The 66627-nt window shown below is 46.1% G+C and overlaps 2 protein-coding genes and 1 pseudogene across 2 annotated transcripts; all 3 read right to left on the reverse strand.

Moving 5' to 3' along the window:
• Positions 1 to 8890: 8890 nt before the first annotated feature.
• On the reverse strand, positions 8891 to 9229 carry LOC103655664 (protein FAM32A-like). Its single transcript, XM_035967394.1, has one exon. The coding sequence runs from the start codon at positions 9227 to 9229 to the stop codon at positions 8891 to 8893; it is 339 nt and encodes a 112-aa protein (XP_035823287.1).
• A 21172-nt stretch (positions 9230 to 30401) lies between these two features.
• LOC109945582 (protein FAM32A-like) lies at positions 30402 to 40040 on the reverse strand. The gene is made up of 3 exons (XM_020551903.1): positions 40003 to 40040; position 39895; positions 30402 to 30701 (listed from the first exon to the last, which is right to left on the reverse strand). Exons 1-3 carry the CDS (start codon positions 40038 to 40040, stop codon positions 30402 to 30404), a joined length of 339 nt encoding a protein of 112 aa, XP_020407492.1.
• A 20335-nt stretch (positions 40041 to 60375) lies between these two features.
• On the reverse strand, positions 60376 to 60715 carry LOC109945583 (protein FAM32A-like; annotated as a pseudogene).
• Between the last annotated feature and the right edge of the window lie 5912 nt (positions 60716 to 66627).

Consider the following 66627-nt stretch of genomic DNA (forward strand, 5'->3'; position numbering starts at 1 on the left):
GTTATTTTCTATAGTATTTAACAAAAATAAGTTGGTGATTTTTAGTGGAAGTAAGAAATTTTAGGGTATTTAAAGTAGTTAAAAGTCTTGATTATAGATTTTTAGAAAATAATTGATAGGTCCTAAAATGCCCAAAATTTTTATATGAGTGTTATTCAATATTGAGAAGCCTTGGGTAAAGTTTGAATTGATTTGGACCTTGTTTGATCACCAAACCCCAAAACACCCCCCCCTGCCCTATGAACTCCTTTACCGACTCCGGAAACCCTAAGTTCCCGGAACTCCGTGAAGGCAAGTTGTATTCAAGACATAAATAATAAGTTTATGTTGTCTTTGCATCCTCATGAGCATCCCATGGCATCCATTCTTATACATACGTATGGTTATGATTAGAACGAGAAGAAGAGGTAGAAGTAACTGAAGAGCAAGTGCAACCACCTTTGGACACTCAGGCCGGGAATAGTTTCTACTTCGACATTTGTGGATCCGAGCCTGAATCACCTGTAAACGAAGGCAAGCCCCGGTGCATTTGCCACCTCCCTTGATGTTTTAAAATTTTTCTCACTTGCTTGCTGCATTAAGTTATAGGAGTTGATTGTTAAACAATTCCTGCATTACCTTCCTTGATCTTGATTACCCCCCCTTGAAATCCTGTTTTTACAAAAGGTTTTACTTTGCTTAGCTTTGCTTTAGAAAACAAAAGGCTTTGTTTTTACCAAATATGATGTGGCAAAAGTGGGTGGGATGTTTTCAAAAATAAAACTTGATGGTGGATTCATCATGGCCGTGATGGATTCAACATCGGAAAAGATGTACCTCTGCCAGGTACCAAGTTTTGGGTTAAATGATTAAGCTGAGACCGGGCGGGTGACTTGCACGAGAAAGAGAGTCTCGGTGTAGTGTCTCCGTCTGAGTCAATTAAGGACCGTCTCGATGTAGGCCTGCTGACCGAGGACCCTTTAACTGGTCACATGCCTCGTCATGGGTAAGCCTTGCCTCGGGCAGACTAAGGCCGGAATAAGATACCACGAAATGGGAGTGGAGCGGTGGCGAGAGTAGCGTGTACCCTCCGTGGCAAGAGGCTGGACGGTGGTGTATCTGTGCTCTCGGTTTGCGTGAACCTGATCCGGTCTTAAGAACCCCGGTGGCGGGTTGACATATGCAAGGGTTAAGTGCTACATATGTCGTGTGATCGGAGATCCTCAGCTGAGTATAATCGATTCGGATCGCCGTACCTCCGCGGTTATGGAGACTTGGCCACTGACTTACACGTAGCATTCCACTAAAGACGATGGGCTCTTGTTAAGAAATTGGCTAGTGCAGGACAAGTGATTGAACTAGGGTAGAAAGAACTCTAGTGGCAGGTAATTTTACTTAACTTGACAAATAAAATTGGATTTTAAGGATCCACTTTAGTAAGCATTTCTGCAAAACAGAGTCCTTGATTATTGAAAAGCCTTACCTTGACACCCTTAAGCCAGCATACCCTTGAGAGTCTTTTCTTTAGTCGGGTAAGACTTGCTGAGTATTCCATACTCAGGGTTTATCCCTTCATTGTTTTTAGGTGAGGAAGTAGCAGACTTTTGCTGCTTCTGTGCCAAGGTGGTTCCAAAAGAAGAAAATCAAGACTGAAGTGCGGGAGGACTCGGTCCTCCACCTAGGATCTTTTGCTTTTATCTTCTCGGGAGGAGTTTTTGCCTCCCTGGTTTGTATAATATTACTCTATGCACTCACTTTTAGGCTGGTCTGTAATAATATAACTCAAGCTTACTTTTGAAATAAATGTAAGATTATGTAATTCGCTTCCGCATTTCTTCATCTCCGATGTTCTGTAATGTCTACAAGATGGGTGAGACGTTCCTGGTGAGGTAAGGAAAGATACCGAACTTGTCAAGTAGTTCAGGGGCACCTACAGGGTTGTCTGATGTCCGTTGGACAAGGACAACTGTAGGTGGGCCTAATTACTTGGGAGGTTCCGTCACAACACAAGCCACTATGTGTTTGGAGTGAATTTGGGACTCGGAGAGGATTTGATCTTTTGTATCGTGTCTTGGAGTGAATTCTAGAGCTCTTGTATTGAATGTGATCTTCAGAAAACTTGGATGCTTGAAGTTGTGGTGGTTGGGGGGTATTTATAGCCCCCAAGGCCCCAACCACCAAGGTAGCCGTTGGGGAAGCTGCTGACGATGGGCGCACCGGACAGGTACTTTGTGCTGTCCGGTGCGCTGCCACGTCACCCAACCGTTAGGGTTCGGAGCTCGGGCGACCTTGGAACTTTGTCCTCTTGCGGCACCGGACAGTCCGGTGCCCTCTGACTTCTGCGCGGCACTGTTGCTCACTATAGCTCCTGTCAGAGTCGACCATTGCGCGAGTTAGCCGTTGCTCCGCTAGCACATCAGACAGTCCGGTGAATTATAGCGGAGCGGGCTTGCGTTTTCCCAAGAGTGGCTGCTTCAGAATTGTACGGGCATGGTGCATCGGACACTGTCCGGTGCGCCAGTCCACAGCACACTCAAGTTCTTTGCTCCGGTTCAATTTTAGTCCCTAACTTGAATCTTTTATTGGTTTGTGTTGAACCTTAATTATGCACCAGTAATACATGAGTTCTAGAGCAAACTAGTTAGTACATATGTTTGTGTTGGACATTCAACCACCAAAATTAATTGTAGGAAAAGGTTAACCCTGTTTCCCTTTCACTTGCCCCTTTCAGGTAAGGTAATCTCTCCCTAGCTTTCCTAATTACTTGGCCAAGGGTGTCCCATTCCACCCTTGTGGTAGCACTATTTTCCCAGGTGGTTCTCCATGTTCCAATTAACACAAAAATCTTATCATGAACAATAAATAATCATCAGTAATAATAAAGAATGATCATGTGTCAAATTTATCTCAACATCCAAAACCATATATAGCAATAGCAAGACTACCCAAAAAGTTTAGTGCTGATCAAGGCCATAGTGGTTAAGCCTAGGGTGACATATTGGGTCCCATCAAAATTAAGCTTAATCATGCCATAGTGATTATATAGAACATTTTTGGGTAAATAAAAGTGGTCAAGGGCACAACTTGCCTTCAACGAGCTCCTCCTTAGAATTATCCACCTGTTGAACACCAGGGACCTCAGTGGCTTGCTCGTCTACTCGCAACAATACGAATAAACATGGTACAGGAGAAATTAACATCACATCAAACATGAGATCATACTGCATAATAATATTCTACGCATCGTAATGAGATCGTAGGAACAAGAATCACTGAATTCGGTGTTACGATTGTCGAGTTATGATTTTATGAAGTTATTAAGTGGGTGATACAGATTAAGGCAAATGAATAATTTTAGTCTATGTTTCATGGATAAACAGAGTTACCAGTTGATAAACAATATTAATACAAAATTATTGCAACTAGAATGGATTAAAAAGGAATTAAAATATATTACTTATGAATTTAGCAAGTTATTGAAATTATTTTTTATACAAAAATTCATTTTCTACATTATTGCCATCAGCTTATCTGTTTCTGGGTTGCGCACATAACTACCAGAAAGCTCCGGGTTAAATTTGTAAATCTAAGGGTTTAAACTCAGATACTCCCTAACCTGGATGGACGGCGGGTTAGTTATCATATTTTCCGGGGTCCCTTATGTAAAAAGTACACGGTGAAGTACGCGCGATCCACAACTGTTATGTCCGACGGCCTGGCGTCAGCCGTCGGACATAACGGTATCTTATGTCCGACGGCTTAAATATAAACCGTCGGACATAAGCAGCCCTTATGTCCGACGGCTGACGCCAGGCCATCGGACATAACAAATTTTAGAAATTACACAAAATTCAGTTTTTTTTAAAATCTAACAATTACAAAAACAAACAGATTCCATGTAGATATACACATTCACAATCACAAATATACTCACATAAGTATTCACAATCACAAATATACTCACATAAGTATTCACATTCACAAATTTAACATAACGACATATAGTTCCAAATGGTTGCAACAAGTGTTTTACATCAACATATAGGTCCAAAATCAAAACTGACATTGTTCGACAGATAGTCTTTCACATGAATAGTAATAGTTCCAATTTAAACACATTTGATGAACTATCACTCATATCCATCGCCTGGTTGGTTCGAGTTATAGCCACTTCCTCCGACCGGACTCTGCGTGTTGAAAAGGTTGTTCACCCAAGAATGCGATGCGTCGTCTTAGCCAAGCGCACATGTCCATCGCCGCCGTAGTTGTGGAACGACTCAGTCCACGGTTTCCCCTGTTCCTTTCGGAAATGACACGAAACTCAGGGGAAGCCCACCATCTGCACAAGACCCGATAACCCTCTGATCGGGTGGCCATCCACGGCACCGGCACCTACATGAATTTTTTTCAATGAAGCAAATACATGGATTCGTGCGATATGAGATGCAACAACTTGTTTACCTCAAGGTATTGCTCCTTCGTAAGGTAAATTGATGACCACTCGGCCTTGGTATTTGGCATCGGTCGATTATCAGCACTTGCTCTATACCATGCCTTTATAGCCTGAATTCGTGCATAGTACATTGCATCTGCAACGACATCGTTCGTGTTATACTCAAACACGTAACGAGCGTTCATATCATATGATCCATCGTCCGGCAACTTGTACCGTTTCTGCAAAAAATTAGTGTTATCATAAAAGCAACCATATATGGGATAACTAAATTAGTATAAACAATTTATACCCAGAATGCATCCCAAACTAGTGCCTGTGTGTTGCCAAACATTCTACAGACACCATAGCGATAATGCTCCCAAGTGGTGGCGGGGACAGACTCGCCACTAGGCAAAGTCACAAGACCAGGCCAGTGCAGACGAACAAGATTACCAAGGACCATGTTCACCTGCCTGTAGTGTCATGTGCGTGTGAACGAGTCGTCGATCCAAGTCCTGCAAACAGAAAACAATGTAGAAATGAAAACATAAATTTCAATAACAATTAAGCAAAGATATGTCACTCACTTTCCACTAGGCTTTATCAAAACCTGAGATTCGAGTGGAAGCTCTGGAGGTGGTCCAACAAAATGCAGCTTCCTCGTTCTCCTAACTCGAGAAGTTCCAGACCCAGCTGCGGAATCACCACTAGCCCCAGAATCCATGCCTGCAGAATACCTTCCAGCATCATCTCTAGCATCATCTCCCACATCATCTTCATCATCATCTCTCGCATGATCATCTACCACTGGTTACTCGATTTCAGCATCCTATGAAACAAGTAACTTACATCATACAATATTAAGTAACTCAAATAATGTAAATTAACAACTAACTTACATCATGTGGAGGCAAATGTTCTGCCAGCGCTCTGCGTCTGCTCATGGTAGAACCTGTGCCCTGAAAAACTGAATCCTCACCCCTCGAGCTGCTCCTCGAGCTACTCCTCGTCCCAAGCAAACTACGAGCAATAGACCTCATTTTCTTTGACATCCTATTTTAACAAAAACAAGTTAGTACACAAATCGACAATAAAATAATGAAACAAATGAAAAATATATATATAATATTCAATAAAATCATGATCCATACTCGTCAATTGTAATCGTAATCAAAATCAGGGTCTAGTTGCTTTCGTCGATTCAATGGACGCCAAGTAGCTTTCTTCTTTCTCGCCAGGTAACTTGATTACGTTTACTTGATTATTTAAGTAAATCACCCCTATATCTATAGGAAAGAATAAGTAAATTACGTAGTTCAACTAATAAACTACCACTAAGTAAACTAAAACAATGTCACGAGTTCAACTAATAAATTACCACAATAATATATACGAAATAACATTGTCACGAGTGCCAAATTATATAAAATAACCTTATTTCCGAGGGCATAATAAAAACCCTCGGAAATTAAAATTTTAAATTATCTAAACACCACTAAGTAAACTAAAACAAATTAAATTTATTACATAATCAAATTCTGGTCATCGGACATAACAAGCTAAACAATATTAAACATACAAAAAAATTAATACTGAAAAACGACAACTAGAAAATAATATATACATTGACAAAATTAAAAATACTCACTTATCGGCTTGACGGTGGGACGGTGGTCGGTGTGGGCGGGACGGAGGATGAGTCGGGGCAGCCGGCGTCGGGGCAGGTGCCGGGGCGGCGGCGGTGACCGCCGGCGGCGGCGGGCATGGGCGGTGGCGGCGGCTTAAGCAGGCGACGGCGGCAACGATGGCTAAGCGCGGCAGAGAGAAAACCGGATGCAGAAATGAAACGGCACGCGGTGCCTGGCCCGCGTTAAAATATCTTATGTCCGACGGCTATCAGTTCGGCCGTCAGACGTAAGCTTATGTTCGACGGCTTCTCTGACAGCCGTCGGACATAAGACGCTATTTCCGAGGGCCAGCAGAGACCGTTGGACATAAGCTTATGTTTGACGGTCTCGTAGATAGCCGTCGGAGGTTAAGTGGCCGTTGGATGTGCGTCGTTTTACTGTAGTGATTCATGGTCTTCAAAGTTCTCTGATTGCTTTCTTTACCTACATCTTCTTATCTAAAATGATTCTGAGTTATGTTCAGTTTCTTTTCTGCCTGAAGCTATAGCTTTAAAATATGTCTTAACTAATAGCAATGAAGTTTTTTGTCACGAAGCAAAAGGAGGTCATATATGTTTTGAAGTATGCTAGTATGATGTTGATACATATTGGGGCGAATGTCTCTGCCGAAGGTCCTCAAAATTAATTAATACTGACAGTTTTTCATAATTTGTCTCATGAGTAATTAACATATGTTTGTCCAAAAATGAAGACCAACATGTTTGCTGCTGCTTCAAAAGAAATGACAATTATGTCCCCAACAATTCTTATAGATGTATGTATAGGTTTTGAGACTATGATAGTAATTTTGCATTGAGTTGTATATTGAGTTGTCCATATAAATAGGTGAACAATGCTCATGCACAGACCGAACATGATTTCACGGCATGCCGCCTAGCTCCACCTACGAAGCTAAGTTTACCTTGCTGGTTGTTGTCTATACTTATGAAGATATAATTGTATTCATTTACAATAAGAAGATAATACAAAGAGCACAGCTATGAAGATTTCTTTTGTGTATTTATGTGTTCTTTATTTCATTATGATTTCAATCTCAATAACCTTCTCAACAATTTATGTTCAAAGCTGAAGATAAATTGAAGGGGAGAAGGTCCCTTGTTTTTAATTGTTATCTCGCATTGATGTCTTTCAAGAATCAAAACGAGTGACCAACAATACACCCATCCATGGTCTTAAAAGTTCTATGATTGCTTCCTGTACACATTCTAGATCATCTTTATTGAGACCACACTTAAATTGTGGCCATCATTAAAAAAAGGCGCCTATCCTATAGGTTCACGATTTTTTTATTAATTATGCTTGAACTGAGTTTTAGTGTTTAAGAAGAGATGCCAAGCTACTAGTGATCGACTACCAAGTGATCTCAAGCAACTGGGAGTGCATGGTCGTAGTGAAATCTTCATCACCACGATACCTTCACCTCTCTTTATTATTCCACTTTTACCTGCTCACCACTTTTCAACTCTGATCAACCCAACTCCTTATGATTTGATCAGGAAGAAGAGCCCCTTGCCAGTTTGGTAAAGGAGATCATGGGAGGTAGGAGGATTTTTTTATCACGAATACGTATCTAGAGGAAGAAGTTTCATTCGAGAACACCGACGTCACTGTTTTTGAAATTGACATTTCTTTTAGAATACCTCTTCGAATAGATATCTTTTAAGGAGTGATCTCATCAAGATTAGAGTAGGCATTAGTAACTGTCATACATGACCACGAACTGGGAATACGCTTTGCCATAAAGAGTGTGAATGGTTGTCATGACAAGGCATCATTTTACTACATCGTTTTACCTTGTGTATGTGTTACATCTCTAGATTAATAAAAAACACTAGTTCTTTTCTAATATTCTATTTATATTGCATGCTTTAACATGTTATTAGTACTGTGTTTCTCTATGCACTTGCTCGAAAGAGAGGCACGGGCCATTCCATAGGAGATAATGCCAGGCGACGAAAGGATTTTGTGTCGATTTGTTGCTTGTTCTACATGAGGACATCAGCACTGACATCGCCAAATTATGATGTATTGCTGCTTATCACGCCCAATTAGCGAAGTCGACTCGACAGTTTAGCCAAGTTAGGCTAGGTGGGCAAGGATTTCCAACTGGTTCTCAAGTCCATGAGCGCTTGTTCCGATTCAGAGAAAATGAAAATAATATATACAAACTCAATAATAGTTCTTTGCATCAAACATCAATCAATTCGATTAGGTTCTGAATGCTTCAGGTGGGCCTCGATTCAGCCAACTTCTTGTTGCATCAGAAGTTGTACTTTCTACTTTTTAAGTACTCTAGCCTAGTGGATAATTTGTATGTGAACGTTTGGATGGGGATTGGATAGGGAAATAAAAACGGGTTGAGACAAAAGGAGGGGCATGAGATGGATGTAGTCTTTATTTATCTATCCCTATTTTCAACTCAATTATCCAAACATGGAATCAAATGATCCCACCCTTATTTCCCACTTCCTAAATTGAAGGCCATGTTGACTTGGAAAAAATTGGGCATAATCTGTTGTTAAGCTCTGCCACTGTATTGAAAGAAAATAAGTTCCCTAGAAATATCAAAAGTGGATCACATTTTGAATAAAATGAATGCAACTAAAAGGGGCAACAAAAAAGGCTTAAACACGTTATCAGAATACATGGAACAAGCTTTTGACAATAAATATTATCTACTGGTGGCAACAAGTCGTTTTACAATATATGTAAAACGATACATAATATGCTAACAGAAAAGTAGATAGACCCACACAGCATACAATTGTTTGTGCATAACACAGCTAGGTTAGCCAGGACCAACTTTGGGGATATCATAGTGCTCGCTGAGGTTAGCCAGGTATTGGTTGAAGTCCTGCATGCGGTCCTTGTACGACTTGTTTGCGACTTTGGCCATCTTCTTCATGTCGATCTTCTGCTTCTGTTCCATGTAGCGGCGCTCTGCTCGTGTGAGATGGTCATAGTCAGAATGTTGGTTCTTTTCGTCTTCATTCTTATCAGATTCAGTTTGAGACGACTCCTTACGCTGGTACTTCTTCTTCTTTTTCTTTACTCCACCATCCTTCACGTCCAGTGCTTTACCCTTCAGCTGCAGCCGTCCTCCAACGACGTTTTGGTATTCCAACATCTTGATGTAACAAAGAAAATTAGTAAAATTATAGAGAGACTGCTAGATACCGCTGTTGAGCACGAGAGATGGAACCGCGGAATTTGTAAAGAGACTGCCGAACCAAACGGCATTGCGCAAGAAATATATATTACCAAGGCAAACGGGATTGCATCATTCAGAGAGTCCGTGTCCGTGTCCGTGTCCGATCTCCTGTTCCACGCGGTGTCCGTGTTCGTGTCCGTGTCCGAGTCCGAGCTCCTGTCCAAGCGGTTTTTGGCCGTTGAGCAGAGCACTCACCGCTGGGTCGTGGCGCGGCCCATCCTCGCGCGGTGCTGCCGTGCAAGGGCAGGTTCTCTCCTGCGGGCTGCGGTGTTGTGCGCTGACGTCGGCGCAGCCGTGCAGTCATGCTGCGGCGGTCGCCAAACTCGTCGTCCCTACGTCTCGCCCCTCACTCATCGCCTCCTCTTCCCTCTCCAAAAAATCTGCGACCGGTCTTCTCACAGTGCTCGGTCGTCGTGCCATGGCACATGATTAGCTTCAAACGAACTCTGCTAACCTCAAACGGCTGCTACAGTGATTGCACGTAGCGCATTAGTGCCTTGTTGATCACCTGAACTGGCAAGTCAAGGGATTGATCAACTTCTACCGCTTCTTAATTTTCATGCTTCCTCATTTAGAAACCAGACCATCGGCATCCTGGCATCGAGTATTGAAGAACCTTCATCCTTTGGTCGATTATTTGCAGTTGGATGTGCCTGTGGTCGCGGTGGATGGCGACTGGGTGGTACACAGGCGTTTTAGAGCGGGCCGCCGGGACGTCGAGGTCCGCGGGCGTGGCCGGCTTGTGGCAATGATAGACGACGGGTTCGGCAAAGTGAGCCGCGCCCGTCGACGGGCACGAGTCAGTGGGTTTTGAGGGAGTGGCACGCCCGCGGCGGTGGTAGACGAGAGTGGGGTCGGCGAAGCGAGCCACGCTCGTCGGTGGGCCGCGCATTGCCTGGGAGGTGTCGACGAGATCGTGCGTGGCGTAGGCGTGGTCGACGGGGCTGCACATGGCGCGAGAGGAATCGACGGGACCGCGCATGGCGCGGGAGGAGTCGACGGGGCCGCGCGTGGCGCAAGTAGTGTCGACGGGGTTGCACGTGGTGCTGGTATGGTCGACGAGGCCGCGTGTGGCGCAGGCAGGGTCAATGGGGCCGCACGTGAGATGGGAAGAGGCGCGAGCAGAGGCATCGAGGCTGCACGTGGTGCAGGCAACGACGCAAGGTGGGGCGCCTGGGGTGGAGGGGTAATCGGATTAGACTCGAGAAGGGAGTCAAGATCGGTAGGTGGGGAGGAGCCAGCAAGGGGAAACACATCTTCATCGAAGACGACGTGACGAGAGATGATGATGCGGTGTGAGGCGTGGTCAAGACAACGATACCCCTTGTGGTCTGGGAAGTAGCCAAGGAAGAGGCATCGAGTGGAGCGAGGAGATAGCTTACAAGCAGCGATGGCAGAATTGTTAGGATAGCAGGCACAACTGAACACGCGAAGGTGGTCGTAGGAGGGGTTGTGCCATATAGGGCGAAGTGGGGAGTAGGGTGGCTCACTGCCTTCGAGGGAAGACGGTTGAGGAGGTGTGTGGCGGTGTGTAGGGCCTCTACCCAGTAGCTGGCAGGGAGAGACGCATTTAAGAGAAGTTAGCAGATCATATTGGTGGTGGTGTGAATCATGCGTTCGGCCCAACCGTTCTAGGCATAGGTGTAGGGGCCCAAGATACGCACCTGGACACCGTTGGTGACAAAGAAAGAACGAGAGGCATGATTGTCGAACTCGCGGCCATTGTCACACTTTAGGGCACGGACCGAGCGATGGAAATGGGTGGATACCTAGTCGAAGAAGTGTGTGAGGGTGGTGAACGTGTCGGACTTCAACTGAAGAGGAAAAACCCACAAAAAATGGAAAAAATTCATCCAAAATCACCAAATAGTATTTATAACTAGAAAGCCTGGTCCAGAGATCACAATGAACCAGGTCAAAAGCCTGCTCAGCCCGAGAAGTAGTAAATGGGAGACGAGTATGTTGGCCTAAGTGACAAGCTTGACAGAGGCCCTCAAAATGTCCCCTACTATTTGAAGGATCTAAACTACTGTTAAGCTTGATCATGGTGTCAGGTCCTGGGTGGCCAAGACGATGATGCCAAGTGATGGAGGAGGTGGTGGAGACCAAGGCGGGAGGTGGAGACGCGCCAGTGGTGGAAGGCCGGAACGTGTAGAGGGGCTCAGTGCTGTCACAGCTCGCGAGAGGGTTCCTGGTGGCCAGATCCTTCACAGAAAAACCAGAGGGGTCAAATTCAATGTAACAAGAATTGTTGGTGGTGAACCAACGAACAGAAAGGAGATTATAGGTGATGTGTGGGGCTATGAGAACGTCGTTGAGATAGAACGACCCAGGTGACCCACATAATGGAACCGTTTCCAATGACGATTGAGGTGGGATGGGAGGTAGGAGGGGAGTGGGAGCGAGATAGTGTGCCTGCAGTGGGGGTGGTGTGGTAGGAGGCACCAGAGTTGACCACCCAGTCGGAGGGGGTGGGGTCATCGCCATGGTGCTGAAATTGGCGGCGAGGAAGGCGGGGTCCCATCCTCCAGCCAGCGGAGACTAAGGCGTCGAGGTGGTGGTCCCCGGGGCGGGAGATGTGGCGTGGCCAGAGTTGTCAGCGGTACACCGAAGGGAAGCGCAGTCAGGAGGACCGACACCGGAGGAAGGGAGGCACTCGAGGCTTGACCTAACCACATGGAGACGTTGAACACTAAGGTACGGTTGGCGACGAGCTCGTCGAGGTCAAGGAGAGAGTCTGTGTAACATCCCAATTTTCAACCCAGGTTTGAAACCCTAATCTAACCCCCCCTCCTTATTATCTATCCCAAATCTCCCCTAGGTCTTCCCATCATATGCATACACTTTGATTGAATATGAACACCTCACTTAGATTTTATTTTCCAGCACCTAGATTATCTAGTAAATTAATTGTTCAAAAGAAAAGGGTATAAAAATGGATATATAATTTGGGAAAATAAAAAGAAAAAGAGAAACCCTTCTCTCCCCCTAGCTGGGCCAAATCCAACCCATGCCGCGGCCGCTCCCCCCCCCCCTCGCGCCCTCGACTCCCCCTTTCGGCCCATCTCCGGCCTGCCTCCGCACGCGCGCCAGCCCGCCCTGAGCTCTCCCTTTCTCTCGCTGACGAGCCATCCCCACCCGCCAGCCGCTCTCACCATCGCTCTCTCGCGCGCTCACTCCCGCTGGCAGACCGGCCCCACCGGTCAGCCGCCTCGTCGTCCTCCCCACGTATGGCTCGTCGCGGTCACCTCCGACCATCGTCCCCTCCATCGCCCCGTCCCCTCGCCCATCACCTCGCCGCACAGAGAAGTTTGGCACCGCCCCGTCCTCGCCGCTTGACCGCGTCCTTGCCCGGTACCGCCCCGCCGTGCGGTCTCGTCGTCGCCGCTGTGCGGCATTAAATTCTGGCGCTGTGCACCTCACCGGCGTCCGCCGAGCTCCACCGCTCCCCTCCACTCGGGCGCCTATAAAAGGGTCGCCCCGAGCACTCCCTTGCCCCGCACCGGCCTCAGCCACCCCTCTTTCCCCTCGCCCGAGCTCAATTCGCGGAAGCGCCGCCGTCTTCTCCCTCTCCGGTAAGCCCTTCCCCCTCTTCTCCCTCCCCCTCTGGTTGTGTAGCAAGCAATTAGCTAGGCCTATCAGCTTTGCCACACCGCCGCGAGTTTGGAACACCGCTCCCCTACCCAAATCCCCGCCCGAAGCTCACCGGCGGCGACTCCCGCCGCGGAGCTCTGCCACCTCCCCGCGGACAGCCCCCTCCCGGCCCCTTCTAGCCAAATTGAGCCCACCCCTAGGTTCGCCAGCCCCTCCTCGTGCTAAGGCGCCTACCCGTTGCCCAAGAACCGGGTCACCGGCGGCGAATCGCCGCCGAGCCCACCGGCGGCCGGGTTCTCCCCGCGGACGGCCGGTTCACCCCGCCGTCGACCGCTGGCGCCGTCCCCCCCCCTTCCGCTCTCTCTATCATGTGGGCCCCGCGGAGATGCCGTCACCCTCGCGCGCCCGCGCCGTCTTCCGCCTTGGGCCGCAACTGGGCCGGCGCACTCGCGCTGCGCCTGGCTGGGCCAGAATCCCCCCACGGCCCACCAGAGCTGAAACCCTTTTTCTTTTTCCTTTTTTTCAGCCTTTTCTCCTTTAATTAGTACTCCTCAATATTTTATGCACCAAAAATTATCAAAAATAATTTATAAAGTCACATGTAATAATAATGTTAGAAAATGACACACTACAATTAGTAAACCACTGTTGATGTATTGTTTTATTGCCTGTTTTACTAGAAGAAGCGGGGACAAGAGATGGCAACGGGTAAAAACCCGCTAGGTATTACTTGCCCAAACCCATACCCGCGAAGAAAATATACACCCGCTAAAAAACCCATACCCATGACGAGTATAAAATTTTGCCCAAACCCATACCCGTGCGGGTTTCGGGTACCCAACGGGTTTCCCATACCCACTAACATCAGCATAAAAAATAATTCATCATGTAAATAACAATCAATACATTAATAAGCTAGGATAAAAGGAACAAGTGATAACTAATTTTAGCTTAAAATTTGTTACATGAAGTTTATTTCAATTAGAACATATTCAATTAATAATATTATGACACATATTTATAAGGAATGATGATTTTAAGGCAGGTTTTAAAAACCCATGGGTTTGCGGGTATGGGTAGTGGAAGAACAAACCCATGCCCACGTACCTGTTGGGTTTCCATTTGAACCCATTAACAAACCCATGGGTAGAGAAATTGACCCAAACCCATACCCTAATAGAGCAAAAACCCACCGGGTTTCGGGTAGCGGGTACCCATTGCCATCTCTAGCGGGGACCGTTGATCCGGAACCCGTAACCCCGGAAGAAGGGCCGGAGCCCGATCTCCCGGAGGTAGACCTTTTGTGCCAGGAAAGCTTCGACGAAGGCAAGTCCATCCTTCCCTTGATGCATAAATTACCTATTCTTTCTACCACTACCTAGGCCAGGATTTCAGGGTGGGATATTTGCATTGTGAGTAGAGAGATAGCCCGCATTAACATATATCTTTTGGACACGAAATGTGGATTGGGAGAAAGGGCAATATGTTTCTTTAAATAAGGTTTCTTTTAAAAAGGGATGTGCGATGAAGGGTATTCACCCTCATCACCTTGGGAGTGGGATGATCAGGGACTCCCTGGTTTAGGGGAGGGCCTAAGGTGTTGGCTCAGCTGGTTTAGGCGTGAGCAGAAGGATTGTCCCCTCATATAAGGACCGGTTTGTCATCTTTCACTACCTGTACTCATAAATAGTACAACCACTTGAGACTGTGTGGGCAGTCACTCAATCCGAACTCGTACGGTCCGACCCCAAGGTTATGAAGATTGGGGAGCACCGGGAGGATAAGGAGGGGGAATGTTTTGTCCGGTTTGGACATGGCGGTGGCCTGACTCCTTCCAGTATAACAGTTAAGGTTAGGACGTGCGAGGAAAGAAAGAGATCTGGCATTCGGGTCCCACGATGGTGAGATCGCAGAAACCGGACTAGTGGGTAAAGTGTACCCCTCTGCGCAGAGTTGAAACCTATTCGAATAGTCCGTGTCCACTGGTATGGACGAGTCTGGTGTGGTATGACAATTAAAGATTTTTACAACCTCCGTGAACAAGGAAATGTGTGTGTAAGTGCGTACTGAAAAAGAAAACAAGGCCACGAGAGCGGGAAGCTCAGTGGTGGTTGAGTACTTTGTTACTTTTAAGTCTTTTGGAAAACCTCACATCAACTGCCTTTCTCTAAGAAAATGAAGAGTGACTTCAACTCCACCAAATAAAGCATGTATGATGTAGGTCTCTTTCTCTTTACGGGAGCGGGGTGGGCTTGCGGAATACCTAGTGTATTCACCCAGATTTATTTATGTTTTTCAGCAGCCGAAGACTTCTTTTCTGCTATGCTTGATTGAGAGGGCTGTGTCTGCACCCAGTACTGCCTGTGGCTTGGGCTAGTACACTTTCTACTGCGCTTTATATTCTGGCTCTCTCGAGCTTGTACCCCGGTATTGTAATAACTTTTATTTAAACTTTGTACTATTTGAAGTAAGGAATGTGGTTACTAGCCTCCTGGGACTAGTAATTGTTTCACATTTGAGTCCCAAGGGATCGGGACGCTTCAGTCTGCCATGCCCTTCATCTAGCAACACTACTCTCCCACGAGAGATGCCCCTAAGCGAACAGGTGGAACTGAGCATCGAGGTGGAGCGCCCAAGCCCCACGCCTTGCGAGCGGTGTCCACCTGGTCGCGGACGATGTCCTGTATCTCGACGGTGATGGTGTCGTTGAGCCACGAGAGTACCATGCTGTCCATCTAGGCCCACGAGGGAGACAACGGGATCCGTATCCATACACGTACCCACCGGGTATCCGCTATTCGGTGGATACCCGTTACCCGCCCGCCCACTACAATTTTAGCATTCAACACTAAACAACAATTTTATCACATTTCAAAATAATTATCATTCCAGCAGCATCAAATGATAATTTCAGCACCAAACAATATGTCATGGATAAAAATTGAAAAAAATGAGAATTAATGATAATATATTAAATCCGAATGGCCCACATGTGAGATATCCATTGGGTAACGGGTATGGATACTGGATATCCATACCCGCGAAAAAATTATCCGTGGATACCTTATTATATCCATAACCGTACTTGCGGATACCAAATTCCACCATACCCATATCCAATAGATAATTATCCACGGTCATTTACCCATACCCGTACCCATTGCCATCCCTACACATGACACAGTTGAGCAACACACGGAGAGGCTAAGTGGTGCAGAGCATAACATAGAAGTGATTTGTGCTGTCAGTAGCCTGCCCTCTCCTGTCATGGACATGGCATAGTCCTTGGGGGGTCTCTGCCGGTGTCATATTCTTCCCCTTGCCCAGTGGCTTCTGGTTCTGCCCGTCGTTCTCGTCGAAGCTATCGCTGTCGGTCTGCTCTAGTGTGGGTTTTCGGTTTAGGTTCCCCTCGCCTCCCTCCGCCTTGCACCTCTTGGCACCCAGATACATCTGGTCCCCTACCTTGGCATACAGATCTCTGCTCCCCTACCTAAATGAACATCGGCATGACGAAATTTTAGTGATGTCAGACATGGGGTAGGAGCAAGGTCATGGACAGCAGGCCAGTAATTCGAGGTCGAGCAAAGACAAAGCTCACACACCTGGTCAGTAAACTCCTAGGCTTATCACCTTGTCATCGTGGCATTGACATCCTTAATCGTGGATGCCAGGTCCGACACCTATGAAGCCACCTGGGAGTGGACAAACTCGGCGCAGTTGGCGATGGGCACCGACGGAGGCAGCCCGAAGAGGCCGGCGAAGCGGTGCCCCTGAAGCTGGACAGCCGCGTTGCGTGCACCATGAACCCTGGCTGCATAATGTAACCGAGTTATTATCGAAGAAGCGAGGAGAGACACAGTGGGGTGAGCAGCAGCACTGTCATTCTCGTCGTTTCCTTCACCTTGTACCATGTCACTTTGTCGAACGCAGATAAGGCGGTTGCTTTTTCTCAACATGGAGAAAGTGATGCCTGGGTTCTAGAATAATCCAGTAACACACATGACCGAATCGTCCATTCCTGCTACAGGAAAGAAAATGTGAAGCATCTTTGGCCATTGGAACGTGATCTTGCGGCCGGGAAAAAGATCCAAGCGCCGCCTTCCCTCCCACAGCTATAGAGCCAAACGCGCTCGGCCTCTGGAAGCATCGCGACGTCGACGTGTGGAGTTGCCGAGAGGCTATACATGATAATGTCCACTCGGTGTTCATCGTTTGGGTGCCAAAAAATAGCAAAGTCAGAATTCTATCATTTTTAGCTCGTGCTTTGTATTGTTATGTAGTATTAGGACTCTAAAACTATCTCAAAGGGAACAATACTATGAAATGGTTCTGGGGCTCTGAACATATAGCGATGAATGGACAAAGTGGTTGCTGTGCACAACCATAGCTGCTTGCCTTACTTATGATGTAGATTATTTCTCTGTACCATTGGGGGTTAGTATGCTGATGCTTTCTCCGAGCTCATTGTGTTTTTTGCCTCCAAGTACTCAATAACAGCCCTAACCTCTCATCATCATGGCTAGTTCGTTGGCCATGTTCTGCTTGGTGTCATCAACTGGAATTCTGGATATGCTGCATTTAGTGTATTTGTTTATTATGTTTCCTTTGTATATGAATGCTACAGTGAACCGCATTGGCCAGTGTTCAAAGCACTACTACATTATGCATGAGAAAATGCCTTGTTTTTTTGGTTATGGATAGTGTTTGTGACTTCAGCTCTTGATAGATATACCACATCAACACATATTGTTGCCTTGCTTGTTTAGAGCCTTCTCATTGCATCATGCTTATCCATGATATGTTATCTATCTAACCTGTAGTTTTGCAATATAATGTTTTTTGCTATTTTTGTATCTTCCCTAATGTTTGCGCCTTTTTAGAGAAATGAGGATGATGTGCCCATGGATCGACGACCAAGCCTCTCAAAAAGGTTGCGGGTAAGAGGTTCGGTCGATATCGATAAACTTATCTATTTCTCTTAGTCCCATATTGTGTGAGATACTAAATATATGGAGTGGAAACAACTTATGTGCATGACTCGTCGATCCCCCGCCAAGGAAACTGCTAGTAAGCTTTTCGTAGGTGGATACGATGAAGAGGATGGTGCTGATGCCTACACAGATGGTCCTGCTATACCTTGGTAACTCCACTTACTTCCGAGCCCTTTAGAGATGATATAGCTATTTTTAGCCGGTTGTTTTCCAGCACTGGTTTGACCACGGATCGATGTGTGAACAAATGAATTAGAACACCGCGCTTCAAAAGGGTAAAACTTAAGATTAAAACTAACCACTTAAACAACCATCATTATGATGGCTTCCTCCTGAACTAAGACCATTTTCCCGTCACATGCAATATGCTACAATCATAGGGTTATGTGCAGATTCTTAGAAAACATTGAAGTTGTTATGTTGCCAATAGCATATGCCTACACTTGCATATCTTGTTAATTAATTAGGCTTTACTCTCTCATATGTTCACTGTGTACATACCGGTGATACCTACTGGCAGGTGAACCCTTCTACAGTACACCATAGCTACCTAGAATCATGTTTATCCATCTAGAAGCGTTGTTTTGCTGCTCACTACCTTAGGGTCACCAGGTTTGAATGTTCTTCTTACAATATACTTTTTAAGCTAGAATCAGCTGGTTCAAAACTATGAATTCATTTGATATTGAATAATACTGAATAGTTGTCTATACTCCTAAACATGAATGCGTACAACAATTTTCTTAGGTTAAATCATGTGTTACTCCTATATAGAAAGTACCAATAGTACCAACAGAGCGTATGATGCATTAGAATTAGAACATGTTGTTTTATTCGTAGTGTGCTCATTGCCCTGGTTTAGGTCTTCCACCTCCACAGTCGTGCATGGGATCAGGTTCCTCACTGTTGTTGCTTTCGTTATCCCTACCTCCGAAGACTCTTGAAGTGTCCTAGAGAATCATGACACCATAGCTTCTCATCTGAACAAAAAATATTCTCATCGTGCTCTAAAACACTCCTAACATTACCTCTAAATTGTTAGTTTCCTAGAAGATTTTAGTGGAAGTGTAGTTGGTTCAGCTTGGGAACAAAGATTGAAAAGAGAAGGTAGGTATCACTGGTGGGGACATGTTAAAGTTGTTTAAAAAACTGCACCTGCGCGTCACCAATGATCCTCGAAGATTTTAGTGGAAGTGTAGTTGGTTCAGCTTGGAAAAAAAGTTGAAAAGAGAAGGTAGGTATCACTGGTGGGGACATGTTAAGCTGTTTAAAAAAACTGCACCTGCGTATCACTAATGATCCTCGAACGACATTTATAATTAGTTGATCTTGTTTCCCAAGAACCGCTAAGTCATTTGCCACTGATAAATATGGTCTTGAGGTGAGTGATGGGCTAAATGGCCAGTTCAAATATGCAGATACAGAACACCCTATACACTCTCTAAAATACATGACAAGTACGCTATCAGCGTGCCTTCAACTTCCAGGATCTTCAAAATCGTCAAAACATTCTCCAGTTGCAGAAACTGTTTAGGCTTCTTCTGAATCATAAATTGTGATGCCCTTTTTTCAACTTCGTTTGTCTTATTGTTTGCATAGTGTTATCGCCTAGGGATCTATGCTTCATGCTATAATAATATGTCATACATAAAGGTTTTTTGGTGCTCAGAAGCACACATATGTAAACTTTATAGGTTCATGTGTAGTCTTCAGCTCTTTGTTGTGCATCTCTTATTGAAATGCCTACTTCGAGTTACTTGCCAGTTTATTTTCCAGGAATCAACCAAAAGCAAAAATGTTTATTTTTTTGTGTATCTGACGTGAAGAACTTTTTCCCTTCTGCAGATCCGGTGAAGATGCCATCTAGACAAAAGATAAAAGATCTTTTGCTTTTGTGCTCCTAGAAATTATGCAGTTGATACTCTTTTTATCAACTTCTACCTTCCATCCTGGTTGATGAAACTTTGTGTTTTTGCGTCTGTTAAAACATTGCAGAGGACACGTTGGTCTACTTCTACCTTACCCTCTGTAGTTATGCTTGAATTGTGTACCTGGAGCATGTTGTTGACCCCCTTGACTTTGGGCCTTCAGTGGTAGTATCAGGACCCTAACATATTGGCCGATTTTTTTTTGCATTTTAGCCCCTTGTACAAAAAAATCACGTTTAGACCTCTAAAAAAATATTCTCGTTTTTTGACCCTTTGCTCGGCGCCATGACCAACAGCGTCGAGGTAACACTGATCAGCGCCATAGACCATGGCGCCGATGTATCAACTTCGTTGTCATCTGGTTGCTGCGTTGGCGCTTACATGGCGTGATTTCGGTGTCATAGACCATGGCGCCGTGGTATCAACCACGCTCGTATAGTTGTCCGTTCGTGCTCAGCTGCATAGGAAAGCAGCAATGATGGCTGACTTTCGCTGTTTGTGACATGCACATTGGCGATGGCGTGCATCAGTAGCCCCCTAGGCAATGGACAACAACATGATGTCTTCTGGATGTGCAACCATCATGCGCATTGTCTAGGGGCTGTTGTTGCACGCCATTGTCTATGTAAATGTCACATACAACGAAAGCCGATCATTATTGCTGCTTTCCCATGCAGCTGAACATGAACGAACAGCTATGCGAGCGAGGTTGATACCTCGGCGCCATGATCTATGGCGCCGAGGTCACGCCACGTAAGCGCCAACACAACAACCAAATGCCAACGAGGTTGATACCTCGGCGCCATGTTCTATGGCCCCGATCAGTGTTACCTCGGCGCCGGAGGTCATGGCGCCGAGCAAAGGGTCCAAAAACGAGAACGTTTTTTAGAGGTCTAAACGTGATTTTTTCGTATAAGGGGCTAAAGTACCACACATTCGGACATATCGACAACCAACTATGATGGCTGGTAGACGTGAAACATGACCGGATGTAACATATGGATGGACTGAATTGTTGAACCTTGTATGGAACATATGTTGTTAGGAGCGGATCTAGAATTTTTTACTAATGATGTCATAGTGTAAATAATATATTAAAAAGATTCTAATTTCGTTTCAATGTGTAACCCCATATAATGCAATATTAATATAAAATAACATTATTTAAATAAAGTCAAATATTACCCTCCTAGAAGCATTATGCAGTTGTGATTCTTCATCTTTTGAAGGCTATCAATTATAACATCATCGGGAATTATACTACCATAGCGGGCTCAATAAAACATATGATGCAGTCATTTATATTCATACTTCCTATAAAATATGTCAAGTTAAATTATTAATTGTCTACCACATATGTACAAATTAAGCCAGTAGGGCATAGAAAAAAAAATTAAATACTCAAATACTAAAATATCTACATCTGCCATGATGAACTCAACCAGCAGAGGCCAAACTGGTTAATGTTTGCAACGTGGGTTGTTTAGTTAATTTAGAAGAATTTATATCTGCCTCACTCAGACCACGCATGCATTGTCAGCCATGTTCAGAACATTTTGAATATGCGTTAAGTACTGCAATCCATATTCAAAATAACCGTGCGGTTGCCAGCATGCAGAAGGCAAATTGATCCATAATCAGAAGGCAAATTGATGCGACATGTCGACATGCAGGCTGCACTAACAAGAGGACTGAGGTTCAGCTACATCATGTACTATTGTCATCTACGGTAGGTGCCAACAAATATAATGAGTTTTGTTAAAACTATTGTTGTCCTTGGACAACACTACGCCCAACGTGGCTCCGCCCCTGTATGTTGTGGTTCTACTTTGGTATATGGAAATATGTATGATATCAGTTGTGTTCCTTCCTTGTGTTTGTGAGAATAGACAAACATAACACCGTTGCGCGTATGTCGCAAGAGGTTCCTGAATAGGAGGGCGCACAAAGTGTGCCTCCTGTTCTAGTAATAATAATATAGAGAGATATGTGACCTATGTCATATAATTCACTTTATTTTACCAGAAAATATAGAAGAAAGCAAAAGTTTACATTTCAAGCCTCCAAGGGCTTCACATCTAGATACACAGGTATTAGTCGACCAGACAAATATCATATATGTTTGAGTTGAATCCATTGTCTAGTCATTTTTTTGGCAACGTCTACTACGTTGCATACAAGTTTTTCATGTTTTCGATCAAAATTAGCGGTAGTTATAGACTTGTGGATCCAAATTAAGGCTTAAACCAAATTTCAATCTTAATAACCTTCTCATCGATTTATGTTCAAACTGGAGATAAATAGAAGGGGAGAAGGTCCTTGTTTTTAATTATGTTGTCTCGCTTTGATGTCTTTCAAGAATCAAAACGAGTGACCAACAATACATAGGGGTGGTAATGGATCGTGAACGAAATGCTTCTTCACAAAATAGTAGGGCCCTAAATAAATTTTAGTTCAAAAATGAATAGAACTAGGATACGATCCTAATCCGATTCAATCATTAAATTTTATATTGTAAAATTTGGAGCACATTATCACCCCTAACAATACACCCATCCATGGTCTTAAAAGTTCTATGATTGCTTCTTGTACACATTCTAGATCATCTTTATTGAGATCATACTTAAATTGTGGCCATCATTAAAAAAGGTGCCTATCCTATAGGTTCACATTTTTTCTTAATTATGCTTGAACTGAGATTTAATGTTTAAGAAGAGATGCCAAGCTACTGGTGATCTATTGCCAAGTGATCTCAAGCAACTGGAGTGCATGGCCATGGTGAAATCTTCATCACCACGATACCTCCACATCTCTTTATTATTCCACTTTTACTTGCCCACCACTTTTCAACTCTGATCAACCCAACTCCTTATGATTTGATCAGGAAGAAGAGCCCCTTGCCAGTTTGGTAAAGGAGATCATGGGAGGTAAGAGGATTTCGTTTATCACGAATCTGTATCTAGACGAAGAAGCTCCAATAGACACTAGTACAATTTGGCTCTATACAAGCGGTAGGCTTTTTACATCACAGGCGGTTCGGATAGAAAACCGCCTGGGATGTCCTAGGCTTTCGGACCGCCTGTGCTGTATTAGTATCACAAGCAGTTTTTGTTTCGGACCGCTTGTGGTGCTCGATTCGTTTCACAAATGGTCCGTAATGAGAAAACCGCCTGTGATGCACGATTCGTATCATAGGCAGTTTTTGTTTCGGACCGCTTGTGGTTTGATTACCATATTAATATTTTTCTTTTGAACAAAAAATATGCATTGAGCTTGAATGATTTTATTGATGTAAATACAAAAAAATATGCATTGAGCTTGAATTAATATTTTAATTTTTAACAAAAATATGCAAATACAATTTAAATGCATAGTCGATCATACATGCTAATAAATACAATTTGATTCATACAATTTTTCATGAACTACCATTTTTCTGCATGTATGGCTTTAAGTTCTTATCAATTTTCTTTTCCACACGCTTGATTCTTTCTAGACCGTTAAAGACGAACATCTCTTCATACTTATAGTATTCCTCATCTCCGTCTCCCACATTCTCATCTCCAACAATTTTTTGCTTTCCAGAAATAACTACATGCATCTTCTCATCTGCTGGATCGAGTACATAGAACACTTGTGCAACACATTCGGCGAGAACCCACAGGTCATCTTTATATCCTACTTTCTTTAAGTCTACCAGTGTGAGTCCGTAGTTATCCACTGTCACCCCCACGGGATGTTGTACCCATTGGCACTTAAATAAGGGTATTTTCATGCTTGGGCCATAATCAAGTTCCCATATTTCCTCTATGAATCCAAAATATGTGGTCTTCTGTCCCTGTAGGTCAAAAGCATCGATACGAACACCGCTATTTTGTGCAACACTTTTCATGTCTTTTGATTTAGTGTAGAATGTGTACCCATTGATGTCATATGCTTGCCATGATGTCACAAAACACGATGGCCCAGAAGCCAAATTCTTCATTGTTTTCTCTTCCAAAGAGTCTCCGAATGGGATGTTTTTGTCCATTAACCATTCGCTGAAACGATGTTTGTGCTCTCAATCACTTCTTCTGTAGTGTATCCCTCCATGATTGAACCCTCTGGGTGAGCGCGATTTCGCACATAACCTTTTAATACTCCCAGGTATCGCTCCAACTGAAACATATGATGTAAATATAGTGGCCCTAATATTTTTATCTGATCCATGAGATGTATGATTAGGTGTACTTGCATATCAAAAAATGATGGAGGAAAACACATTTCAAGCTTGCACATAGTCTCGATGATGTATGCCTTTAGATAGTGCAAGTCTTCTAAAGCTATTACTTTTTGTGAAACCACATTGAAAAAGTAACACAAGCGTGTGATGACAACTTTGACATGCTCTGTTTCGAGGGCTCTTACCGCAATTGGGAGGAACACCGTCAACATCACATGGCAGTCATGAGAGTTGTAGCCAAATAGAGACAAGTCCTTCATCCTGACTAGTTTACTGATATTGGATGAGAAACCTGTGGGCACTTTGACCCCACGCAAACATTTGCAAATCTTTGTTCTCTCCTCAACTAATAAGTTGTAGCTAGCTGGGGGGAGGTAAGGCTTCCCTTTGCCACTATCCACTGGATGAAGTTCCGATCTGATTTGAAGATCTACTAGATCATTGCGTGATTTAAGTTCGTCCTTTGTCTTACTCGGCATGCCCAACAAGGTTCCAATGATGCTGTCAAAAACATTCTTTGTTACATGCATCAAATCAATGCTGTGGCAAATTTCTATATCCTTCCAGTATGGGAGGTACTTGAAAAAATTGATTGCTTCTTGAAAGTTGTGTAAGTTGAAGGGTCAGTTCTCTTTCTCTTTTCTACTTTGTTTTTCCCTTTCCGAATACAACATGAATGTTCTTTACAATTTCAAAAACAAGTTTCCCACTATAAGGCTTTGGTGCACCTTCACTTTCCAGTTCATTGTTAAATTCCTCTTTCATCTTTCGGTACTTATGCTGCTTCATCAAGAACCGTCTGTGTCCCATGAACACCAACTTCTTGGATGATTTAAGGTACATGGAAGCAGTTCCATCGACGCACACTACACAACCATTCTTTCCTTTAGTCTTTTGCCCTGATAGTGTGGCGCCACCGGGAGAATCATGGATGGTAACAAATATAATTGCTCTTAAGTTAAAATACTCATGGCAATACTCATCCCATATTCGAACTCCTTCATTCTAGAGCTTTGTCATATCTTCCATTAGAGGTTCTAGGAACACACCAATATCAACACCAGCTGATTTCGGACCTTGAATAAGAATAGTCAACATAATGTACTTTCTTTTGTGACACAGCCATGATGGAAGGTTGTACATCGTTAAAGTCACGGGCCAGGTGCTATGTACACTTCTTTTTTCACTAAATGGATTCATTCCGTCTGTACCCAAAGCAAATCTTACATTTCTGGTTTCTTTGGCAAACTCAGGATACATAAGATCAAAATTTTTCCATTGTGATGCATCAGCAGGGTGTCAAATCTGTTTGTTACTCTGCTTGCGATTTTCAGCATGCCAACGCATAAGCTTAGCCTCCCTAGGATTTGAGAACAAACGTTTCAAGCGATCAATTACTGGAAGATACCACATCACCAAAGCTGGGATCTTTGACTTCTTTTTCCCATCCATGCCATCAAAAGTGTCATCGTCACTTTTAGGTCCAATAGTGGATATCTTGTTTTTATTTTTCTTCGGGAATTTTTTTACACACTCTTGATTGTAGCTCTTCTTGTATCGACTGACATTGCAAACTGGGCATCTTGTCGCGTTCTCAAAATCGCCACGATACAGAATACAATGGTTCGGACAAGCATGAATTTTTTGCACACCCAGAGCTATGGGAGATATAAGCTTCTTTGCTTTATAAGTGCTTGTTGGTAGTTTGTTGGGTTTTGTTAGTAATTGGGACAGAAAATTCAAAAGATCTGTGAAGTTAGTATCAGACCATCCGGCGCTAGCCTTCAACTTAAGAAGTTCTAGAACTGTACGCAGTGTAGTAAACTCTTTGTCACAACCCTTTGATTCATCATATAAAGGTTCTTTTGAGGCACTTTCCAGTCCCTCCATTTTAGATAGCCCCTTCTGTGATCCCACAGAACTCAACATTTCTGGTTCCATATGGCGCAACATCTCTTTGCAATCAAATTCTTGAAAATTTTGATTGGCATCCACAGAATCCACTTTACCTTCCACTTTATCTAAAATTCTGACAACTCTCTCGTCATTACCAGGCACTTCACATGGATCCAACTCACCATGTTATGTCCATATCGTGTAATTGTTTTTAAACCCTCTTTTCAACAGATGTGATTGGATTACTCTTGCATCTCTCCAAGCTACCTTATTACCACAATCGATGCACGGACATAATATCTCCTTACTCTTTCGCAAATTCGCGTGCTTGTTGGCCGCTTCAATAAAGCTTCTCAAATTTCGAATGTACGACGGATGTGGTCTTGGCACATTGTACATCCAACCTCGGTCCATTACCTATCCCTATATTGATTAACATCAATAAAATCATTAATTAATTGAATTCATCCATAAAACATGAAACGAATTGATGTGCATGAAAATGAAACAACATTGCAGCAATAGGTACCTTGAGGTGAGACAACTGTGTTTCTAAAGAATCTTTAAATTAGATCAACTACAAGTCCAAATCTTGGAATTTGTAAGCTTTTCTTCAAATCCGGTCTATATACAAAATTGAGGCAAAAAATCGCATCAAAATGAGAAAGAAAACAAATGGAGATCATATATATGCATAAACTCTTGAAATCAATCAATAAATTCAAAAACAAAACCTTCTCCATGTAGATCTCAAAAAACACTCGTCGCCGCTACAGTGTTGTGACTGTTCTCGGAGATAGGGTTCTGGAACCCGAGGACGACAAACTTTTGCATCCAGAATTGGTAGGCGAAGTTTCGACAAAAATTCAAGAATATGCAGAAAAGAGAAAGAAGGGCGAATTTAAGCCTCGGAGGGAGAATGACATACTAACCGCAGCACTAGGCAATCCTGAACACACTGGACGGGCTCGAGGAATCTCTTCTAAGATTTCCTAGAGAGAGGCGTTTCCAGAGTATGCGGCGTCATATAGGAAACACGAGAAGTCGAAAAGGACCCTTGAAGAGACTATTGATGAAAGAGTACAAAAGGCTATTAATGACGTGATGAAGAAAATGAAGAAAACAGAATGCATATCATGTGAACTCAAGGCAGGCCACATGAGTCCACCTGTAGTCCCTAGCAGCGTAGGATCTATGCAAGACTTCGTATCGAGCACCAAGTACCCTGTAGACGATATTGTTGAGGACAATCCTTGCTTTCTTCATATTCCAATCAATCGATCTGGGACAAAAACAAAACAAGCTGCTACTGGTTTGGTAAAACCAGGACTTGTTAACTACAAGGATAATCCTATCCCACCACACTATGTTGTGGTCCAAGTTCTAGAGATCACAGACAGTGGTTGTGAAGATTGGGAGATAGACTTTCTAGTTGAGGGGATCATAACTTTGCAGGAGGCAATGAACGAGTTGGTCCTTTGGCATCGACGCGACATCAAGTTGGGTGATGAGCCGATCTTAAGCCGTCTATCGCGTCATAAATCACCAACGCTGAATTCAACACCAATGCAACATAAAGATAGTTCGATCATTCCATACCCCATGGTGCAGGAAAATATAGCACCGACCTCCACAAAAACCGTTGAAACAATCATATCACCTCTTGCGAAGGAACTCGACGAGGGGGACGTACACAAAATTGTTCCTCAGAATGTCGACGCAAACATCAAAAAGGAAGCAAAGGTTGACACCAATGTTGAAGGGCCAACTACTTCAAAGAAAATTCATCAGCAAATTGCCACTGACAATGTCAAGAAACCGGCAGAAGCAGTGACACGTTACCTGCAAAAATTGAAGAGAGTTATGACAGATCAATCAAAAGCGGCATCAGCATCTCGTGGAGTACGCACACGGTCCCAAATAGACAATTTCTAAGTATGGGAAGAAGATGGAATGATTCATACTCGAGAATCATTACGTCTTAAAATCAATATCCTGATATACAAGAAGGAAGATGTTCCTCCTAAATTTGTGAATGGGCGGTCGTTCTTGACGATGGTGCAACTTTCTAAGTTGTTGACTCCAGAGATTAGAATGCATGAGTGGTACATGGTGGCTAGCAACAAATACAAACTTGAGGGCTTCACATTTGTTGTGCCAGAAGATGCATTTTGGAGCAAAGATAATATAGATCATGTGCGACATTTATTCTTTGACGATCTGTGGTCGTTGTACCACCGACAAAGGATGGAAACCAACTACTTAACCCTCTTTTGCTTGTAAGTACCTCTAAACTTTCATATTTGTTAGTTTTGTACACACACACATAAACGAGAGTCTAACGATTAACACTTTTTACACGTAGGATGCAATACATGGATGATAAGAAGAAACAACTTAAGACAGGGTTTCTTGACCCGTTGATGATATCCCAAGCTTGCTACAAAGAAGTTGTTCGGAGACATGGAGAAGAATACAAAGACTTGGATGATGATGAATTTGAGAAAGCCGTAAAACAGAATCAGAGAAAGAAAATGAAGGTAATGGCGGCATACATTGGACGAGCCATGTATAATCATGTACAACATGGCAAGGACTTAATAATAGCTCCGCACCACTTTAAGTAAGTTCTCGACATGGTTTTGAACTACAAATTATGACAATCGTGATCTTAACATGTGTTTTCGTCTATGTCTATATAGTAACCACTACATTTGTATCATGATCTTTCCAAAGCATGGTAAAGTCATGGTCTTCGACTCACTGAGAATGGAAAAGGATGCGTATAATGACTTCTTGAAGATTTCAGAGAAGTATGATTATTATTGCATACTTGTACTTATTACAACTTAACAAATGTATTCTTAATCTCACAATGCTATTCTTATATGCAGTGCATACCGTTTTTATTGGAAAGATCTTGGCAGCGAACATCCAGAGGACAAGCCTAATTTGTCAATATCATTATTTCCATATGCTCACAAACAACCTCCGGGTACTGTCCTGTGCGGTTATTATGTATGCGAATGGTGTCGTGTCACCTTTCATTACATGGTCAATCGTGAGGATGTAAGTTCTCTATCATTGTCTATGTTGCAATTTTTATGTTATATTGTTGCTCATCACATTACTCTTAGCGCTGCTTGCTTTTTGCTTTCATTGCAGGTTCCTAAATACAAGATCAATGTTGAATGGTTAGAAAGAGATATGGTTTCCGTCGGCGTGGCTAAGGTTGTAAAAGACTTGCTTTACTTTATGCGCCGTGAAGTTCTTCATCAACAAGGGCTATTCTACAATACAAATGGAAATTTGCAACACTTCCCAGAACTAAGTTTGTACACGATATCACACAGTGTTTAGATCTTTAGTTTGGAACTTGAGATGTTCAGTTGTATATGGAACTTGAGATGTTGAGTTGTTGAGTTGTATATGGAACTTGATATGTGTATGAATCTGTGTATGGAACTTGATATGTGTATGAATCTGTGTATGGAACTTGTTATGCAACATATATGTGTATGAATCTGTGTATGAATCTGTTATTAATTCTGTATATGAATCTAGAATCTGCATATGAATCTGGAATCTGTATATTGAAATACAGTCGGACCTATATTTAAAACCGCCTGTGGTATGTGTCTAACACAAGCGGCTAGGATTAGAAACCGCCTGTGATGTGTGGCTAACACAAGCGGCTAGGATTAGAAACCGCCTGTGATGTGTGTCTATCACAGGCGGTTCCTTTAGATAGAACCGCCTGTGATGTGTGTTTATCACAAGTGGTTTTTGATTGACCGCCTGTGATGTTGTTTTACATCACAGGCGGTGCACCACAAGCGGTTCCTGAACCGCCTGTGTAGAGGCTAACTGGACCGCCTGTATAGAGGTTTACTGTAGTAGTGAGAGAACATCGACGCCACAGTTTTTGAAATAGACATTTCTTTTAGAATACATCTTCAAATACATATCTTTTCAGGAGTGATCTCATCAAGATTGGATAGGGAAATAAAAATGGGTTGAGACAAAAGGAGGGGGCATGGGATGAATGTAGTCTTTATTTATCTATCCCTATCTTCAATTCAATTATCCAAACATGGAATCAAATTATCCCACCCTTATTTCCCACTTCCCAAATTGAAGGCCATGTTGACCTAGAAAAATTTGGGCATAATCTGTTGTTAAGCTCTGCCAATGTATTGAAAAAAATGAGTTCCCTAGAAATATCAAAAGAGGATCGCATTTTGAATAAAATGAATGCAACTAAAACGGGCAACAAAAAAAGGCTTAAACACGGGATCAAAATACTTGGAACAAGCTTTTGAAAATAAATATTGTCTGCTGGTGGCAACAAGTCGTTTTACAACAATTGTAAAACGATATATAAAATGCTAACAGAAAACTAGATAGACCCACACAACATACAATTGTTTGTGCGTAACACAGCTAGGTTGGCCATGTTAGCCAGGACCAACCTTGGGGATGTCGTAGTGCTCGCTGAGCTTAGCCAGGTACTGGTTGAAGTCCTGCATGCGGTCCTTGTGTGACTTATTGGCGACTTTGGCCATCTTCTGCATGTCGATCTCCTGCTTCTGTTCCATGTAGCGGCGCTCTGCTGGTGTGAGATGGTCATAGTCAGGATGTGGTTTCCCTTCATCTCCATTCTTATCAGATTCAGTCTGAGACGACTCCTCACGCTGGTACTTCTTCTTCTTTTTCTTTACTCCACCATTTTTCATGTCTAGCGCTTTACCCTTCAACTTTATGAAAGGGAATTAGGCTTACACCTAGTTCCTAATTGATTTTGGTGGTTGAATTTCCCAACACAAATAATTGGACTAACTAGTTTTGCTCCAGTATATAAGTTATACAGGTGCCAAAGGTTCACACTTAGCCAATAAAAAGACCAAGAATTGGGTTCAACAAAAAGAGCAAGGGATAACCGAAGTGTACCCTGGTCTGGCGCACCGGACTGTCCGGTGTGCCACCGGACAGTGTCCGGTGCACCAGGGGACTTCACGCTAAACTCCTCACCTTCGGGAAAATCCAGAGGCGCTCCGCTATAATTCACCGGACTGTCCGGTGTACACCGGACAGTGTCCGGTGCCCCAAGGAAGAGCAACTCTAGAACTCGCCAGCTTCGGGAATTCGCTCTGCTATAATTCACCGGACATGTCCGGTGTGCACCCGACTGTCCGGTGAGCCAGCGGAGCAACGACTACTTCGCACCAACGGTCATCTGCAGGAGCAATTAATGCGCGCCAGAGCGCGCAGAAGTCAGGCACGCGCGAAGTGACACACCGGACACTCTACAGTGCATGTCCGGTGTGCCACCGGACATCCAGGCGGGCCCAGCAGTCAGAGCTCCAACGGTCGGAACCCAACGGCCTGGTGACGTGGCTGGCGCACCGGACACTGTCCGGTGCACCATGCGATAGACAACCTCCACCAAACGGCTAGTTGGGTGGTTGGGGTTATAAATACCCCCAACCACCCCACATTCAAGATATCCAAGTTTTCCTACTTCAACCACTTACAAGAGCTCTAGCATTCAATTCTAGACACACCCAAGTGATCAAATCCTCTCCAAATTCCACACAACGCCTTAGTGATTAGTGAGAGAGATTTGCTTGTGTTCTTTCGAGCTCTTGTGCTTGGATTGCTTTCTTCTTTGATTCTTTCTTGAGATCAACTCAATTGTAACCAAGGCAAGAGGCACCAATTGTGTGGTGGCCCTTGCGGGGAAGTTTTGTTCCCGTTTGATTGAGAAGAAGAAGCTCACTCGGTCCGAGGGACCGTTTGAGAGAGGGAAAGGGTTGAAAGAGACCCGGTCTTTGTGACCACCTCAACGGGGAGTAGGTTTGCAAGAACCGAACCTCGGTAAAACAAATCCGCGTGTCTCACTCCTTATTCGTTTGCAATTTGTTTTGCACCCTCTCTCGCGGACTCGATTATATTTCTAACGCTAACCCGGCTTGTAGTTGTGATTAACTTTGTAAATTTCAGTTTTGCCCTATTCACCCCCCCTCTAGGCGACTTTCAATTGGTATCAGAGCCTGGTGCTTCATTAGAGCCTAATCGCTCGAAGTAATGTCGGGAGATCACGCCAAGAAGGAGATGGAGACCGGCGAAAAGCCCACTACAAGCCACGGGAAGGCTTCATCGAAAGAGTCCCGCAAAAAGGGAAAGGGGAAGGAGAAGAAAGCTTCTTCCCGCAAGTCGCATCAGAGTGGCGACAAGATAAAGAAGATGAGGAAGGTGATCTACTACGAGACCGACACTTCATCACCTTCCACCTCCGGCTCCGACGCGCCCTCCGTAACTTCTAAGCGCCATGAGCGCAAGAAGTTTAGTAAGATCCCCCTACGCTACCCTCGCGTTCCTAAACATACACATTTACTTTCCGTCCCATTAGGCAAACCACCAACTTTTGATGGTGAAGATTATGCTAGGTGGAGTGATTTAATGCGATTTCATCTAACCTCACTCCACAAAAGTATATGGGATGTTGTTGAGTTTGGTGTACAGGTACCGTCCGTAGGGGATGAAGACTATGACGTGGATGAAGTGGCCCAAATCGAGCACTTCAACTCCCAAGCCACAACCATACTCCTCGCCTCTTTAAGCCGAGAGGAGTACAACAAGGTGCAAGGTTTAAAGAGCGCCAAGGAAGTTTGGGATGTGCTCAAGACCGCGCACGAGGGTGATGAACTCACCAAGATCACCAAGCGAGAAACAATCGAGGGGGAGCTCGGTCGCTTCCGTCTTCGCCAAGGAGAGGAGCCACAAGACATGTACAACCGGCTCAAAACCTTGGTGAATCAAGTGCGCAACCTCGGGAGCAAGAAATGGGATGACCACGAGGTGGTTAAAGTTATTCTAAGATCACTTATTTTCCTTAACCCTACTCAAGTACAATTAATTCGTGGCAATCCTAGATACACACTAATGACTCCCGAGGAAGTAATCGGGAATTTTGTGAGCTTTGAATTTATGATCAAGGGCTCACGGAAGATCAACGAGCTTGACAGTCCTTCTACGTCCGAAGCTCAACCGGTCGCTTTCAAAGCAACAGAAGAGAAGAAGGAGGAGTCTACACCGAGTAGAACACCCATCGACGCCTCCAAGCTCGACAATGAGGAAATGGCGCTCGTCATCAAGAGCTTCCGCCAAATCCTCAAGCAAAGGAGGGGGAAAGATTACAAGCCCCGCTCCAAGAAGGTTTGCTACAAGTGTGGTAAGCCCGGTCACTTTATAGCAAAATGTCCTATTTCTAGTGACAGTGACAGGGGCGACGACAAGAAGGGGAGAAGAAAGGAGAAGAAAAGATACTACAAGAAGAAGGGCGGCGATGCCCATGTTTGTCGTGAGTGGGACTCCGACGAAAGCTCTAGCGACTCCTCCGACGATGAGGACGCCGCCAACATCGCCGTCACCAAGGGACTTCTCTTCCCCAACGTCGGCTACAAGTGCCTCATGGCAAAGGACGGCAAAAAGAAGAAGGTTAAATCCAAATCCTCCACTAGATATGAGTCCTCTAGTGATGATAATGCTAGTGATGAGGAAGATAATTTGCGTACCCTTTTTGCCAACTTAAACATGCAACAAAAGAGAAATTAAATGAATTAATTAGTGCCATCCATGAGAAGGATGACCTCTTGGACTCCCAAGAGGACTTCCTAATCAAGGAAAACAAAAAGCATGTTAAAGTTAAAAATGCTTATTCTCTAGAAGTTGAAAAATGTGAAAAATTATCTAGTGAACTAAGCACTTGCCATGAAACTATAGACAACCTTAGAAATGAGAATGCTAATTTGTTAGCTAAGGTTGATTCTATTGATTGCAATGTTTCAATTCCCAATCTTAGAAATGATAACAATAATTTGCTTGCTAAGATTGAAGAATTAAACATTACTCTTGCTAGCCTTAGAAATGAAAATGAAAAATTGCTTGCTAAGGCTAAAGATTTTGATGTTTGCAATGCTACTATTTCCGACCTTAGAAGTAGAAATGATATACTACATGCTAAGGTTGTACAATTAAAATCTTGCAAACCCTCTACATCTACCGTTGAACACACTACTATTTGCACTAGATGTAGAGATGTTGATGCTATTCATGATCACATGGCTTTAATTAAACAACAAAATGATCATATAGCAAAATTAGATGCTAAAATTGCCGAGCATGAACTTGAAAATGAAAAATTTAAATTTGCTCGTAGTATGCTTTATAGAGGGAGACGCCCTGGCATTAAGGATGGCATTGGCTTTCAACAAGGAGGCAATGTCAAACTTAATGCCCCTCCTAAGAAATTGTCCAACTTTGTTAAGGGCAAGGCTCCCATGCGTCAGGATAATGAGGGTTACATTTTATACCCTGCCGGTTATCCCGAGAGCAAAATTAGGAGAATTCACTCTAGGAAGTCTCACTCTGGCCCTAACCATGCTTTTATGTATAAGGGTGAGACATCTAGTTCTAGGCAACCAACCCATGCTAAGTTGCCTAAGAAGAAAACTCCTAGTGCATCAAATGATCATAACATTTCATTTAAAACTTTTGATGCATCCTATGTTTTGACTAACAAATCCAGCAAGGTAGTTGCCAAGTATGTCGGGGGCAAGCACAAGGGGTCAAAGACTTGTGTTTGGGTACCCAAAGTTCTTGTTTCTAATGCCAAAGGACCCAAAACCATTTGGGTACCTAAAGTCAAGAACTAAACATGTTTTGTAGGTTTATGCATCCGGGGGCTCAAGTTGGATCATCGACAGTGGGTGCACAAACCACATGACAGGGGAGAAGAAAATGTTCTCCTCCTACGAGAAAAACCAAGATCCCCAACGAGCTATCACATTCGGGGATGGAAATCAAGGTTTGGTCAAATGATTGGGTAAAATTGCTATATCTCCTAACCATTCCATTTCCAATGTTTTTCTTGTAGATTCATTAGACTACAATTTGCTTTCTGTTTCTCAATTATGCAAAATGGGCTACAACTGTCTATTCACTGATGAAGGTGTCACTGTCTTTAGAAGAAGTGATGATTCAATAGCATTTAAGGGAGTGTTAGAGGGTCAGCTATACTTGGTAGATTTTGATAGAGCTAAACTCGACACTTGCTTAATTGCTAAGACTAACATGGGCTGGCTCTGGCACCGCCGACTAGCACATGTTGGGATGAAGAATCTTCACAAGCTTCTAAAGGGAGAGCACATTTTAGGATTAACAAATGTTCATTTTGAGAAAGACAGGATTTGTAGCGCATGCCAAGCAGGGAAGCAAGTTGGTGCCCATCATCCACACAAGAACATCATGACGACTGACAGGCCACTGGAGCTCCTACACATGGATCTATTCGGCCCGATTGCCTACATAAGCATCGGCGGGAGTAAGTACTGTCTAGTTATTGTGGATGATTATTCTCGCTTCACTTGGGTATTATTTTTGCAGGAAAAATCTCATACCCAAGAGACCTTAAAGGGATTCTTGAGACGGGCTCAAAATGAATTCGGCTTAAGGATCAAGAAAATTAGAAGCGACAACGGGACGGAGTTCAAGAACTCTCAAATTGAAGGCTTCCTTGAGGAGGAGGGCATCAAGCATGAGTTCTCTTCTCCCTACACGCCACAACAAAATGGTGTAGTGGAGGGGAAGAATCGAACTCTATTGGACATGGCAAGAACCATGCTTGATGAGTACAAGACTTCGGATCGGTTTTGGGCCGAGGCCGTCAACACTGCCTGCTACGCCATCAACCGGTTGTATCTACACCGAATCCCCAAGAAGACATCATATGAACTCCTTACCGGTAAAAAGCCCAACATTTCATATTTTAGAGTCTTTGGTAGCAAATGCTTTATTCTTGTTAAAAGAGGTAGAAAATCTAAATTTGCACCTGAGACTGTAGAAGGCTTTTTACTAGGATATGATTCAAACACAAGGGCATATAGAGTCTTTAACAAGTCCTCAGGACAAGTTGAAGTTTCTTGTGATGTTGTGTTTGATGAGACTAACGGCTCTCAAGTAGAGCAAGTTGATCTTGATGAGATAGGTGATGAAGAGGCTCCGTGCATCGCGCTAAGGAACATGTCCATTAGGGATGTGTGTCCTAAGGAATCCGAAGAGCCTCCAAATGCACAAGATCAACCATCCTCCTCCACGCAAGCATCTCCACCAACTCAAAATGAGGATGAGGCTCAAGTTGATGAAGAAGAAGATCAAGGAAATGAGCCACCTCAAGATGACAGCAATGATCAAGGGGGAGATGCAAATGATCAAGACAAGGAGGATGAAGAACAAAGACCGCCACACCCAAGAGTCCACCAAGCAATCCAACGAGATCACCCTGTCGACACCATCCTCGGCGATATACATAAGGGGGTAACCACTAGATCTCGTGTTGCACATTTTTGTGAGCATTACTCTTTTGTCTCCTCTATTGAGCCACACAGGGTAGAGGAAGCACTTCAAGATTCGGATTGGGTGGTGGCAATGCAAGAGGAGCTCAATAACTTCACTAGGAACGAGGTATGACATTTAGTTCCACGTCCTAATCAAAATGTTGTAGGAACCAAATGGGTGTTCCGCAACAAGCAAGACGAGCATGGAGTGGTGACAAGGAACAAAGCCCGACTTGTGGCCAAGGGATACTCCCAAGTCGAAGGTTTGGATTTCGGTGAAACCTATGCACCCGTAGCTAGGCTTGAGTCAATTCGTATATTATTAGCCTATGCTACTTACCATGGCTTCAAGCTTTATCAAATGGACGTGAAAAGTGCCTTTCTCAATGGACCAATCAAGGAAGAGGTCTATGTTGAGCAACCTCCCGGCTTTGAAGATAGTGAGTACCCTAACCATGTGTATAAACTCTCTAAGGCGCTTTATGGGCTCAAGCAAGCCCCAAGAGCGTGGTATGAATGCCTTAGAGATTTCCTTATCACTAATGGATTCAAAGTCGGAAAGGCCGATCCTACACTCTTTACCAAAACACTTGCAAATGATTTGTTTGTATGCCAAATTTATGTTGATGATATTATATTTGGGTTTACTAACAAATCTACATGTGAAGAGTTTAGTAGGATCATGACACAAAAATTCGAGATGTCTATGATGGGGGAGTTGAAGTATTTCTTGGGATTTCAAGTGAAACAACTCCAAGAGGGCACCTTCCTAAGCCAAACGAAGTATACTCAAGATATTCTAAGCAAGTTTGGGATGAAGGATGCTAAACCCATCAAGACACCCATGGGAACCAATGGGCATCTCGACCTCGACACGGAAGGTAAATCCGTCGATCAAAAGGTATACCGGTCGATGATAGGCTCTTTGCTATATTTATGTGCATCGGGACCGGATATAATGCTTTCCGTATGCATGTGTGCAAGATTCCAAGCCGACCCTAAGGAAGCTCACCTTACGGCCGTAAAACGAATCTTGAGATATTTAGTTTATACTCCTAAGTTTGGGCTTTGGTATCCTAGGGGATCCACTTTTGATTTGATTGGTTATTCGGATGCCGATTGGGCAGGGTGTAAAATCAATAGAAAGAGCACATCAGGGACTTGCCAGTTCTTGGGAAGATCCTTAGTGTCTTGGGCTTCAAAGAAGCAAAATTCGGTCGCTCTTTCTACCGCCGAAGCCGAGTACATTGCCGCAGGCCATTGTTGCGCGCAACTACTTTGGATGAGGCAAACCCTTAGGGACTACGGTTACAAATTAACCAAAGTTCCTCTTCTATGTGATAATGAGAGTGCAATCCGCATGGCGGATAATCCCGTTGAGCATAGCCGCACTAAACACATAGCCATTCGGTATCACTTCTTAAGGGATCACCAACAAAAGGGAGATATCGAGATTTCATACATTAACACTAAAGATCAATTAGCCGATATCTTAACCAAGCCTCTTGATGAACAAACTTTTAACAAACTTAGGCATGAGCTAAATATCCTTGATTCTAGGAACTTCTTTTGTTGATTTGCACACATAGTTCATTCATATACCTTTGATCATATCTCTTTCATGTGCTATGACTAATGTGTTTTCAAGTGAATTTCAAATCAAGTCATAGGTATATTGAAAAGGAATTGGAGTCTTCGGCGAAGACAAAGGCTTCCACTCCGTAACTCATCCTTCGCCGTCGCTCCGGGCAACTCTCCATCTTTGGGGGAGAAAGCCTAAGTACAAAGCAAGAGGACTCCGTCTTTGCTATAATCTTCACTCATTTATTTATGACCAAAGGGGGAGAAAGTAATTCTAAGGGCTCTAATGACTCCGTTTTTGGCGATTCATGCCAAAGGGGGAGAAAGTATTAGCCCAAAGCAAAAGGACCGCACCACCACCTAATTTTAAAAGATGATTTTCAATTGGAAATTTCAAATTGGTATCCTATTATGTTCAAAAGGGGGAGAAAGTAGTATTTCAAAATTGATATATCAAAACCCTCTTGAACACTAAGAGGAGGATTTCATTTAGGGGGAGTTTGTTTAGTCAAAGGAAAAGCATTTGAAACAGGGGGAGAAAATTTCAAATCTTGAAAATGCTTCGCAAAATCTTATTCATATACCTTTGACTATTTGCAAAAGATCTTTGAAAAGGATTTACAAAAGAATTCACAAAAACAAAACAAGTGGTGCAAGTGTGGTCCAAAATATTAAAAATGCAGAAACAATCCATGCATATATTATAAGTATTTATATTGGCTCAATTCCAAGCAACCTTTGCACTTACATTATGCAAACTAGTTCAATTATGCATTTCTATACTTGCTTTGGTTTGTGTTGGCATCAATCACCAAAAAGGTGGAGATTGAAAGGGAATTAGGCTTACACCTAGTTCCTAATTGATTTTGGTGGTTGAATTGCCCAACACAAATAATTGGACTAACTTTTGCTCCAGTATATAAGTTATACAGGTGCTAAAGGTTCACACTTAGCCAATAAAAAGACCAAGAATTGGGTTCAACAAAAAGAGCAAGGGATAACCGAAGTGTATCCTGGTCTGGCACACCGGACTGTCCGGTGTGCCACCGGACAATGTCCGGTGCACCAGGGGACTTCACGCTAAACTCCTCACCTTTGGGAAAATCCAGAGGCGCTCCGCTATAATTCACCAGACTGTCCGGTGTACACCGGACAGTGTCCGGTGCCCCAAGGAAGAGCAACTCTGGAACTCGCCAGCTTCGGGAATTCGCTCCGCTATAATTCACCGAACATGTCCGGTGAGCCAGCGGAGCAACGACTACTTCGCGCCAACGGTCACCTGCAGGAGCAATTAATGCGCGCTAGAGCGCGCAGAAGTCAGGCACGCGCGAAGTGACACACTGGACACTCTACAGTGCATGTCCGGTGTGCCACCGGACATCCAGGCGGGCCCAGCAGTCAGAGCTCCAACGGTCGGAACCCAACGGCCTGGTGACGTGGCTGGCCCACCGGACACTGTCCGGTGCACCATGCGACAGACAGCCTCCACCAAACGACTAGTTGGGTGGTTGGAGTTATAAATACCCCCAACCACCCCACATTCAAGATATCCAAGTTTTCCTACTTCAACCACTTACAAGAGCTCTAGCATTCAATTCTAGACACACCCAAGTGATCAAATCCTCTCCAAATTCCACACAACGCCTTAGTGATTAGTGAGAGAGATTTGCTTGTGTTCTTTCGAGCTCTTGCGCTTGATTGCTTTCTTCTTTGATTCTTTCTTGAGATCAACTCAATTGTAACCAAGGCAAGAGGCACCAATTGTGTGGTGGCCCTTGCGGTGAAGTTTTGTTCCCGTTTGATTGAGAAGAAGAAGCTCACTCGGTCCGAGAGACCGTTTGAGAGAGGGAAAGAGTTGAAAGAGACCCGGTCTTTGTGACCACCTCAACGGGGAGTAGGTTTGCAAGAACCGAACCTCGGTAAAACAAATCCGCGTGTCTCACTCCTTATTCGCTTGCGATTTGTTTTGCACTCTCTCTCGCGGACTCGATTATATTTCTAACGCTAACCCGGCTTGTAGTTGTGATTAACTTTGTAAATTTCAGTTTCGCTCTATTCACCCCCTTTAGGCGACTTTCACTTTAGCCGTCCCCCAACGACGTTTTGGTATCCCAACATCTTGCTATAACAAAGAAATCGAGTAAAGTTGTAGAGAGACTGCCGTTGAGCACGGGAGACTGAACTGCGGACGTTGTATCGTGGAGAGACTGCGAACCGAAGTGATTGCACGATAAATATATATTACCTAGTCACACTGGATTGAAGCGTCCAGAGTCCGTGTCCGAGCTCCTGTTCCACGCGGTGTCCGTGTTCGTGTCCGAGTCCGAGCTCCTGTTCCAAGCGGTTTTTGGCCGTTGAGCAGAGCACTCGCCGCTGGGTCCTGGCGCGTTGTGCAGTTCAGTCTTGTGGTTGTGGGGAACAGTATTTGTCGGAGGCCCATCCTCGCGCGGTGCTCCCGTGCAAGGGCAGGTTCTCTCCTGCGGGCTGCGGTGCTGTGCGGCGGTCGCCAAACTCGTCGTGCTGCGGCGGTCGCCATCCTCGTCATGCTGCGGCGGTCGCCAAACTCGTCGTGCCTGCAGTCGGATTTGGCTCCACGGGTACGACTACGTCTCGCCCCTCACCCATCTTCTCCCTGCGGCCATGTGGAATCCCCTCCTCTTCCCTCTCCAAAAAATCTGCGATCGGTCTTCTCACCGTTGAGCACTCGCACAGCGCCGTCGTCCTGCTGCTGCTGTTTGTTGCATACTCCTAGCTCTCGCCGAGTTTGACAATTTTTGTCAGTTAATTCAGATTATTCAGTTAGTGCAGTTCAGTCAGTTAGTGTTCGTCAGTCTGTTAGCTAATTCAGTTTCATTCAGAGTTAGCAGTGAGCGCACGCCGGAAATAGCTGGACGTGTGCGCGTCTTTCGGAGCTCACCTGACGCACGCTGCGTTCGTGCGGGGTGGAGCGCGTCGTGCGCGGCAAGAACGTGGTCGTGGGATGGCACGGCTGTAGAAGCGTTCGTGCCGTGCGTTTCGGCCTTCTTTGTTTTAGATCAGATAAGTCCTTCGATATATGAATAAACGGGTAACAGAAAAGCGCGGCCAGTTGGGCAGCACCAAAAACAACTCTCCACGAGTCCTCGCGCATGTGTACTGCGTTCTCAGGATTCATCACCGGCGATCATCTCCGATCTAGTCCAACAATTGGTATCAGAACCAAGTTGACTGAAGAAGCATGTCGGCGTATGGCCGACGCGATGACGGAGGAGGCAGAAGGCGCTCACTGTCGCCGGTCTTCCCTCGCGGACGACGCAGTGGCAGGGAGATCATCGTCGAGCGCATCATCGAGCGGAGCTCGACGGCGGCCATCTACCCCATGCTCACGAAAACCAACTATGCCGAGTGGTCACTTGTGATGCAGGTAAATCTCCAAGCACAATGCCTCTGGGAGGCAATGGACCCGGGAACCGACAACTTCCGCGACGACCGGAACGCGCTGGCGGCGCTTCTTCGCGCAGTACCGCCCGAAATGCAGGCTGGGCTTGCTCGGAAGGCGACTGCGAAGGAGGCCTGGGACTCCATCAAGAGCATCCGTGTGGGCGCGGAGCGTGTCAAGGAGGCAAATGCAGATCGATTGCGAAAGGAGTTCGCTGATCTCGTCTTCAAGCCCGGCGAGTCGGTGGAAGACTTTGCTGCTCGGGCAAACACCTTGGCGAACCAGCTGAGGGTGGTCGGCGACGACATCGCCGAGAAGGAGGTTGTGAAGAAACTGCTCCACGCAGCCCCGACTAATCTCGAACAAATCGCATTGTCGATTGAGACCTTACTCGATCTCAATGACATTACGGTTGAAGAGGTGGCTGGGAGGCTGCGTGCGGTGGAGCAGAGGAAGACGACGATTGCGGCCCCGAACAAGGACGGTGGAGGCCGTCTGCTCCTCACCGAGGAGGAATGGCGCGAAAGGGCAAAGATGAAGGACCATGGCGGCAAGGCAGCATCTAGCTCTGGCTGGAAACAGGCCTCCGGGCGTGGACGTGGCCGAGGGCGCGGTCGTTCACGAGGAAGAGGCCAAGGTAGAGGTGGTGCACGCAAAGACGACGAGTGTCTGAGCTGCGGCAAACTGGGGCATTGGGCTCGCGATTGTCGTAGCAAGAAGAAGGCGGAGCAGGCACACGCTGCTCAGGCGCAGGACGTCGAGGGCGAGGAGGAGGATTCCGCCCTCCTCATGGCCACGACCGAGATCTCCATGTCAGGCGGTTCACTTGCTTCAGAAGAACCAGGCACACTGGCACTTCGCCGTGTGCATCTCCTGGAAGCCAAGATCATCCCTCGACTCGACGCACCGGAGGAACGCGACGAGTGCAGCTGGGTACTCGACACGGGTGCGTCCAACCACATGACCGGCATCCGATCCCTCTTCTCCGAGATCGACAAAGGGGTCGGCGGGTCTGTGCGATTCGGCGATGGCTCCACTGTGGCAATCGAGGGTCGCGGCACCATTGTGTTTATGTGCAAGAATGGAGAGCAGCGGGCGCTGACCGGGGTCTACTACATTCCCCGACTCACGGCCAATATCATAAGTCTTGGCCAGATGGACGAGGGAGGCTGCCGAGTCGACATCAACCACGGCATCCTCCGCATCTTCGATCGCAAGAAGAAGCTTCTGGTACGTGTGAGACGTACAGCAGGACGAATTTACCAGCTCCAAGCGACCATCGGGAGGCCTCTCTGCTTCGCGGCGCACAGCTCCGAGGTCTCATGGCTGTGGCATGGTCGCTTCGGCCACCTCGGCTTCGACAATCTCCGGAAGCTGGCTCGGGAGGAAATGGTCCGGGGGTTGCCAACCCTGGACCCTGTTGATGGTGTCTGCGACGCATGCCTTGCCGGGAAACAAAGGCGCTCACCGTTCCCTGTCCAGGCTCGACGTCGCGCAGCACAAGTACTCGATCTGGTCCATGGGGATCTGTGTGGACCAATCTCGCCGTCCACACCAAGTGGGAACAGGTATTTCCTACTGTTGGTAGATGATAAAAGTAGATATATGTGGGTCAAGCTTCTTGCCAGAAAAGACGAGGCCGCCTCGGCGATCAAAAATTTTCAGTCAGCTGTTGAGGTCGAAACCGGACGCCATCTCAAGGTGCTTCGGACCGATCGTGGAGGGGAGTTCACCTCAGTGGAGTTTGGGCAATACTGCGCCAGCCGCGGTGTCCAACGTCAACTCACTGCTCCATACTCGCCGCAGCAAAACGGAGTGGTGGAGCGGCGCAACCAAAGTGTTGTGTCGATGGCGCGCTGTATGCTCAAGTCGAAGGGTCTCCCTGGGCACTTCTGGGGTGAGGCAGTCTCCACTGCCGTCTTCATCATCAATCGATCGCCAACTCGAGCACTCTCTGGACAAACCCCCTACGAGGCGTGGTTTGGAGAGCGCCCACCGGTGCACTTCATGCGCATCTTTGGCTGCGTCGCCCACGTCAAGAACACCCGTCCAGGACTGAAGAAGCTTGATGATAGAAGCACACCAACCATCTTCGTCGGCTACGAACAAGGTTCTAAGGCGTACAGGTGTTATGATCCACATGCCGGTCGCGTCGTGGTGTCTCGCGACGTCGTGTTCGACGAGGGCGCGAAGTGGACCTGGGACAGACGTCTTGAAGATGCTGTGGATGATGATGTCCCGTTCATGGTGGAAGACGAAGTGCATTCTGCTCCACCGATTTCATCACGCGCGACGACGCCTGCTCCGACTCAAGCTACAACGACGTCGCTGTCACCAGCTTCACCGGCGACTGCCCAACCTGCTGCGTCGCCTGCCTCGTCAGCAGAGTTTGTGTCACCCCCCACAGGCTTTGAAGGGGTGCTCGACGCTGACCATGACGAGGATGCGCCGTTGCGGTTCCGGGTGATTGATACAGTCCTTGGGCCAGCTTCACCTCCAGGATTGGCACCCAGAGTACTTGACGAGGAACTAATGTTAACGACAGCCGATGAACCAACTTCTTTTGCAGAAGCAGAGCAGGAGGAGTGCTGGCGCCAGGCGATGAAAGAGGAGATGAAATCGATTGAAGCCAATGGCACCTGGGAGCTTGCCACACTCCCCACTGGGCACCGAGCTATCGGGCTCAAGTGGGTCTTCAAGGTGAAGCGCGACGGGAGTGGCAAAGTCGTCCGCCACAAAGCTCGTCTCGTCGCAAAGGGCTATGTTCAGCGGGCCGGAATTGACTTTGATGAAGTGTTCGCTCCCGTGGCGAGGATTGAGTCCGTGCGAGTACTGCTTGCACTGGCTGCTCATCACGGATGGGAGGTCCACCACATGGATGTAAAAAGCGCCTTTCTGAATGGGGACTTGAAGGAACAGGTGTTTGTGGCACAGCCCCCCGGATTTGTGGTCGACGGCAAACCTGACAAAGTGCTGCGTCTTCATAAGGCGCTGTACGGTCTTCGGCAGGCACCAAGGGCCTGGAATGCTAAGCTGGACGCCGCCATGGCTCAGCTGAGTTTCCAGAGGAGCAGGTCTGAGCATGGCGTCTACACCCGTTCCAGTAGCACGTCGAGGTTGGTGGTTGGAGTTTATGTTGACGATCTAATCATTTCTGGTTCGAGCTCCAAAGTGATCGCGGCGTTCAAGCAGGAGATGAGGAGCATCTTCTCCATGAGTGATCTCGGTCTCCTCTCCTACTACCTTGGGATTGAGGTGAGCCAGAATGCACATGGAATCACTCTCTGTCAAGCAGCCTATGCAAGGAAACTTCTGGAACGTTGTGGCATGGCAAGCTGTAACTCGAGCTCAACCCCGATGGAAGAAAGGCTGAAGTTAAGCAAGCACAGTAACTCACCCGCTGTGAACGCCACGGAGTATAGGTGCATGATCGGTGGTCTGCGATACCTGGTGAACACGCGGCCGGATCTTGCCTTCTCGGTGGGCTATTTAAGTCGCTTTATGGAGGCACCACATCAAGATCATCTGATGGCAGTGAAACGTGTCCTCAGGTATGTAGCTGGAACCTGTGAGCATGGCATTCACTACAAGAAGAGCAGGGAAGGACAAGCTCAATTGGTCGGCTTCAGCGAGGGAGGACGAGCTCAACTGGTCGGCTTCAGTGACGCGGACCTAGCAGGTGACGTCGACACTCGCAGGAGTACCAGTGGCGTCATCTTCTATCTTGGAGATAATCCCATCACTTGGCAGTCTTCAAAGCAAAAGGTAGTAGCTCTGTCATCGTGTGAAGCCGAGTACATCGCTGCTGCCACTGCAACTTGTCAGGCTTTGTGGCTTGCTCGTCTGGTGACTGACATGGCAGGAGTGCAGCCCAGGACGCCTGAACTGAAGGTGGATAACCAGGCTGCCATCGCTCTAAGCAAGAACCCGGTCTTCCATGATAGAAGTAAACACATTGACACCAAGTTTCACTTCATCCGTGAGTGTGTGGATCAAGGTCGGATCATCCTTCAGCATACGTCAACGGAAACGCAGTTGGCTGACATCCTGACAAAGCCGATTGGAAAGACCCGGTTTCATAAGCTGTGCTCCCTCATAGGAATTCAGCAGGTCGGCGAGATCATGGAGTAGAGGGGAGAAATGTTGCATACTCCTAGCTCTCGCCGAGTTTGACAATTTTTGTCAGTTAATTCAGATTATTCAGTTAGTGCAGTTCAGTCAGTTAGTGTTCGTCAGTCTGTTAGCTAATTCAGTTTCATTCAGAGTTAGCAGTGAGCGCACGCCGGAAATAGCTGGACGTGTGCGCGTCTTTCGGAGCTCACCTGACGCACGCTGCGTTCGTGCGGGGTGGAGCGCGTCGTGCGCGGCAAGAACGTGGTCGTGGGATGGCACGGCTGTAGAAGCGTTCGTGCCGTGCGTTTCGGCCTTCTTTGTTTTAGATCAGATAAGTCCTTCGATATATGAATAAACGGGTAACAGAAAAGCGCGGCCAGTTGGGCAGCACCAAAAACAACTCTCCACGAGTCCTCGCGCATGTGTACTGCGTTCTCAGGATTCATCACCGGCGATCATCTCCGATCTAGTCCAACACTGTTCCAGGCCATCGTGTAGGTACCGCCAACCACCTATATCTGGCCTTCGACAGCGGATTTCATTTCCCCTCTCTCGATTCTATAGGGCCTAGCTGCGAGGGGCTCCTGTTCCCTCTGGAATCCATCTCCGAACAACCTCTAGCCAACGTATAGTTTCTCTGCTCCGATCTGCTCAGCGATTGTTCACCTGCTCGGCAGCGCCTACCGATCCGCCGTCTTTTTTTTGTGTCCTTTGTAGGGCTCTTCTGCTGCGGATCCGGCCAAAGCGCGGTAGTCTGGAACCTGTGTTGCTTTTTTCGTGTGCAACGTTCGTAGGTGAGCTGCCCGTTCGAGCGTCGTGGTTCTGGGTGTTCCATGTCGTCAATGCTCCGCTCCGTGCTCTGGCCATGCAGGTTTGTCGCCTATGAAACTCACGAACCATGCTTTTGGGTTTTCCCGTCTTTGTTTCTATATGGTTGTCATTTTTGGCCTCGGTGTCTTCTATGTGGTTTCGATAAATTCATTGGTTTACTGGCGCTTTCACTCATCTTTGCCCGTGCTGAAAAAATGGTCTGGTTTGCATCCGTGAATCTCTAATCAGGTTATGTGCAGATTCTTAGAAAACAGTGAAGATGGAAATATTGGGAGAGTTATGTTGCCAATACCAGATGCCTACCCTCGGCGCAGTTGGCGATGGGCACCGACGGCGGCAGTCCAAAGAGGCCGACGAAGCGGTGCCCCTGAAGCTGGAGAGCCGAGCTGCGCGCGCCACGAACCCTGGCTGCAGAATATAACGAGTTATTATCGAAGAAGCGAGGAAATAGACACAATGGGATGAGTGGCGGCACTGTCATTGTCGCCGCTTCCTTCACCATGTACCATGTCACTTTGTCGAACGCAGAGAAGGCGGTTGCTTTTTCTCAACGTGGAGAAGGCGATGCCTAGGTTCTAGAATAATATAGTAACATATAGGACCGAGTCGTCCATTCCTGTTATAGGAAAGAAAATGTGAAGCATCTTTGGCCATTGGAACGTGATCGTGCGGCCAGGAAAAAGATCCAAGCGCCGCCTCTCCCTCCCACAGCTATTCAGGGCCGTTCCTGTGGGGGTGCCGAAGGTGCGGCCGCACCGGGCCCCCAAAATCAGAGGGGCCCCAAGCCACTAGATGCTAGCACTTTTTCCTATTAAACTTATCTATTCTAGACATAAATACGCAATGAATGATGTGCTATCAATTAGTCTCGTTTAGCTAATGTCTCAATGGCTTATCGAATACTTCTTTCGTTTCAAAATAGTATTTGTTTTAGCTCTTGATTTTTATGTCTATATTCAACTAGATGATGATGAATCCACTAAAGAAGCAAAACAAATTTTCTTTTGATATAGAGAGAGTATTATTTACTATACACATGATGGTTGCATCGTCAGAGAGAAGCTTTTTAAAATTGAAATGTTTTTGTGGACTATTTATGGTCAACAATAACTTAAGAGAGGTTAAATGGCTTGACGATTCTATATATCGAAAAAGTTGTTGTATGAAATTGATCTCAACGATATAAGTGATGACTTCGTATTAGATGAGAAGTAAGTGTTTTTGGCTATATTTTACATTTGTTATCTTATAAACATCAAAAAATTGCATAATAATTTTTATACGTCAAATATTTGATATTGTATGTATAATTATATATATTTGTGTGTGGATGAGCCCTCTATATCGGATTTCGCACTGGGCCCCTGAAAAGTCAGGAACGGCCCTGCAGCTATTGATCCGAACGCGCTCGGCCTCTGGAAGCATCGCGACGTCGACGTGCGGAGTTGCCGAGAGGCTATACAGGATAATGTCCACTTGATGTTCATCGTTTGGGTGCCAAAAAATAGCGACGTGGATACTCTAGCCGGTGAGCTTTGCTCCCGGCTGTAATATATAGGAATGTGGTATTAGGACTATGGGATTTTCGCTGAGGGCACAATTCTATGCAATTGTTATGGGTCCAGAACATATATCCATGCATGGACTGCATGGTTGCTAGGCACAGCCATGTCTGCTTGCCTTACTTTGGGCAGTGTCCATATCATTGTTACATTATGCCATGACAAAGTGCCTTCTTTTTTTGGTTATGGATGGTGTTCGGATCGATGCTAAACTATGCCACAAAATACCTCTTTTTTTTGTTTTGGATAGTTTCTCTACGTAGATGGATGTTGCATTTGGAAAGGGAGCAAAGTCTGAATTCTTTTTATGTAGTATTGGGACTATGAAATTGTCTCAAAGGGAACAATCGTATGAAATGCTTCTGAGTCCAGGACATATATCCATGCATGGACTGCTGAATGGTTGTTGGGCACAACCACATCTTCTTGCCTTACGTATGATGTAAAGTATTTCCCCTGATGATTGGGGGTTAGTGTGCTGATGCTTTCTTCCAGTTCTTTGCGTTTTTGGGGGAATTTCAAGGACTCAGTCAATAGCACTGAACTCTCATGAGTCATGATCATGGCCAATTCGTTGTGCATGTTTTACTTGGTGACATTCATTGGGATTTTGGATATGCTGCGTTTAGTTTATTTACTCATTTTATTTTTCTTTGTATATGAATGTTGCAACAAGGTCCGTTGCCCAGTGTCCACATCACTGCCAGATTGTGCCATCAGTGGCGGACCCAGGATTTGAGGACAGCCTAGGCAAGATTAAGTTGTTATCCTCTATGCCTGTGCTTGCTTGCTTCTCTCCATTGCCGTAGGATTAAGCGTATGGTGCTTGCTTGCTTCTCTCCATTGCCGTAGGCAAAGCAGCCCAGGCCACCGCCTGTGGTGCCTAGGTGGTGAGTCTGCCACTGTGTGCCATGACAGAGTGCCTTTTTTTAACTATGAATGGTGTTCGAATCTGTTGAATGATGCAAACCCTAACCCTAACAGGGGTTGGGTGATATATTAATAGGCTGAGTAAACTGGGCTAGGCCCATTACAGAGGGGTGAGATGGTCATTACACGGGGAAGACCCCAAACCCTAAACGGGTATTCTACCAGTATTATAACACCCCCCGCAGTCACAACTCTATCCTGTACAGATGTTGAGACTGGATCGAAAGTCTAAAAATACACTCGATGGTAACCCCTTGGTGAAGATGTCGGCGAACTGCAGCGTGGTGGGGACGCTGAGAACCCGAACGTCACCGGCAGCGACACGCTCGCGGACGAAGTGTAGGTCGATCTCCACATGCTTCGTGCGCTGATGCTGCACGGGGTTGGTGGAGAGGTAGACCGCGCTGTGCTGACGTTGTCGCAGTAGACGAGGGTGGCGCGCTGGAGGGGACTGTGGAGCTCGTGGAGAAGCTGGCGCAGCCAGGAGGTCTCTGCCACGCCGTTGGCCATGACACGGTACTCGGCCTCAGCGCTGGAGCGAGAGACAACGTGCTGACGCTTGGCGGCTCAAGAGACGAGGTTGGCGCCCAGGAACACGGCGTAACCGGAGGTGGACCGGCGCGTGTCGGGACAGCCAGCCCAGTCAGCGTCGGTGTAGACCACGAGCTCCGACGTCGGGGATGGTCGGAGAAGGAGGCCATAGTCGAGGGAGCCGCGGAGGTAGCGCAGAATCCGCTTGAGCGCGGTGAGATGGGGCTCCCGTGGAGTGTGCATATGCAGGCACACCTGCTGGACGGCGTATGCGATGTCGGGTCTGGAGAAGGTGAGGTACTGGAGCGTGCCGGTCAGGCTCCGGTAGGACATCGCCTCGGCGACCAGAGGCCCGTCGTCCTCAGAGAGCTTCGCCTGAGTTTCGACAGGCGTGGAGCAGGGCTTGCAGTCAGACATGCCAGCCCACTCCAGGATGTCAATGGCGTACTGGCGCTGGTGGAGGAAGAGACCCTGGGGCCGGCGCTCGGCGGTGATGCCGAGGAAGTGATGTAGGGGCCCCAGGTCCTTCGTCGCGAACTCCCGCTGAAGGGCGACGATCGTGCAGTGTAGAAGGTCGGTCATGGAGGCCGTGAGCACAATGTCGTTGACGTAGAGCAGGAGGTAGACGGTGTCGTCGCCGCACCGGTAGATGAACAGGGACGTGTCCGACTTGGCCTCAACGAAGCCGATGGAGGCCAGGTAGGAGGCGAAGCGACTGTACCATGCCCGTGGCGCCTGCTCGAGGCCGTACAGGGACCGGTTCAGCCGGCAGACCAGATCCGGACGGTCAGCGTCGACGAAGCCGGTGGGCTGGCTGTAGTAGATAGTCTCCATCAGAGTGCCATGGAGGAAGGCATTCTTGACATCGAGCTGATGGATCGCCCAGTCGCGGGAGAGGGCGAGGGAGAGGACGGCGCGAACAGTGGCGAACTTGACGACGGGGCTGAAGGTCTCGTCGTAGTCCACTCCAGGGCGCTGTGTGAAGCCCCGAAGGACCCAACGGGCCTTGTAGCGGTCGAGGGAGCCATCCGAGGTCAGCTTGTGGCGAAATAGCCACTTGCCGGTGACCACGTTGGTGCCTGGTGGACACGGCACCAGGTCCCAGGTGTGGTTGGCCAAGAGGGTCGCGTACTCATCCTCCATAGCACGACGCCAATGTGGGTCAGCGAGGGCAGTGCGAACGGAGGAGGGCACCGGGGAAGCGTCGGGTGGTGTGCTGGACGTATCAGCTGCCAGGACCAGTCGATCGACGGGGCGAAGAACGCCAGCGGCGCGCCGAGTCACCATCGGGTGGATGTGTCCGGGGTCGCGGTGGATGGCGACCGGGTGGTATACGGACGGCTCGGAGCGGACCGTCGGAACGTCGGGAGCGGCGGATGTGGCTAGCTCGCGGCGGTGATAGACGACGGCGGGGTCGGCGAAGCGGGTCACGCTCGTCGACGGGCCCGAGTTGGGGGCCGCGGAGGTAGTGGCGTGGCCGCGGCGGTGGTAGACGAGCGTGGGGTTGGTGAAGCGAGCCGGCGTCGACGGGGCCGCGCGGGGTACAGGCGGGGTCGACAGGGCCGCGCGTGGCGCAGGCGGGGTCGACGGCGTCGCGCGTGGCGTGGAAATGGGCGCGAGCTGTGGCGTCGTGGCTACACGAGGAGCAGGTAATGGCGCAAGACGGGGCGCCGGGGGTGGGGGAACCGGGTCGAACTCGAGCAGGGAGTCAAGATCGGTGGGTGGGGTGGAGCCTGCAAGGGGAAACACATCTTCGTCGAAGACGACGTGACGAGAGATGATGATGCGGTGGGAGATGAGGTCCAGGCACCGATACCCCTTGTGGTCAGGGGAGTAGCCGAGGAAGAGGCAGCGAGTGGAGCGAGGAGAAAGCTTGTTAGGGGCGGTAGCGGAAATGTTAGGGTAGCAGGCACAGCCGAACACGCGCAGGTGGTCGTAGGAAGGGGCTGTGCCATACAGGGCGAAGTGAGGTGTAGGGTGGCTCACCGCCTTCGAGGGAAGACGATTGAGGAGATGCGTGGCGGTATGAAGGGCCTCTACCTAGTAGGTGGCAGGGAGAGACGCCTGAAAGAGAAGGTAGCGGATCATGTTGGTGGTGGTGCGAATCATGCGCTCGGCCCGGCCGTTCTGAGCAGAGGTGTAGGGACACGAGAGACGCAACTGGACGCCGTGAGTGAGGAAGAAAGAGCGGGAGGCGTTGTTGTCGAACTCGCGGCCATTGTCGCACTGCAGGGCACGAACCGAGCGCCGGAACTGGGTGGATACCCAGGCGAAGAAGTGAGTGAGGGTGGTAAACGTGTCGGACTTCAGCCGAAGTGGGAAAGTCCAAAGGAAATGGGAGTAGTCATCCAGAATGACCAGGTAGTATTTGTAGCCGGAGAGGCTAAGGACAGGAGATGTCCAGAGATCACAGTGGACAAGATCAAAGGCCTGAACAGCCCTGGACGTGGAAGTGGAAAAAGGAAGACGGGAGTGACGGCCGAGCTGACAAGCATGACAGAGGCGCTCAGAAGAGCCCCGAGTATATGATATGTCGGAGTGGCCGGAAAGCTGGGACATGACGTCTAGTCCAGGGTGCCCGAGGCGACGGTGCCAAATGGCGGAGGAGGTGGTGGTAGTAGCAAGAGCATGTGATGTGGTGGTAATAGTAAGTACAGGAGATGAGGCTACTCTGGTGTGGGGAGTGGAGGGCAAGTGAAGAGAATAGAGGGGGGCGGAGCTGTCACAGCGAGCGAGCACAGTATGTTTGGGAAGGTGGCGTATGGTGAGGCCCCAGGGGTCGAACTCCATAGAGCACTGGTTGTCACTAGTGAAGCGACGAACCGAGAGGAGGGGATGAGTCAGTCCGGGAGCAACAAGGACGTCGTTAAGACAGAATGGTCCTGGAAGAACCGATGTACCTACTGAGGTGACTGGGAGGGTGGAACCATTGCCGACGACGATGGAGGTAGGATGTGAGGGGTAGGGTGGATGGGAGTGGAGTAACGAATTAGTGGTGGGGGTAGTGTGGAAGGAGGCCCCGGAGTCAACCACCCAATCGGTGGTGGTTCGGGGAGGTGGAAGTGGCGAAGGTACGGTGTGAGTAGAGAGGGCCAAAGAAGGTGCCCCGACAGAGGCACTAGGAAGGGAGGGAGATGACACGGGCTCAACAGCTAGGGAGGCGATCGCAGCACGTGGGAAGACAAGCGGTCCAGGCACGTGACGGCCCGCCTGAGGGTGGATCTCGACGCAGTCCCGAAGGATAGGGTTCCAGACTGGATCGAAGGACACGAACATGCCCTGGATGAGCTGGCCGTCGTGAAGGAGGACACGCACAGTCACGAGAGCGGCGGGCGAGGTAAAGCTCATGGCGACCGGTGCAGGCCAGCGACTGGTGCAGGCCGGCGCAGGGAGGCGCAGACTGGACAGCCAGGCGCGGAACAGCAGGGGCGGCTGGGTGCTCGGCGTACTCTCGCGCATAGGCGTCGTAGTACCCCCTCACTCGGCTGGCCACGTCCGCGACCGCGGCCAGGCTGGCGCAGCAGACGACGAGCGAGGCGGCCCCCGTCAGCAGCGCTAGTACCGCTACGGGCGCCCAGAGCGGGACTGTGAGGGGCACGACACGAGCGGGCTGAGCAGGACCAGCGCGGCGAGCGCGGCTGTGAGCGTGAAGCTGGCCAGGACGAGGAGCGCGGTCAGGGTGACGGCAAGCGCGAGGAAGCGCAGGAGCTGGGTCACATCTCACTGGAGAACAAGAGATGGGAATGGAGCGCGAAGGCTATGCAGGAGGAGCGCGAATAGGCCTTTGGCCGTGTGGATCGGGAGCTGCTGTGGGAGGAAGGCCTCGAGGGAGCCGCCGAACCGGGGGAGGGCGATGCCTGGAGGTCCCCGCCTCACCGCTTCAGGGTGGCGCACGGAGAGTGGAGGAGGACGCAGTCACCACGTCAGGGGCGGGCGGTCGCTGGTCGCAGCCTCGCGGGTGGCGGGCTGCCGGCTGGGACAGAGGCTAGTCCTCGACGTCGGATATGTGGGTGGGGAATAAGGCGGCAGGGGGACGCAGGGCGCCTGGGCGCGGCTCTGGCAGGGCGCGCGAGGAGAGGAGGAGGAATGGTGGCTGGGGGACGCAGGGCGCCTGGGCGCGGCTGCTGCTCGCGTGCAGGGGCGCGCGAAGCAGAGGGGTAGAGGGCGGCGGGCGGAGGGAGGAGAGGGCGGGGCTGGCGGCGGCCGAGAGGAAGGTGGCTGGAAAAAATTAACTTGGCTCTGGTACCATGTTGAATGATGCAAACCCTAACCCTAACAGGGGTTGGGTGATGTATTAATAGGCTGAGTAAACTGGGCCAGGCCCATTACAGAGGGGTGAGATGGTCATTACACAGGGAAGACCCCAAACCCTAAACGGGTATTCTACCAGTATTCTAACAGAATCAATGCTAAATTGTTTCACAAAGTGCCTCCTTTTTTGGTTATGTATAGTTTCTCATGGTAGATAGATGTTGGAAGCAAAGTCAGAATTCTATCATTTTTAGCCTGTGCTTTGTATTGTTATGTAGTATTAGGACTCTAAAACTGTCTCAAAGGGAACAGTATTATGAAATGGTTCTGGGGCTCTGAACATATAGCGATGCATGGACAAAGTGGTTGCTGGGCACAACCACAGCTGCTTGCCTTACTTATGATGTAGATTATTTCTCTTGATGATTGGGGGTTAGTGTGCTGATGCTTTCTCCGAGCTCATTGTGTTTTTTTGCCTCCAAGTACTCAATAACAACCATGACCTCTCATCGTCATGGCCAGTTCGTTGGCCATGTTCTGCTTGGTGGCATCAACTGAAATTCTGGATATGCTGCATTTAGTGTATTTGTTTATTATGTTTTCCTTTGTATATGAATGCTGCAGCGAACTGCATTGGCCAGTGTTCAGAGCACTGCTACGTTATGCCATGAGAAAATGCCTTGTTTTTTTGGTTATGGATAGTGTTTGTGACTTTAGCTCTTGATAGATATACCACATCAACACATATTGTTCCCTTGCTTGTTTAGAGCCTTCTTATTGCATCATGCTTATCCATGATATGTTATCTATCTAATCTGTAGTTTTGCAATATAATGTCTTTTGATATTTTTGTATCTTCCCTAAAGTTTGCACCTTTTTAGAGAAATGAGGCTGATGTGCCCATGGATCGACGACCAAGCCTCTCAAAAAGGTTGCAGGCAAGAGGTTCGGTTGATATCGATAAACTTTTCTATTTCTCTTAGTCCCATATTGTGTGAGGTACTAAATATAAGGCATGGAAACAACTTATGTGCAGGACTCGCCAATCCCCCGAAGGAAACTACTAGAAAGCTTTCCGTAGGTGGATACGATGAAGAGGATGGTGCTGATGCCTGCACAGATGGTCCTGATATACCTTGGTAACTCCACTTACTTCCCAGCCCTTTAGAGATGATATAGCTATTTTTAGCCGGTTGTTTTCTAGCACTGGTCTGTACCGCGGATCGATGTGTGAACAAATGAATTAGAACACCGCGCTTTGAAAGGGTAAAACTAAAGATTAAAACTAACCACTTAAACAACCATCATTATGTTGGCTTCCTCCTGAACTAAGACCATTTTCCGTTCATATGCAATATGCTACAATCATAGGGTTATGTGCAGATTCTTAGAAAACAGTGAAGTTGGAAACATTGGGAGAGTTATGTTGCCAATAGCAGATGCCTACACTTGCATATCCAGTTAATTAATTAGGCTTTACTCTCTCATATGTTCACTGTGTACATACCGGTGATACCTACTGGCAGGTGAACCCTTCTACAGTACACCATAGCTACCTAGAATCATGTTTATCCATGTAGATGCGTTGTTTTGCTGCTCACTTCCTTAGGTTCACCGGGTTTGAATGTTCTTCTTACAATATAATTTTTAAGGTAGAATCAGCTAGTTCAAAACTATGAATTCTTTTGATATTGAAGAATACTGAATAGTTGTCTATACTCCTAAACATGAATGCGTACAACAATTTTCTTCGGTTAAATCATGTGTTACTCCTTTATAGAAAGTAACAATAGTATCAACACAACGTATGATGCATTAGAATGAGAACATGTTGTTTTATTCGTAGTGTGCTCATTGCCTTGGTTTAGGTCTTCCACCTCCACAGTCATGCATGGGATCAGGCTCCTCACTGTTGTTGCTTTCATTAACCCTACCTCCAAAGACTCTTGAAGTGTCCTAGAGAATCATGACACCATCGCTACTCATCTAAACAAAAATATTCTCATCGTGCTCTAAAACACTCGTAATGTTACCTCTAAATTATTGGTTTCCTAGAAGATTTTAGTGGAAGTGTAATTGGTTCAGCTTGGGAACAAAAGTTGAAAAGAGAAGGTAGGTATCACTGGTGGGGACATGTTAAATCTGTTTTAAAAAAACTGCACCTGCGCATCACCAATGATCCTCAAAGATTTTAGTGGAAGTGTAGTTGGTTCATCTTGGGAACAAAAGTTGAAAAGAGAAGGTAGGTATCACTGGTGGGGACATGTTAAGTTGTTTAGAAAAATTGCACCTGCGCATCACCAATGATAGGCAATGAACCAACACGTAAGGCAGTTTCCCCTTTTATTTCAAAGCATATATAGCTGCATGACACACCTATATTTTTAACAACAAGAGAACTGACCATGGTAGCACAGCTAAAGTAGCGACTAAATCATAGTAAAAATGCTTATTGTTAGGGTACACAGTCTGATTTGCACGGCTATGCAATTCCTGTTGGTATGTAGTCTGATTTACAAATGAGCATGGGCAAAACAACAGTTCTGTCAGTGATATTGTGAATAGGTAAGCCATACCAGACAAATGACAAAATGTTCGAACGACATTTATAATTAGCTGATCTAGTTTCCCATGAACAACTAAGTCATTTGCCACAGATAAATATGGTCCTAAGGTGAGTGATGGGCTAAATGGCCAGTTCAAATATGTAGATATAGAACACCCTATACAGTCTCTAAAATACATGACAAGTACGCTATCAGCGTGCCTTCAACTTCTAGGATCTTCAAAATCGTCAAAACATTCTCCAGTTGCAGAAACTGTTTGGCCTTCTTCTGAATCATAAACTGTGATGCCCTTTTTTCAACTTCGTTTGTCTTATTGTTTGCATAGTGTTATCGACCTAGGGATCTATGCTTCATGCTATAATAGTATGTCATACATAAAGTTTTCTTGGTGCTCAGAAGCTCACATATGTAAACATTATAGGTTCATGTGCAGTCTTCAGCACTTCGTTGTGCATCTCTTATTGAAATGCCTGCTTCGAGTTACTTGCCAGTTTATTTTCCAGGAATCAACCAATAGCAAAAATGTTTATTTTTGTGTATCTGACATAAAGAACTTTTTTCCCTTCTGCAGATCCGATGAAGATGCCATCTAGACAAAAGATAAAGGATCTTTTGCTTTTGTGCTCCTAGAAATTATGCAGTTGATACTTTTTTATCAACTTCTACCTTCCATCCTAGTTGATGAAACTTTGTGTTTTTGCGTCTGTGAAAACATTGTAGAGGACATGTTGGTCTACTTCAACCTTATCCTCTGTAGTTATGCTTGTCTTGTGTACCTGGAGCATCTTGTTGCCCCCTTGACTTTGGGCCTTCAGTGATAGTATCAGGATCCTAACATATCGACCGATTTTTTTGCATTTTAAACCCTTGTACAAAAAATCACGTTTAGACCTCTAACAATATTCTCGTTTTTTGGATCCTTTGCTCAGCGCCATTACCTACGGCGCCGATGTAACACTAATCGGCGCCATAGACCATGGCGTTGAGGTATCAACTTCATTGGCATTTGGATGCTACGCTGGCGCTTACGTGGCGTGACCTCGGTATCATAGATCATGGCGCCGAGGTATCAACCTCGCTCGTATAGCTGTCCATTCGTGCTCAGCTGTATAGGAAAGCAGCAATGATAGCCGGCTTTCACTGCATCAGCAGCCTCCTAGGCAATGGACAACATCATGATGTCTTCTGTACGTGCAACGCGAGGCAATAAGAGAAGTATTTATTTGATCGTCTAAATCAGAAAAGCGCATTAAAAGTATTTATTTGTTTTTGTGTCGATTCGCTTTCTACCGTCAAGTATTTATTTTCTGGATCGGAAAAGTATTTATGTGATTTTTTAGAAATAATAGAACTATTTATTTTAGGATGTCAAGAGTATTCAAATAACTTTAAAAAGAGCCCTATAGTAGTATTGTAGCACCCAACGTAGATGGTAGTGTGTAGCCCTTACAGGACCTAGAGCTAGCTACTCGATTTAAAGTGAGTAGCTAATACATAAACATGTATTTCCTTCAAAAAAGCTCAGAGAACTGAAAGAGTGAGGCAGAGGAATTGCAGAGAACATGATGTGTGTACTTGTGCGTTTGTGTATGCGTGCTTGGAGCCATGCAAATTAACGCAATCTGCCCTCTGCCTCGCGTCGCACGTCTAGAAGACGTCATGTTGTTGTCCATTGTCTAGGGGCTACTGTTGCACGCCATCGCCTATGTAAATGTCACAAACAGCGAAAGCCGATCATTATTGCTGCTTTCCCATGCAGCTGAACATGAACAAACAGCTATGCGAGCGAGGTTGATACCTCGGCGCCATGATCTATGGCGCTGAGGTCACGCCACGTAAGGGCCAACACAACAACCAGATGCCAACGAGATTGATACCTCGGCACCATGTTCTATGGCACCGATCAGTGTTACCATGATATCGGTTGTGTTCCGTGTTTGTGAGAATAGACAAACATAACACCGTTGCGCGTGTGTCGCAAGAGGTTTCTGAATAGGAGGGCGCACAAAGCGCGCCTCCTGTTCTAGTAATAATAATATAGAGAGATATGTGACCTATGTCATATCATTCACTTTATTTTTCTAGAAAATATAGAAGAAAGCAAAAGTTTATATTTCAAGCCTCCAAGGGCTTCACATCTAGATACACAGGTATTAGTCGACCAGACAAATATCATTATCATATATGTTTCAGTTGAATCCATTGTCGAGACATTTTTTTGGCCACGTCTACTACGTTGCATAGAAGTTTTTCATTTTTGATCAAAATTAGCGGTTTTTATAGACTTGTGGATCCAAATTAAGGCTTAAACCAAATTTCAATCTTAATAACCTTCTCATCAATTTATGTTCAAACCAGGAGATACATTGAAGGGGAGAAGGTCCTTGTTTTTATTTGTGTTGTCTCGCTTTGATGTCTTTCAAGAATCAAAACGAGTGACCAACAATACATAGGGGTGGTAATGGATCGTGAACCAAATGCTTCTTTATAAAATAGTAGGTCCCTAAATAAATTTTAGTTCAAAAATGAATAGAAATAGGATTTGATCCTAATCCGATCTGATCATTAAATTTTATAGTGTAAAATTTGGAGCACATTATCACCCCTAACAATACACCCATCTATGGTCTTAAAAGTTCTATGATTGCTTCCTGTGCACATTCTAGATCATCTTTATTCAGATCATACTTAAATTGTGGCCATCATTAAAAAAAGGTGCCTATCCTATAGGTTCACATTTTTTTCTTAATTATGTTTGAACTGAGATTTAGTGTTTAAGAAGGGATGCCAAGCTACTGGTGATCGATTGCCAAGTGATCTCAAGCAACTGGGAGTGCATGGTCGTAGTGAAATCTTCATCACCACGATACCTTCACCTCTCTTTATTATTCCACTTTTACCTGCTCACCACTTTTCAACTATGGTCAACCCAACTCCTTATGATTTGATCAGGAAGAAGAGCCCCTTGCCAGTTTGGTAAAGGAGATCATGGGAGGTAGGAGGATTTTTTTTATCACGAATATGTATCTAGAGGAAGAAGCTCCAATAGAGAACACCGACATCACTGTTTTTGAAATAGACATTTCTTTTAGAATACCTCTTCGAATAGATATCTTTTAAGGAGTGATCTCATCAGGATTAGAGTAGGAATTAGTAACTATCATACATGACCACGAACTGGGCATACACTTTGGCATAAAGAGTGTGAATGGTTGTCATGACAAGGCATCATTTTACTACATCGTTTTACCTTGTGTATGTGTTACGTCTCTAGATTAATAAAAAAACACTAGTTCTTTTCTAATATTCTATTTATATTTCATGCTTTAACATGTTATTAGTATTGTGTTTCTCTATGCACTTGCTCGAAAGAGAGGCACGGGCCATCCCATAGGAGATAATGTCATGCGACGAAAGGGTTTTGTGTCGATTTGTTGCTTGTTCTGCATGAGGACATCACCACTGATATCGCCAAATTATGATGTATTGCTGCTTATCACGCCCAATTAGCGAAGTCGGCTCGACAGTTTAGCCAAGTTAGGCTAGGTGGGCAAGGATTTCCAACTGGCTCTCAAGTCCATGAGCGCTTGTTCCGATTCAGAGAAAATGGAAATAATATATACAAACTCAATAATAGTTCTTTGCATCAAACATCAATCAATTCGATTTGATTCTGAATGCTTCAGGTGTGCCTCGATTCAGCCAACTTCTTGTTGCATCAGAAGTTGTACTTTCTACTTTTTAAGTACTCTAGCCTAGTGGATAATTTGTATGTGAACGTTTGGATGGGGATTGGATAGGGAAATAAAAATGGGTTGAGACAAAAGAAGGGGGCATGAGATGGGTGTAGTCTTTATTTATCTATCCCTATCTTCAATTCAATTATCCAAACATGGAATCAAATGATCCCACCCTTATTTCCCACTTTCTAAATTGAAGGCCATGTTGACTTGGAAAATTTTGGGCATAATCTGTTGTTAAGCTCTGCCACTGTATTGAAAGAAAATAAGTTCCCTAGAAATATCAAAAGCGGATCACATTTTGAATAAAATGAATGCAACTAAAAGGGGCAACAAAAAAAAGGCTTAAACACGTGATCAGAATACATGGAACAAGCTTTTGACAATAAATATTATCTACTGGTGGCAACAAGTCGTTTTACAATATATGTAAAACGATACATAATATGCTAACAGAAAAGTAGATAGACCCACACAGCATACAATTGTTTGTGCATAACACAGCGCAGGTTAGCCAGGACCAACTTTGGGGATATCATAGTGCTCGCTGAGGTTAGCCAGGTATTGGTTGAAGTCCTGCATGCGGTCCTTGTACGACTTGTTTGCGACTTTGGCCATCTTCTTCACGTCGATCTTCTGCTTCTGTTCCATTGTAGCGGCGCTCTGCTCGTGTGAGATGGTCATAGTCAGAATGTGGGTTCTTTTCGTCTCCATTCTTATCAGATTCAGTCTGAGACGACTCCTCACGCTGGTACTTCTTCTTCTTTTTCTTTACTCCACCATCCTTCACGTTCAGCGCTTTACCCTTCAGCTGCAGCCGTCCTTCAACGACGCTTTGGTATTCCAACATCTTGATGTAACAAAGAAATTTAGTAAAATTATAGAGAGATTGATAGAGACTGCTGTTGAGCACGAGAGATGGAACCGCGAAATTTGTAAAGAGATTGCCGAACCGAACGGGATTGCTGGAGAAATATATATTACCAAGGCAAACGGGATTACATCGTTCAGAGTGTCCGTGTCCGAGTCCGAGCTCCTGTTCCACGCGGTGTCCGTGTCCGAGTCCGAGCTCCTGTTCCACGCGGTGTCCGTGTTCGTGTCCCAGTCCGAGCTCCTGTTCCAAGCGGTTTTTGGCCGTTGAGCAGAGCACTCGCCGTTGAGCCGTCGCATCTGTGATGCTGCGGCGGTCGCCAAACTCGTCGTGCCTGCAGTCGGATTTGGCTCCACGGGTACGCCTATGTCTCGCCCCTCACCCATCTGCTCCCTCCGCCTCCGGCCATGTGGAATCCCCTCCTCTTCCCTCTCCAAAAAATCTGCGACCGGTCTTCTCACCGTTGAGCACTCGCACAGCGCCGTCGTCCTGCTGCTGCTGTTCCAGGTCATCGTGTAGGTACCGCCAACCACCTATATCTGGCCTTCGACAGCGGATTTCATTTCCCCTCTCTCGGTTCTATAGGGCCTAGCTGCGAGGGGCTCCTGTTCCCTCTGGAATCCATCGCCGAGCAACCTCTAGCCAACGTATAGTTTCTCTGCTCCGATCTGCTCACCAATTGTTCACCTGCTCGGCAGCACCTACCGATCCACCGTCTTTTTTTTTTGTCCTTTGTAGGGCTCTTCTGCTGCGGATCCGGCCAAAGCGCGGTAGTCTGGAACCAGTGTTGCTTTTTTCGTGTGCAACGTTCGTAGGTGAGCTGCCCGTTCGAGCGTCGTAGTTCTGTGTGTTCCATGTCGTCAATGCTCTGCTCAGTACTCTAGCCATGCAGATTTGTCGCTTACGAAAGTTACGAACCATTTTTATGGGTTTTCCGTCTTTGTTTTTTTTATGGTTGTCATATTTAGCCTAAGTGTCTTGTATATGGTTTCGTTCAATTTATTGGTTTACTGGCACTTTCACTCACCTTTGCCGGTGCTGAAAAATGGTCTGGTTTGCCTTCGTGAATCTCTAATCAGGTAGTGATACTTACATTGTGCTGAATATGCTGGTTTTATTTTTAGTGTTCATTTTGTTTTCCTTTGTATATAAATGTTTCAGAAAGTTGCATCGGCCAGTGTTTAGATGGCTGCTACATTATGCCAAGCAAAAGTCCCTGTTTTCTTTTGTGTTCTGGATAGCATTCGGAGCACTTTTGGATTTTGCCACAAAATGCCTCTTTTGTGTGTGTGTGGAGCGGGTTATGGATGGTTTCTTCTGGTAGATAGATGATTGATTTTGAAAGAAAATGGAGCCTCATTTCTATCTTTTCCCCATCCTATGTACTGTTACTTTTGCTCGCGCATTACGCGAGCGTTTAATGAATTAATCAATACATGTCAATTTTTGCGAGCACCGTGTGGTTGCACGAATGTTTATTCAATATTCAATACATGTGAATTTTTGTGGGGCACCGTGTGTATGTGTAAGCAGCTACTAATCTGGTGAACTGAACTGATCCATTATAGAACATGCTCAGAAAGGGAAAGTTTAGACTTACAACTTTTTACACGAGGGTAGGTAGGTTGCTAAGTCGAGCGAGCTCATGGTCGCAGGCTTGATAAAGAGGACCTAAGGCCAAAAAAGAGTGAATTCGTAGGACTTTCGGTAGGTGGATGAATCCCACGGCACATCATTAGCTTCAACGAACTCTGCTACTTACCTCAAACTGTTGTTACATTGATTGCACGTAGAGCATTAGTGCCTTGTTGATCACTTGAACTGGCAACATTTTGGCAGAAGGATTCAGAAATCCTTCTGGCTAGTCAAGGGATTGATCAACTTCTACCACTTCTTTTAAAAAAATCATGTTTAGCCTTTTGGACAACTTAATAGTATTTTTGGACCCTTTGCTCGACACCATATGCCATGGCGCTGAGCAGGGGCGCATATAGGGGGCTACCCACTCGGTTCGTGGCTCGAGACGTGATCTGTATATCTCTGCATGACTTGATTACATTTAGGTCAAAATATATTAAAACTCTAGTAGATTAAATAGACTGGCCTGGGGCATGATCAGATCCTGGATCCGCCCCTGGCACCGAGATCTCAACCATACTAACGTTTACAGGACACACTAGCGACTAACGTGATATATCTCAGCATCATAGATCTTGGTGCCAAGTGTGTGAGCACGGTTTGTTTCGTTCTGCGCGCACATGTATGTAATGTAGCGTGCGGCACGCTGCTAACCATGAGACTAGAGATGACAATGGAGAATTCTCCGTCGAGGGTTGAGCCCCCATACCCGTCCCTGCGAGGGAGAAGAATCCTCGTTCCCATCCCTGCGAAGTATAATGGAGAGGATTTTCCCCCATCCCCGTCCCCGAGCGGGGGATTTTCTCGCCGCGGGAATCCCCGTACCCAGTTATACATGCAACTGAGAGATTATATCGAAACAAAAACTTGAAGTTGAAGGTTAGAATAAACTACATGCAGTCCTCGAACAAAGTCATTTTCTCTGCACAACAAACTTAACTAAACAAACGCGACTCCTTTTTCTCTAGCTGAAATTACTGCTATGCTTACAATAGCGCTTGGGGCAAACCAAATATATAAGCACAGAACTACAGCTTTTAGAAGAAAAAACACTTTAGAATTCAAAGTTTCAAACTCACGTGCGGCTGCTCTGGCCTCCACGCATAAGTCAAGGCACCGAGACATATTATCTCGGCGTTGTGGTCTATGTCACTGAGCAAAGGGTTTAAAAACGTTATTATATCGTCTAGAGAGCTAAATATGATTTTCCTCTAAAAATGCTAAATTGCAAAGAAAAAACGGTCACCGCATTTCTTGTGTTCTATATTTTTTTCTCGTTCAGTGAATGTTTCGGTTGGTCCCCGTCGTTTTTTGTAATTTTTTTCATGAAATTTTTTGTCCTGTCTTTGATCTATATTTGTATTTTTTGCTAGCAAGTGTCATCGGAAGAATTTTAATAAGCTATTTACTCACTATAGCTATTCTAGATCTTTCTAACATGGTGTCACGTAGAACAACTGATGTAGTGTGACATACTCATGTTAGCTAAAACTGCTTAAGAGGTAAATTATATGTTTTCAAATTTTTAGGAGAGCATAAAAAATTATTTTTTCAGTGGGTGAGAGTGATTGTAAACATATCTTTCCTAATTGTCAAATGCTTGTTTGGATACATAGGGATTAAATGGGGAAACCTTCAATTTTCATGCATCCAAATAAGTTCTAACGGTAGAGATTTTGATGAAAAATTATCTTTCTACAACTTCTTTAATTGTTTGTCTAAATATAGTTATTTTTATTTATAATTTTTTGTTAGCCAAAGATAAAAAACAAGAACGACTCTATAAAATACAAATGGGATATAGAAAATATGTTAGACAATAAAAAGATATAGAAAATTTTTATATAAAATTTCTATCTCTACTATATTAAAACATTAATTTCAACGGTGGTCATCTTTTTACAAATAACCCCTCACATCTATTTCGAATTAACCCGCAACTTGATAGAAGAAGGGCGAAATACATTGGGTGGAGCCATCTAACCAGTAAAACATCATGCTCAGATGTTTTTAATATTGAATATATATATATATATATGTATATACGATAATTTATAAAATAAAAAATATATAATTGTGTCGGGCCGGGCAAGCACTATGGGTCAAGGCTACGACCCAAACACGGCATGGCGCTCGTGCCAGGCTAGCCCAGACACTACTAAATGGGTCGTGCCTCGGGCCGGCGCACCAAACATGGTTCATTTGGTCATCTATACCTCCACATCATAATGATGGTCCTTGACTCAATTGTCGCCACCTCATTCGCCATCTTGCTTCTTTTTTCTCTTCCCTCATGCCTCCGCCTCCGCGCCACCCTATTCTCGGCAGAGGGCGTGGGAGCATGTGCCTCCTCCCCGTATTCGTCCGACACCAGTCCCAACACCGACCCGCGCAGTGGCTATTGTACGTCCACTTGGACGTTTCACAGCATGCGCGCACCATCGTTTTCGTCGTCGTCGGACGTCTTGTTCGCCTTCCCGGCCTTCGCCCTATTCTTCCTCCCTAACCTGCTGCGTTCGCCCATGGTCGTAGCCACAAGCCGACCGACGCTCGTCGACGTGGGTACGGGGCGAGTCGGTCTTGCTCTTAGCCTTTCTCCATGTGTGCCGCCGAGGAGGACATGGTGGCACCTGCCACGCTTTGGTTATCTTGGCGATGAGGAGTCCAGGTCTAAGATATTGGACAACCAAGGCCCATAGTGCGGCAGCAGTCGGCATATGCTATGAAGTTGGTGGTGTTGTTGTGTCGCCTCGGCGAGTCCAGGGCTAGGAAGGCACTCGCATTCTCTCGACCTTCTTGGACTGACGCCTGGTGCGGGTGCCTCTCGGTTTGGAGCTGCTTCGGTTGGGCTTCTTTCTCGCTTGCGTGCTCTCTCCCTATATGTATCTAGCAGTATACTACTTATGTCGCCTCCATGTGACAGGTCTTCGTCGTGTCCTTCTTCGGCAATTATTGGGGGCCTTCCTCTTCCGAAGGTCCTAAAAAACGTGACTAATATGTTTTTCAGTGTAACACAGACTGATACAGGAGGCTTCGACTTCGGGATGAAAGCATGCATGATATGGAACAGGATGAACGGGCGCCGAAGCTGTGGTTGAAAAAGCATTGGCTTAGCACAACGACGAAGGTGGAAGATGGAACCGACCTAAAGGATAAAAGACTACTTAACCCTTGACAGCTTGTCTTATTGTTAGCAGTAAAAGTCGGGGGCATGAATGTAATCTTGTCCGGACTGCGTCCCGTGCCTATAAATAGATGAACAGTAACACTATACTGTTCAGGCTACACTGTAATAGCTCTCGCATCACTCTCACGTTCACGCCTTCCGACAAGCCGAAGGTATCAATAAAATATGAATATTATGAGTATTTATTCATGGTTATGAAATGAGAATGTAAACAATTTATCGATTTATCATCATTATTTACATTCTTATGTGTTACATGTGTGTCGGAGAGGAAATCTCCGGTCGGGTGGCGGAGTGCACCTGCCCTAAATCCTAAGATGAGGAGGGGCCTAAGTGTTTTGCTTGTTAGTTGGAAACTGGGAGGAAACAAAAGAACACACAAGGATTTAGAGTGGTTCGGGCCGCCGGAGCGTAACACCCTACTCCATTGTGTGATCTGTTGCTTGAGAGCTTGTATGAACTTGTGAGCGTCTGAGTGAGCCTAAGATTGGATCTGTCTTGTAACGCCGCATGCCTCCCCTTTTATAGCTGAAGGGGGGCATGCACAAAGGTACTGAACCCCGATATGTGGGCCGAGAGACATAATGAATATAGCGCTTGGAGTTACAAATGTTCGCTGCTGGGGCAATCTTCTTGTGCCCTGATATCCGAGATCTGCATATCCTCGGCGTGCAGGGGAAGCTTCTTGTAGAAGGGGTGGTGAGCACAGTACGCCACACGGCACGGGCACACTGTTTGTCAACAGACTGGTCAGGCGCGATGTCTGCTGGATGACCCTGACGCCGTCTGCCAGCGGATTGGACAAGACGCATTAAATGCTGAGAGGGCACGTCGTCCATCAGCGTGGTGGCAGGCGGCGCGTCCTCTCCGCAATAAATGCAGAGACTGTGCGGCCTTAGGGGCCTTTCGTCAGGCTCGGCCCGTTGGCTTATGTCACGGGCCACAAACCACGCGGCAGCAGCGGGTCTCCACCTGAGTGGGGAGTGTAGGGCAAGGCCTGGACACGTGCTAGAACCGGATCCTTACTCATGCCGGGGTCCTCCCCGTCCCGGGACCTTGCCAAGGC

Source organism: Zea mays, chromosome 4 (assembly GCF_902167145.1).
Source record: "Zea mays cultivar B73 chromosome 4, Zm-B73-REFERENCE-NAM-5.0, whole genome shotgun sequence".
NCBI lineage: Eukaryota > Viridiplantae > Streptophyta > Magnoliopsida > Poales > Poaceae > Zea > Zea mays.

What these genes read in the sequence shown, in the direction of transcription:
- LOC109945582 (XM_020551903.1), bottom strand. Translation starts at nt 40,040, where the DNA reads ATGTTGGGATACCAAAACGTCGTTGGGGGACGGCTAAA.
- LOC103655664 (XM_035967394.1), bottom strand. Translation starts at nt 9,229, where the DNA reads ATGTTGGAATACCAAAACGTCGTTGGAGGACGGCTGCAGCTGAAGGGT.